The sequence below is a fragment of the Dermochelys coriacea genome, chromosome 1 (assembly GCF_009764565.3).
Source record: "Dermochelys coriacea isolate rDerCor1 chromosome 1, rDerCor1.pri.v4, whole genome shotgun sequence".
Taxonomy (NCBI): Eukaryota; Metazoa; Chordata; order Testudines; family Dermochelyidae; genus Dermochelys; species Dermochelys coriacea.
The window spans coordinates 276743384-276815472 of record NC_050068.2 but is presented as its reverse complement, the minus strand read 5'-3'; the positions used below and the strand labels follow the sequence as shown (position 1 = coordinate 276815472).

Genomic DNA, 72089 nt, shown 5'->3' with positions numbered 1-72089 from the left:
CTGTCCGGTTTGGCTAATATACATGGCAGGGGGCATTGCTGGCACATGATGGCATATATCACATTGGTAGATGTGCAGGTGAACAAGCCTCTGATAGTGTGGCTGATGTGATTAGGCCCTATGATGGTGTCCCCTGAATAGATATGTGGACACAGTTGGCAACGGGCTTTGTTGCAAGGATAGGTTCCTGGGTTAGTGTTTTTTGTTGTGTGGTGTGTGGTTGCTGGTGAGTATTTCCTTCAGGTTGGGGGGCTGTCTGTAAGCAAGGACTGGCCTGTCTCCCAAAATATGTGAGAGTGAGGTATCATCCTTCAGGATAGGTTGTAGATCCTTGATGATGTGCTGGAGAGGTTTTAGTTTGGGGCTGAAGTGATGGCTAGTGGCATTCTGTTACGTTCTTTGTTGGGCCTGTCCTTTAGTAGGTGACTTCTGGGTACTCTTCTGGCTCAGTCAATCTGTTTCTTCACTTCAGCAGGTGGGTATTGTAGTTGTGAGAACGCGTGATAGAGATCTTGTAGGTGTTTGTCTCTGTCTGAGGGGTTGGAGCAAATGTGGTTGTATCGTAGAGCTTGGCTGTAGACAATGGATCGTGTGGTGTGTCTGCATGAAAGCTGGTGGCATGTAGGTAAGTATAGCGATCAGTAGGTTTCCAGTATAGGGTGGCGTTTATGTGACCATCACTTATTAACTCTGTAGTGTTCAGGAAGTGGATCTCGTTACTAACTCAAGCCAAGTTACAAAATAAACCAAAAAAATAAAAGAACCCTAATTACAAACAATTTACATCCACACAGATCTTGGTATCAGCTCAGAAAAGGCTTTGGATAAACTGTAGTTCTCATATTTTACTTTTAATTCATTTTCCCTTGTAGTACTTAATATATTTCTCCTTCATCACAGCTAATTTAAACCCTGTAAAGGATGATATACAAAACTGTGAATTCTACTGGATACAGCATACAAACTTCAAAAAGAATGAGCTGGAAATAAAATCTGGTTAAGAGTGGTATTTGCATTTAAACTTATACTTTATTTTTGTCATTTGCCTGTACAGATCTCGTTTGTGATTCTAATTCTATTAAAATATACTACAGTTTAAAGTTAAAAAGAAACTGTAAAGTTGTACTTCTTCACTTGTCCAAGGAATAAGTAAAGAGAAGTCTGAAAGGATGTTTTAAATGCTTTACATTTTTTTCCAAGGCAAGGGAATGTGGAATTTTATTTAATATTAAATTATTTTATAAAACCTTAATGGACTCTTTATTGCTTCTAGTAATCATAATCCTTTTTAAATGATATGGCACCATTACATACAATAAATAATGTCCCCTTCAATGCAATGTATATTAAAGCCAATAATAACAGTACCTTGTTGTGCAGTTAATAGCTGTAATTGGCAGCAGTGCTGTAGCTCCTTGCCAAATTCTAGTTGATAAAATATTCATTCTTACATCTATCACAGGAGATTGCAATTACTGACTCTCCACTCTTACCAGACTACCAACTGCTAAATGTTTAATCAAAAATGATGTAGCACATTAGCACTATTAAGTAGAATATTATTTTCTTCTGGACAACATATAACCACATGTCAGTACTGCTCTCAGCTGTAGCACATTTGGCTTCTGGTCTAGAAAGCTGGTGGGAAGGTCCCACACTATATGGCACAAGCTGTACACAGCCTCATTGTAGGACAAGCCTAAGCCTCACCCTTTCCAGGGCAGGGATGCGTTTTTGGGTCAGGAGTTGGGTCAGAAGGGTCAGCAGGAGGAGAGATTGGAATATCCCTACATGTTGGCTATTCTTCAGGCTCTGCAAGGCACATAGGAGCCCTAGCATCCAGGGCACCAGATGGGGCATCCCATAGGGCTCCGTAGATTGTGTTAGGGACTGAACCTATTCCCAGCAGCCCCAGGATCACAGAGGTGCAAGCTTTATTTCCTAGCACTAGTGCAGGGATGAATCTGGCCACAGTGGTGACTTTACAATATAGGCACCTGATCCTGCAAATGCCAGCTGTTGGCCATCAAAGCCACCTTTAAAGAATAGCATCATTACTTGGAAGATACTTGTCTTCTAGTTCAAGTATTCACGGATCAGAAGAATTTGAAGCACCTGAGAACTGTAGAGGTTCTCAATCAATGCGAGATCTGTTGTTCCCTCTTTTTTCTCCCAATTTGATTTCACCCTGGCATCCCTAAAGGTAAAGCCAACACATTATCTCACATGGGCAAGTACCCAAACAAGGGAATAGACCCATAGAGCACTCCATAGTTTTGAAGCCCTGCCGTTTTGTTAACACCATCATCATCATGTTCCCATTACACCTCTGATGTTTAGAGCGGTGACAAAGCTCCTCCACTCCTGTTTGTTTCTGGCAAGTCTTTCAATGATTTGTTAACATACTTGTGCACAATGATTTATTGTTTCTTGTAAAGTCTCTCTTGCCTCAAAATCCATTTGTGGTAAAATTGATGTCGACCAGTACAAATCCAACCCCTGATTTGAACTTCTCAGTAAAGAATGCGGTTCTCTTATTCAAATATCAGATCTATGCTCCTGATGGTCAACAGATCTGGCCATATTTGGGCGATGTAATCACTTGCCTCTGACTGGCCATGTCAGTCACTGGAGAATGATGAAGCTTGTGTCTCACAATTTCCAAGTTGTCCAACTGATTAACCTGGTGGTCTTCAATTCCAGCTACCCAATACAAGGAAAGTGCACCCAGTGTTACTTGTTTCCCTGCCAAAAAAGTACATTTACAACTCCTTTCCCAGATGGATACGACCACCTCCTCTCTGCATCATAGTCCTGGGACAGGAAGAATTCCTGATGAGGCAGATCTTGGACTCCAAGATTCTCCATGGGAAGCGCATGCAGAGTGTCTATTGGGTGGGCTGTGGTCCTGCTGATCATTTGTGGGAACCGGCCAACAACATACATGTCCCCAGCCTACTTCAGGCTCAAAGCTGCCTGGTAGGCATCTTCTGATGGTGATACTTCTAAACCTACATAAACCTAAATTACATCTTTTTGAGCCTGTTTAAATGTGATGAGTCATCCCGAGCCAGAGAGTTTGATGAGTGACCAGAGGCAAATTCCTGCCGGTCTTGTGATAGGCCCCATACCATTCAAGCAGCGTTCAGCCAATCCACAGGTGAGGACCCACACACGTGATCCAAAGGGAGGTATATAGGCTCTGGAGAGAAGCAATATCTCCAGTCTTCTCAAATTCACCACTTGGCGTGGAGCATTCCTGTTGCTAGTAATTTCAATAGACTGCTCTAGATGGTCCTTACTCCTGCACTAGCAGTGTCTATTTCCACACTAGCCAGCTCATTCCAGCCTGCATCTTCTCCTGCCTCAGCCTGCCACTGGGGAACTCTGACACTGAGATATTGAAGAGATTAGCAGCTCTGTAACCTGAAGACTTGATGTTTTAACTACAATCCTGATATTCACAGTGCAAATGTAATCACTTACATGGGTGGGTCCCATTAACTTCTCTTTCTTTTGCCCTTCCTTCCAAGTATTGAGTTCACTCTCTGTTAACTAAGTTGTCTTGGCTCTTCAACTGCTGCCATTTCTTCCAAACAGATTTATTTTGAAATACTGCTTATTGATTAGCTGCACTAGTTCCTGAATTGAGACCAGAACCTCATTTTACTGTAGAATCCCTCTGAGCTCAAACCAGGAACCCACAGGTGAAAGAAATACTGCTCTTAAAATACAGAGGTATGCAAATACAGGGGCTTGCCATTGTAAATGGGGGTGAACCTGTGTGCCAGCATTTAAATGGGGAAGTGAATCTGATCAAGATGATCCCAGAGCTGTAGAAGGCACACAGTTAGACAGGTTGGTTCTGGTATGAAACAATGCAGTGTGGGATAACAGCTGGTGGACTGCCAAGTCACTGTGAAATACAGATGTGTTCTGATGAACCTTAAACTTTCTACAATGGACTTAATCAAGTTTTAAACTGGATTAGCCCGTTCACAATATCTGGTGAGTTAATTCTCATGAAGGGATTGCCAGGGGTGAAAGTAAAATTGAGCCCTTACCAGTACAGGGCTGCTCTGGCCTCACCCCAGAAGGGCTGGGGCCTGGGGCAGAAGGGGCGGGGCTGGGGTCAGTGCCCCCCAGCCAGCCCATCTGCACTGCCTGGCCCATGCCCCCTGGGGCTCCAGCAGCAATTTAAAGGGCCAGGGACAGCTGCTTCTTTTGCCCCCCTGTCGGCTGCCGGGGGGCACAAATGGGGCAATAACGTTAAAAGCGCTGTCATGGCATCACTTTAATGTCGCTGTCCCTTTTGCGCCCCCCATCGGTGGCCCTGCCGGGTCGTTGCTGCCCCTTTTGCGCCCCCCCCCACATCAGTGGCCCTGCTGGTAGGGACCTGACAGGGCCGCCAATAGGGGGCGCAAAAGGGGCAGTGATGTTAAAGCACTGCTGCGGCAGCTCTTTAAGCAGGGTCCTTAAAGCACTTTAAAGTCATCAGTCCGGGCCAGTACTGGTGGCTATTTTTTTACAGGTATACTATACTGGCCGTACTGCCTTACTTTCACCCCTGGGGATTGCATTATGTGTACACAGGTCATTTTGATTTGAATAAACCCCAAAAATTATTGTAGGAAGAAAAAACTCTTCATGTAGACAGCTCCTAAGTTACTTGGGTCACATGCAGACAAACACAACATCGAGAGTCTAATTCTGCATGTCCATGCTGTACAGAATTCCCTAGTCATTTAGACTAACTGTTTTAGAGAAAGAACAGTTATTTCAACAATGGTCCTGTTACAAAAAAGAGAATAGAGATATAAACGGAGTGCCCAATAAATCATTTTATGGATGCATAAGGTTTCCTTGACTTTATTTATCAATGCTATTTATGCCTGTCCAATGTCTATTTGAATTAATTCAGTGTGACCACATAAAACAGCATGCTGGGTTTGATTACTTTATTGTTCTGCAGCAACACTGTGATTTCAGCAGTCAACCTGAACTCCAATGCACGTCAAATGTATTATCGATGTCATTGCTTGCCCCCAGTTTACTGTGGACAAGAGGACCGAACAGTGGCCTAAATTTTCAAAAGTGATCAGTGATTTTTGAAAGCCTGATTTTTGGGGGGGTCAAACTTAAATGGATCTGATTTTCAGGAAGTCCTGAGCACCGACCCTCTGAAAATCAGGCCTCAATTTTCAAAGGGGCTAATCTGTTTGGGTATTTTTGTTTTGTTTTTTATTAATATTTCAGCATCTAGATGGATCACAGGAACTGTGAAGCATTAACTGGTGTGCACTGTGTGAAATAACTATCCTTTTGGCAGATACTTAAGCATGCATAATTTGTCTACTTCATATCACTTTACAAGTGCCCTTGTCTACGTTTAGCATTGAGATCATTATAGAATCATAGAATCATAGAATATCAGGGTTGGAAGGGACCCCAGAAGGTCATCTAGTCCAACCCCCTGCTCAAAGCAGGACCAAGTCCCAGTTAAATCATCCCAGCCAGGGCTTTGTCAAGCCTGACCTTAAAAACCTCTAAGGAAGGAGATTCTACCACCTCCCTAGGTAACGCATTCCAGTGTTTCACCACCCTCTTAGTGAAAAAGTTTTTCCTAATATCCAATCTAAACCTCCCCCATTGCAACTTGAGACCATTACTCCTCGTTCTGTCATCTGCTACCATTGAGAACAGTCTAGAGCCATCCTCTTTGAAACCCCCTTTCAGGTAGTTGAAAGCAGCTATCAAATCCCCCCTCATTCTTCTCTTCTGCAGACTAAACAATCCCAGCTCCCTCAGCCTCTCCTCATAAGTCATGTGCTCTAGACCCCTAATCATTTTCGTTGCCCTTCGTTGTACTCTTTCCAATTTATCCACATCCTTCCTGTAGTGTGGGGCCCAAAACTGGACACAGTACTCCAGATGAGGCCTCACCAGTGTCGAATAGAGGGGAACGATCACGTCCCTCGATCTGCTCGCTATGCCCCTACTTATACATCCCAAAATGCCATTGGCCTTCTTGGCAACAAGGGCACACTGCTGACTCATATCCAGCTTCTCGTCCACTGTCACCCCTAGGTCCTTTTCCGCAGAACTGCTGCCGAGCCATTCGGTCCCTAGTCTGTAGCGGTGCATTGGATTCTTCCATCCTAAGTGCAGGACCCTGCACTTATCCTTATTGAACCTCATTAGATTTCTTTTGGCCCAATCCTCCAATTTGTCTAGGTCCTTCTGTATCCTATCCCTCCCCTCCAGCGTATCTACCACTCCTCCCAGTTTAGTATCATCCGCAAATTTGCTGAGAGTGCAATCCACACCATCCTCCAGATCATTTATGAAGATATTGAACAAAACGGGCCCCAGGACCGACCCCTGGGGCACTCCACTTGACACCGGCTGCCAACTAGACATGGAGCCATTGATCACTACCCGCTGAGCCCGACAATCTAGCCAGCTTTCTACCCACCTTATAGTGCATTCATCCAGCCCATACTTCCTTAACTTGCTGACAAGAATGCTGTGGGAGACCGTGTCAAAAGCTTTGCTAAAGTCAAGAAACAATACATCCACTGCTTTCCCTTCATCCACAGAACCAGTAATCTCATCATAAAAGGCGATTAGATTAGTCAGGCATGACCTTCCCTTGGTGAATCCATGCTGACTGTTCCTGATCACTTTCCTCTCCTCTAAGTGCTTCAGGATTGATTCTTTGAGGACCTGCTCCATGATTTTTCCAGGGACTGAGGTGAGGCTGACCGGCCTGTAGTTCCCAGGATCCTCCTTCTTCCCTTTTTTAAAGATGGGCACTACATTAGCCTTTTTCCAGTCATCCGGGACTTCCCCCGTTCGCCACGAGTTTTCAAAGATAATGGCCAAGGGCTCTGCAATCACAGCCGCCAATTCCTTCAGCACTCTCGGATGCAATTCATCCGGCCCCATGGACTTGTGCACGTCCAGCTTTTCTAAATAGTCCCTAACCACCTCTATCTCTACAGAGGGCTGGCCATCTCTTCCCCATTTTGTGTTGCCCAGCACAGCAGTCTGGGAGCTGACCTTGTTAGTGAAAACAGAGGCAAAAAAAGCATTGAGTACATTAGCTTTTTCCACATCCTCTGTCACTAGCTTGCCTCCCTCATTCAGTAAGGGGCCCACACTTTCCTTGGCTTTCTTCTTGTTGCCAACATACCTGAAGAAACCCTTCTTGTTACTCTTGACATCTCTTGCTAGCTGCAGCTCCAGGTGCGATTTGGCCCTCCTGATATCTTTCCTACATGCCCGAGCAATATTTTTATACTCTTCCCTGGTCATATGTCCAACCTTCCACTTCTTGTAAGCTTCTTTTTTATGTTTAAGATCCGCTAGGATTTCACCATTAAGCCAAGCTGGTCGCCTGCCATATTTACTATTCTTTCGACTCATCGGGATGGTTTGTCCCTGTAACCTCAACAGGGATTCCTTGAAATACAGCCAGCACTCCTGGACTCCCTTCCCTTTCATGTTAGTCCCCCAGGGGATCCTGGCCATCTGTTCCCTGAGGGAGTCAAAGTCTGCTTTCCTGAAGTCCAGGGTCCGTATCCTGCTGCTTACCTTTCTTCCCTGCGTCAGGATCCTGAACTCAACCAACTCATGGTCACTGCCTCCCAGATTCCCATCCACTTTTGCTTCCCCCACTAATTCTACCCGGTTTGTGAGCAGCAGGTCAAGAAAAGCGCTCCCCCTAGTTGGCTCCCCTAGCACTTGCACCAGGAAATTGTCCCCTACGCTTTCCAAAAACTTCCTGGATTGTCTATGCACCGCTGTATTGCTCTCCCAGCAGATATCAGGAAAATTAAAGTCACCCATGAGAATCAGGGCATGCGATCTAGTAGCTTCCGTGAGTTGCCGGAAGAAAGCCTCATCCACCTCATCCCCCTGGTCCGGTGGTCTATAGCAGACTCCCACCATGACATCACTCTTGTTGCACACACTTCTAGAGCCTCGCGAACCAGCTGAGCGGCAGCGAACCAGCGGAGCAGCGGGGACAGCAGAGCAGCTCACAGCAGGAGTTTGCCTGGGACTGGTAAGTATCCGAGTGTGTGTGTTTGCTTGCTGAGGAAGTATCCGAGCGTGTGTTTGCTGGGAGGGCAGGGAGAGAGCCTGAGTGAGTGTCTGATTGGCTGCTAGCCTGCAGGGGGCGGGCATTAGGGTGTCTGTGTGTTTGCGTCAGGGAAGCCTGGCTGTTTAAAAATAGCCAGAGCCTCGCGAACCAGCTGAGCAGCGGGGACAGCAGAGCAGCTCACAGCAGGAGTTTGCCTGGGAGTTCGCCTGGAGTGAGCCCAGTGAGGCTTACATCTTGCCAACGTCTCTGAGGAAGCTCATAGTAGGTAGGTGATATGGAAGGGGGGGGTTCAGCTATTGTGACCTGCACTGGATGTGCCATGTTTGTCTTTCTTCCACAGGACAGAAGCGACTTTGTCTGTACAAAGTGCAAGCTGGTCTCCATATTGGAAGAGAAGATTGAAGGTCTGGAGCAACAGGTAACGACCCTGCGTTGTATACGAGAGACTGAGGATTTTCTGGACCAAACTCAGGATAGCCTTCTAGGGGCACAAAGCTCTAAAGATTTAGAGCAGGTTGCACAGAGGAGCCAAGAGGCCAGTGAAGAAGCTTGGCAACATGTGACCTCCAGAAGAGGTAAGCGGAATGTCCGGGTTCCAGTAACACAGACACAGGTAACTAACCGCTTTCATGTTCTCTCCACAGGTACCATTGCGGAGAGTGGACCAGATGATATGTCTGGGGGGAGAAAGCAGAAGGAGACCCCGCTGGTTGGGAGGCATGAGATGCGATGTCCTGAGGTTGGGGGTTCCACGACCACCACTCCCAAGAGGAGAAGGCGGGTGGTGGTGGTCGGGGACTCTCTCCTCCGGGGGACTGAGTCATCTATCTGCCGCCCTGACCGGGAAAACCGAGAAGTCTGCTGCTTGCCAGGGGCTAAGATTCGTGATGTGACGGAGAGACTGCCGAGACTCATCAAGCCCTCGGATCGCTACCCCTTCCTGCTTCTCCACGTGGGCACCAATGATACTGCCAAGAATGACCTTGAGCGGATCACTGCGGACTACGTGGCTCTGGGAAGAAGGATAAAGGAGTTGGAGGCGCAAGTGGTGTTCTCGTCCATCCTCCCCGTGGAAGGAAAAGGCCTGGGTAGGGACCGTCGAATCGTGGAGGTCAACGAATGGCTACGCAGGTGGTGTCGGAGAGAAGGCTTTGGATTCTTTGACCATGGGATGGTGTTCCATGAAGGAGGAGTGCTGGGCAGAGACGGGCTCCATCTTACGAAGAGAGGGAAGAACATCTTTGCCAGCAGGCTGGCTAACCTAGTGAGGAGGGCTTTAAACTAGGTTCACCGGGGGAAGGAGACCAAAGCCCTGAGGTAAGTGGGAAAGCGGGATACCGGGAGGAAGCACAGGCAGGAATGTCTGAGAGGGGAGGGCTCCTGCCTCATACTGGGAATGAGGGGCAATCAACAGGTTATCTCAAGTGCTTATATACAAATGCACAAAGCCTTGGAAACAAGCAGGGAGAACTGGAGGTCCTGGTGATGTCAAGGAATTATGACGTGATTGGAATAACAGAGACTTGGTGGGATAACTCACATGACTGGAGTACAGTCATGGATGGTTATAAACTGTTCAGGAAGGACAGGCAGGGCAGAAAAGGTGGGGGAGTAGCACAGATCATTATAGAGGTTACTATCACTGGTCTTGGGAGACAGGCCAGTCCTTGCTTACAGATAGCCCTCCAGCCTGAAGCAAATACTCACCAGCAACCATACACCACACAACAAAACCACTAACCCAGGAACCTATCCTTGCAACAAAGCCCGTTGCCAACTGTGTCCACATATCTATTCAGAGGACACCATCATAGGGCCTAATCACATCAGCCACAACATCAGAGGCTCGTTCACCTGCACATCTACCAATGTGCTATATGCCATCATGTGCCAGCAATGCCCCTCTGCCATGTACATTGGCCAAACTGGACAGTCTCTATGTAAAAGAATAAATGGACACAAATCAGACGTCAAGAATTATAACATTGAAAAACCAGTCGGAGAACACTTCAATCTCTTTGGTCACTCGATTACAGACCTAAAAGTGGCAATTCTTCAACAAAAATACTTCAAAAACAGACTCCAATGAGAGACTGCTTAATTGGAATTAATTTGCAAACTGGATACAATTAACTTAGGCTTGAATAAAGACTGGGAGTGGATGTGTCATTACACAAAGTAAAATTATTTCCCCTCGTTTATTTCCCCTCCTACTGTTCTTGTAAAGTGCTGGAAATGGCCCACCTTGATTATCACTACAAAAGGTCCCTCCCCGACCCCCCACTCTCCTGCTAATAATAGCTCATCTTTCTTGATCACTCTTGTTACAGTCTGTATGGTAACACCCATTGTTTCATGTTCTCTGTGTATATAAAATCTCCCCACTATATTTTCCACTGTATGCATCCGATGAAGTGAGCTGTAGCTCACGAAAGCTTATGCTCAAATAAATTTGTTAGTCTCTAAGGTGCCACAAGTACTCCTTTTATTTTTACGGATACAGACTAACACGGCTGCTACTCTGAAACCAGAGGTTACTATGTTGCAGATAGCTAATACAATTTACAATAAATATTCTGGTTATAAAATAGTATTCTGCCCTCTGAGGAGGCACCTGTCACCTGACGATGTGTGGAAGCAATAACTCTGGCACAACCATCTTTCTTTTCCAGTTAATTTCTCTGATTCCTCATTAGGCATTCAGAAGATATCTCCCGTGACAATCCTCATGTGATGCCGAGAGCATGTGCTTTTGCTCTTATCCTGAAATAACTGGAGAGAAAATTGTCCATGTTAAGAGATTTACATCAATTGGTGGTCCAATTCCAGGAAGTCCTACATTTTAGGAGTCTTTCTGCAAGGGAATGGTTGGTGTATATCTGATTTATTTAGCATGCAATACTCACTTCCTGGCAAAAACAGAAAGCAAGCATTGTAGAACTGCACTTTATAAATGGTCCCCCCCATTTATTTATTTTTCCTTATTGACTGAAAGTATATTAAATCTGGAGATAACTGGCTTGAGATGTCTACAACTGGATTTAACACATCTATATTACAGGCTACAGTGCTCAGTGAAAATGTCCCAGGCATGTAATTCGTTTCTTCTCCAGGTTATGCTTGCTGAATCTTACAGATTGAATGCTTATAAAACCAATTCCCTCTGGCATTTGAAATCATCCCATGATGTTAAAAAATGCCATCCTTCAATATTGCCATTGTGTATGGGATTTTCTGCTTGTTATACTCCATGTTGTTAAAATATGAAAATATGCTTATGGGGTTTCTCTATTATGTACTACACAATTTTTATTTATTTGGCCATAAGCTTTCGGGGACTAAAACCCACTTCACGAAAGCTTGTGCCCAAATAAATGTGTTAGTCTCTAAGGTGCCACCAGTACTCCCTGTTGTTTTTGCTGATACAGACTAACATGGCTGCCACTCTAAAACCTGTCACAATTTTTTATTATACACAGAAAAAGGATTTGGGCTCAGATTCACCAGAATGTTCCAGCTGTTTAGCAGCGCACCCTAATGATGCAAAGTAGCTGGATTCTACTAGTGAATCTGTCCATTGATCTTTTTTAACTTTACTTTTGCATTGGCATTGCAGAAGGTTAATCATATGAGCCTTTCTTTTGGGCATGAACCACTTTGATATGATAGCAGATACTTACTTTCTTAAAGGGATTAAATAAGAGAGCTCCAAAAATATTAGGTATCAAAGAACTGTGATACCTTACAGACGAGTGCAACCAGGAAATCCACAAATCATTTTCTTAAACAGAATTGATGACTTATTTGTCAATTTTGTCTTCACTTTAACTTTCAAAACATTATTATTAATCATTTGTATTACAGTAGCACCTAAAGGTCTCATTTGAGATCAGGGATCCATTGTGCTAAGTACTGTCCAGGAACATAGTTGTTTGCAGTGTGGTTGTAACCGTGTTGGTCCCAAAATATGAGAGAGACATGGTGGGTGAGGTAATATCTTTTATTGGACCTACTTCTGTTGGTGAAAGAGAAAAGATTTCAAGCTCAGAAGTTTGTCTCTTTCACCAACAGAAGTTGGTCTAATAAAATATATCACCTCACCCACCTTGTCTCCCCATGAGCATTCCAGACAATCCCTGCTAAAACAAGTTTACAGTATAATTGGACAAGTCAGAAAAAGCGTAGACATAGTATTTTTATCTTAGTTTTATAGATGCAGAAAGGGGCACTGAAAGATTGGGAGACTTTCCTTAGGTAAGATATGAACTCATTCATTCTTGTCAACTCTTGTGATTTTTATCACATTACTTGCAACATTTGTTATTTTACCTAACACCCCAAAACTTGGAGTGCTGTGATTAGGATTTTCAGCTTTATTTTTTAAGGTAAGCTTCTAGCTGTCATGGCTGCAAAGAAAACCTTGAGAATGTGACCTCTGTGCACTCTAAAGGCTAAAAAACCAGAAGACAAATAATTGATCATTTTTTCAGCCAAATCACATTATCAGATTATTTTGGGGACCCTGACTCACGACCGTTGAATGCTTGGGGCTGGCAATGCTGAAAGTCTGTGGTGGAGCCAATCTAGGATTGAACCCAGATTTCCTGAGTCCCTGTTCCAGCTCTAACCACAAGACCATCCTTCTTTAGAGGAGGCAGCAGCTAGCAGAAGATGGCTTCAGTCCATCAGTCTCTGGTTTATAGGCCAAGGATGTTCCTGCTGTGTCACTCTAATGCTGACCATGTAAATATATTTATCAATTCATCCAGAGTGAAATCCATCCCTAGTGCAGGGGGATTGAACAAGGGCTATGCACCACTCAGAAAGCTCTCTGGTACATAAGGGATACCTAGGCCTGTGCAGGTCTCTTGAACACAGATAAAGTTCACCTTGACTTCTTAAAGTCTTAGGCTCCAATTTTAGGATACATCTGAGGGTGAAATTAACTTGACACCCTGAGATATTACAGGCAGGAGTAAAATTGCACCCACAATTCTATTGGAGATGGCTATTGAACATTTTAGGTTATTTAACATTTAGGTTTTGTTTAAAACCTAATTTCCAAATTTGCATAGAAAACTCTGGCCATTCTCCAAAACTCAGAAGTGTTCATGCAAACAGGGTGATTAGATGTTTAAACGCAGAGACCAAACTTGGAGTAGAAGTTTCAGAAGCCTGAACAGCCAAAATTCCACTTTAAGTTAATGGGAACTGCTTCATCTCAAAGTTAGCCCCACAGTCCAAAATTATCCTCTCTAGTTTCTGCTCTCCTGACTCTTGCAAGGTTCATTATTACTAACACAAGACTAAACATAGGTGTAGAAGCAAAGGAAAGTCCAGATCAGTAAATATTATTGCAGGTTCAAAGTTGGCAGAATAAAAGTTAAGAACAGAATGAAGTTTATTTTGACAGGAACACAGACATTAGATATAAAAAATGACCAATTAGCATCTAGTTCATGGGACGAGATGACTGGAAAAGGAAAAGATTAGTTCATGGGAAAGGACACTCATATACATTTTTAAAATCAAACAAATGTATTAATTTACTGTAGTTCTCACAGGGTAGGATAGGGTCAGATTAGAAGCGGGATATTTGGAAGGGGTTGAGCATATTCTCTTTCAAGAAGTGGTCCTAGCAGTTTGAGAATCCTGATCTTGTCAAAGTTAAGCACATGCTTTGTTGAATTGGAGCCATCATCTCTGTGAATTAGCTCCCTGTCTGGAAAATGGGTATTATACTTACCAGCCACACACAGATGTTCTGAGGATCAATTCATCAATATACCGTATATAAGATGCTCAGGTTCTGTGGTGATTATGGCCCTTTAAAAACCTAGATATTTCTATTGTTCCTACAGTATATTGTTCCTACAGTATATGCTTTGACTGATAGAGTTTTAAACTACTAACATGTTTTCTATAATGAATACATATATGTATGGCTAATGGCAATATAATAATTTAAGTCAAATGTCCTGTATTGTAATGGAAACACGTTTTTAGTTTCCTATCAACCAAATTACAAGGAATTACTCTTTTTCAATATCTTTTTTGATGCTACACCTTTTTGGAGGACCTGATCAACACAATGCCATTGGAAGTATAGCTTTCCAGCGTAAAACTGATGGACATTTTATGCAACCTTATGCTATAATATAAACTGAGCAAAGTTTTATGTGGCTATCTACTTGTTTCAAAAAACAAATTAATACCAGGTACTGATTATAGGCCCAAAGTAAAAACATCTTAAGTCTGTTTAGACTAACCACTGTTTTAGTAGAGCTGTAAAACTTGATCCTTGTTTTTTTCAGATCAGTGTTTATAGTTAAGAATATTCAGCATGGTAGATAAAGAATAATAGACTCTCAGATATCCATAAGCACACATCAGTAAAGTGTGTAAGCATTAATCCTGATTCTTAGCTCCACCAGAGCTCCATCACAGGGGGTGAGATAGAGGGACCAGGATGCCTATTAGCCACTTTTGCACTTCTCTGTCCCCAGGGCAGCTGGAGGTCAATTTGACCCCAGCATGATTTAGAATAGCATTACGGTTCCTCTAAATTACACTAGCCTTCAATGTTTTCCATGGGGCCATTATGCTACTTGAGGTTGTCAGATTAAAGTGTGCTCTGGCCACACTCCTGCCTGCCCCAAAAACATACACTGAAGGGGCTGCTAGAAGGAGGTGTAGAGTTGATCATACCAGTTCTATGCAGCCTAGGAATGCCATGTGCTGGAAGAATCTTCCACTGCTCCTATAGATCAACTTTAAGTTACTCCCAACAATAGAGTGGCACAAAGAGACTTTAGCATCTGGTCCACTGTATGTACAATCAATATGCACAAGTTATTCTGTGGAAAAGTTGTGACTGTCCAGTCAGGGGCGGATTGAGGGCTCTTCAAAACTCAATCCTTTTATAAACATAAAATATAAAAATACTAAATATAAGGAAAAGGCTGCAGATTTGAAATTGGAATCTTCAGAAAAACCTGCAATTTGGATTGCAGAGGTATTCTTGTCAGGTGGATGATTAAACTTAATTAACTGCTATAGCAAACAAATTGGAAGTGATCCAGTTTTTCAAGGTACTCAGGGTGAAAAGAAACATAATCAGGATATTTAGCTGAGCATTTAAGCAGTTACAACATGTCCACATTAAATGATCATTTGGCCTTTGTAGCTTTCACTTCTCTGTTAGAAACAAGTTATGTCTGGATTTTGTTCCTGTTTTATATCACTGTTGGTTTGCAAGAGCAACCAAATGTACATTTACAGATAGCATGGCAGAGCAGATGTTAGTCATGATCCTTTCCCTGAAATTGACATGCACATGAGTCAAGGTTGGCATCTGGTGTTAGCCTGACCAGGACTGATCAAGTCAGAATATTAAATAACTTTGCCTCTGGATCCTTAATTATTGTGTGCCTTTAAATATATGCAAAGTATTGACACAATTCATTATGCAGATGTCGTTTTAAATTTCATCTGACGTATAGAAAAAGCACATGTGAATATTCATTGTGAATTCGAACAACATAAAAACTGTCATCCTTCAGGTTTACTTAAGGCAGTTTTGTCCCAGATTCTGCCCCTTTAGTTTTGCTGAATAGCACCTTACTCTATGATTAGTCCCACTGAAATCAATGAGACTGCTCATGGAGCAAGCTGTTACTCAAAATTATATTAAAGTTTACAGTAGGATTTTTGTGGCTGTGGATTTCTTAAAGTTCATGGCAAAACATGTCTAGCTTACAAGCCAGGCATACAGATGGGCAGGCCATGAGACAGAATAAAGGTTACTTGGCTCTTTTAATTGTGCTTTTCAATGGTTTTGTTCTCTTTTTAAATGAAACCTTCACTTTTTTTTTGGTTTTCATCTACTTTTTTTATAACCTTCTGAGTTTTGCTTTGAGTTTGAATGAACCCAAACACACTTGGCCTGGTTTTGAGTTGAAGAAACCATATAAAAACTTAATATATTTTGCATGGGTTTGAACATAATCATAAATCCTCCTCAAAACACATGGAGAGGGAGGACATGCATATGAAATTTGTTCTAGGTTCCCCTCCAAAGGGCTGTGAGAACTCCCAAAGACTTTCAACAAAGTTGGGCCAAGTTTCACTGGTTTCAGGTTTGTAAATGAGCCTGACACAGCCCTAGTCAGCAGGCAGATTACAGTGGGAAACACTACTGAATAAATATAGCCACCTTATGTTGTTTTTATTTTCAGTTTGTGATGCAGCATTTTTGTGGATTATATCTTTAAATTCCCCCATTGTTGGTTTACCCTTTTCACTGTTACTGAGAGGCCATATCAACATCTTGAAAATAGTTTTAAAAGCAAGCCCTTTCAAATGAATGAAATGCAAGGCTTTGCCTTGGAAGTCTGGGTGCACTAGATAATCTCATTTCCTGGATCTATTTGGACTGTCCTGCATCACTGAAGAGGATAAATAAATCTATCTATCTCTCTTACTGTAGTTAAACTGTCACTTTGCTCCTTTCCTCCCATTGTCACTTGCAGAGCTGTTCTGGAATTGCCTTCACAAGCTGCTGAGAAGGACAATTTTCAAATGGAATTGTATGCAGCTATCTTTCAATGACTGCATTTTGCATTGGTCTTGTTTTTTCCCAGTTAGGAAACTAGACTAAATATACTATGATTCACAGTTTATTATTTCACTGGAAATAGAAAGTATCTGGCAAGTACCTTAGAATAATAGAATCATAGAAGATTAGGGTTGGAAGAGACCTCAGGAGGTCATCTAGTCCAAACCCCTGCTCAAAGCAGGACCAACACCAACTAAATCATCCCAGCCAGGGCTTTTTCAAGCCAGGCCTTAAAAACTTTTAAGGATGGAGATTCCACCAGCTCCCTAGGCAACTCATTCCAGTGCTTCACCACTCTCCTAGTGAAATAGTGTTTCTAATATCCAAACTAGATCTTCCCCACTTCAACTTGAGACCATTGCTCCTTGTTCTGTCATCTGCCACCACTGAGAACAGCTGAGCTCCATCCTCATTGGAACCCCCCTACAGGTAGTTGAAGGCTGCTATCAAATCCCCCTCACTCTTCTGCAGACTAAACAAGCCCAGTTCCCTCAGCCTTTCCTCCTAAGTCATGTGTCCCAGCCCCCTGATCATTTTCGTTGCCCTCCACTGGACTCTCTCCAATTTGTCCACATCCTTTCTGTAGTGGGGAGGGGGGCAAAACTGGATGCAGTACTCCAGATGTAGCCTCACCAGTTTCAGATAGAGGGGAATGATCACGTCTCTTGATCTGCTGGCAATGCTCCTACTAATGCAGTCCAATATGTCGTTAGCCTTCTTGGCAACAAGGGCACACTGCTGACTCATATCCAGCTTCTCATCTACTGTAATACCTAGGTCCTTTTCTGCAGAACAGCTACTTAGCCAGTCGGTCCCCAGCCTGTAGCGATGCATGGGATTCTTCCATCCTAAGTGCAGGACTCTGCACTTGCCCTTGCTGAACCTCATCAGATTTCTTTTGGCCCAATCCTCCAATTTGTCTAGGTCACTCTGGACCCTATCCCTACCCTCCAGCATATCTACCTCTATCCCCACCTTAGTGTCATCTGCAAACTTTCTGAGGGTGCAATCCATCTATCATCCAGATCATTAAGAAAGATGTTGAACAAAACCAGTTCCAGGACTGACCCCTGGGGCACTCCACTTGATACCGGCTGTCAACTAGACATCAAGCTGTTGATCACTACTCGTTGAGCCAGACCATCTAGCCAGCTTTCTAGTCCATTCATCCAATCCATACTTTTTTAACTTGCGGGCAAGAATACTGTGGGAGACCATATCAAAAGCTTTGCTAAAGTCAAGATATATCACATCCACTGTTTTTCCCATATCCACAGAGCCAGTTATTTCATCACAGAAGGCAATCAAGTTGGTCAGGCATGACTTGCCCTTGGTGAATCCATGTTGACTGTTCCTGATCACCTTCCTCTCCTCCAAGTGCTTCAAAATAGTTTCCTTGAGGACCTGCTCCATGATTTTTCCAGGGACTGAGGTGAGACTCACAACTCTGTAGTTCCCCGGATTCTCTTTCTTCCCTTTTTTAAAGATGGGCACTATATTTCCCTTTTTCCAATTGTCCAGGACTTCCCCAGATCGCCATGAGTTTTCAAAGATAATTGCCAACTCCCTCAGCACCCTCGGATGCATTAGATCTGGACCCATTGACTTGTGCATGTCCAGCTTTTCTAAATAGTCCTTAATCTGTTCTTTCTCCACTGAGGGCTGCTCACCTCCTCCCCATATTATATTGCCAGACAGCAGTGTGGGAGCTGACTTTGTCTGTGAAGACCAAGGTAAAAAAAGCATTCAATATTTTTTCTACCAGCTTTTTCTACATCATCTGTCACTAGGTTGCCTCCACCATTCATTAAGGGTCCCACACTTTCCCTGACCTTTTTCTTGTTGTTAACATACCTGTAGAAACACTTCTTGTTACCCTTCACATCCCTTGCTAGCTGCAACTCCATTTGTGTTTTGGCCTTCCTGATTACACTCCTGCATGCTCAAGCAATATTTTTATACTCCCTAATCATCTGTTCAAGTTTCCACTTCTTGTAAACTTCCTTTTCGTGTTTAAGCTCACCGAAGATTTCATTGTTAAGCCAAGCTGGTTGCCTTCCATATTTGCTATTCTTTCTGCACTTCAGGATGGTTTGTTCCTGCACCCTCAGTAAGGCTGCTCTAAAATACAGCCAACTTTCCTGGACTCCTTTCCCCTTTGTATTAGCCTCCCAAGGGATCCTGCCCACCAGTTCCCTAAAGGAGTCAAAGTCTGCTTTTCTGAAGTCCAGGGTCCGTATTTTGCTACTCTCCTTTCTTGCTTTTGTGAGGATCCTGAACTCAACCATCTCATGGTCACTGCTGCCCAGATGGCCACCCATATCTACTTCCCCTACCAATTCTTCCCTGTTTGAAAGCAGCAGGTCAAGAGGAGAACAGCTCCTGGTTGGTTCCTCCATTAGTTGCACCAGGAAGTTGTCCCCAAACCCTCTCCAAAAACTTCCTGGATTGTCTATACACTGCTGTATTACTCTCCCAGCAGATGTCAGGGTGATTAAAGTCCCACATTAGAACCAAGGCTGTGTTCTGGAAACTTCAGTTAATTGTTCAAAGAAAGACTCGTCTACCTCATCCTCCTGGTCTGGTGGTCTATAGCACACACCCACCACAACATCACACTTGATGCTCTCACTTCTAAACATAATCCAACTCTCTCAACAGGCTTTTGTCCAGTTTCAGACTGGAGTTCTGAGCAATCATGCCGCTCTTTTACATACAGTGCAACTCTTTCACCTTTCCTCCCCTGCCTGTCCTTTCTGAACAGTTCATACCCACCCATGACAGTCCTCCAGTCATGTGAGCTACCCCACCAAGTCTCTGTTATACCAATCACATCATAGTTCTTTGACTGTGCCAGGACTTCCAGTTCTTCCTGCTTGTTTCCCAGCTTTCCTCCTGATCACTTTCAGACCTGGGAACTAAGGTGTGGATCAGTGATGGAAATTTCACTGGGATTAACTACAGTAAATTGTGCATAAATCTACATGTTAGGGCAGACCTGCCCTCCCAAAGAATTAAATACTTCTAGCATTATGCATTTCTAACTGAATATAATTTTCAGCATCTGAACATGCTGACAGCTCAGGACAAGTAGCAGCTCTACTTGTATTGTGCATATGAGAGGAATATAACATTTGAAAATTGGCTCAATATTGCTGTAGCAATCTCACCCCAATCCACTGGTTCTTTGATGTCAAGCTAACAGGCCTTTGTATTTTTCTATCTCTAAGTTCCATGAGTTGCTGAAAAAGAGCCTCATCTCATGACACTTTGAAAGATGAAAAAGAAAAAAATTACATTCTCAAGTCTGTCTCCCTGCAAACTCAGGATTGTTCCTTGTTTTGTTCAGTCTAGATTTAAAAGATCCCAGCTCTGTAAAGGGGAGAAACTCCTTTAGCTCATTAACAATCCCTTAACCATCCAGTGACCCGTTAGGGTAGTTGTAAATTGCCTCTTTTGGTAAGAAGCAAATGGTTCATGCTGTCTTAGTCCTGGCCAACTCTAGAATCTTTTGTGGGTATAACAGTGTGAGGTAGGGGGTGATTTTTTGTAACACTTTTATACTGGCAAAACGTTAGTGTAGACACAGTTCTATCAGTTTTTACCACTATAGCTTTTATATTAACAAAAGCTCTTTTTTGTTGATATAATTTGTGTCTACACAAGAAGGGATTGGGATACCGGTATAACTATACCAACAAATCTTTCTAGTTTAGATAGGACCCTACACTATCTCCATATACTGTATTGCTCCAACTGTAAACTATGGTGAACCTATGCAGGTATCTGAACCATAGATTTATCTCCCAATGTCAAAGCTTTTTCATTCTTCATCAGTATAGTAGGGACAAATGGCAATATGTATCTGGAGACATATTTATTGGTATTTCTGTCTCTTGTGGACTTTAAGTCATCTGTGATGTTTTACTCAATTTCTAATTAATGTACTGTAATTGTAATGTAATGTTCTGTAATTGTAATGTACTGTAATTAATGTACTCAATTTCTAATTAATGTCAATTTCTAATTAATTTCTAATTAATGCACAATTTCTAATTAATGTTTCAGTCATGTCCAGTCATGGCCTGGCCTGGCCCTTATGCACAATGTGGGGAAAGATGTAAGGCCTTATCTCTCCTGGTGTGGCCCATGTAAGGGTTGGGTAGAATTGCAATGCCTGTGCTCCGGAGAGTGTAAGGATTGTTCACTTCATACTTCTGCAGAGCTGGCCAGCCAGGTGGGGGACATAAACTGTCCTCCTAGACCCCTTAGGGAGGGGAGAACCAGAAGGCATTCTGCTTCAGGCATTGTTTCTCTTCAGGCTGGGTTTTTCTGCACTTCTCATTATTATTGCCCTGATTCAGAAAGGTATGTTAGAATAGTCCTATTTTTAAGCACAGAGAGTCCCACTGGCTTCAGTATGACTATTAACATACTTACAGCTATGCATAAACTTAAATATCATCCTCAACTGGAGCCTGTGTGCAGTGCCACAGCATATGTCTACATTAGATTTACCTCAGTATAATTGTTCAGCCTACGATGAAGCACATATGTTTGTAGCCTGGAAAAAACCTTAAGGAACATTCACACTAGCCGTTACAAAAGCGTTAGATAACTTGAGTTAATTGATCACTTACTTCCAGGGTAAAAAATGTCTAGTGTAGAGATGCCCTAAATGGCACAATCAGACCCATAATATGTAGATAATCTTTTTAAGCCATTAAATACAGCTCTTTCTAGGAAATTTAAAACTGCCTTTTTAGTTTTAAATGGCAATGTTCAGTTAGCTAAAATGAAATCCAATAGACTTATTCTTAATACCCGGCTAATATAAATTATTTCTGGCAGGCCTCCTCATACAGCCTGAACAGCTCAGACGTAACTACAAAAAATCAATTTTAGGAGAATAATCTATAATCTGGTTTGGTGTGTGCACATACATCTATCAAAGGATATTTGACACTCAGTTACCAATTTTTAAACACAGGTTAAAAGAGCAATTTCTTCAGTTCAGTCTCAAAAGCCCCAGATATATTTACATGTTAACTCTTTCACCAGAAAATCTTTAAGATAGGAAGTTGGGAGGGAGGCCTAGATCCATAGCATGTAAAGTGAAATTCTCAAGTAATCATAAATTAAAAGATGGTTACATGGTAATTGCAACAGCAGTAGTAGATAATTAAAAGCCACTAACTAAACTATGAAATATCAAACCACAAAGATACCATATTATACAAGACTGCAAAGTCATTCACACTACTATGTTATTAATGATCCACCAGCAAGGCATTTTCTCCAAAAAACCTCTATTTTCTGGGTTACAATGAAACTTCCCTTGAAGGAAAGTTCAGGAGGGACTGTATTTTTTTCTTTGTCTAGCATAATGGAATTCCAAATCTGACTGGTTTCAGAGTAGCAGCCGTGTTAGTCTGTATTCGCAAAAAGAAAAGGAGTACTTGTGGCACCTTAGAGACTAACAAATTTATTTGAGCATAAGCTTTCGTCACAAAAGCTTATGCTCAAATAAATTTGTTAGTCTCTAAAGTGCCACAAGTACTCCTTTTCTTTTTGCAAATCTGACTGGTGTCCTTAGCTGCTACCAAAATATGAATAGTTATCAATACTACTACTACTAACAACCATGATAGAAGGAGAACAACACAGAAAACTTGGACTATGTACTGTGTAGAGGGTCAGACTCTCAATGTAATCATTTTTTTGAAGTCCATGAAGCTATCTATGACTATTTACCCCAGCTGAAGCTCTGACCCAGGTTTGAATATTGTAGTCAGAGCAGTGTGGAAACTTCACATTCTTACAGCCTGATATTCAACCAGTGAAATGGACTCCTACAAAAATTCAGTCAAGCTACTAACAAAATTGATCTCCAGTGTTCAGCTTCCCTTGAATGTTGGGAGATCCAGTCCATACAGGAGGAACAGAATACCAAAGCAAAGTCTATGTAAATCTCAGTGGCAATTTTTTTCTCTAAAACTGGAGTCTGCACAGGTAGATAAGCAGAATAAAGACAACTAATAGCCATGATTAAACATTAGCGCTTCTCTATTACTGGATATATAATTTAATATATGTTTCACAAATCTTAGGTTTCAAAAAAACTATTTTGAGTTTTGTGCAGCCCAAAGATTTTTTTTTATATAGTTCAAGGGGATTAAAAATCTATTCTTTTTTCCCTGATGTGCAGGGGTGAAGATCCTTTGATTCCAGGATGAAAGGAATGAAAACAGATTGCTTGGGAGCCCTGCTTCCCATGTATGCTCCTCTTCTTACCACTGATGTCTTCTTTGCAACAGGGCCCAAGTGAGTGGGATAGTGATGGTGGTGGATGTGTGTATTTTTCCCTTCCTTCTCATCCCCAGGATCTATGGGGAGAAACAGGCAGGAGAAAATCCTCCTTCCCTCTACACTAAAAGCAGGGGGTTCTTCTCTCCTCCCTGCGCTGGGGAGAAGGTATGTGTTGTTCCTAGTGGAAATTCCAGTAGAACCAGTCAACTGAACTCTGTTTGGATTCTGCTGATCTTTGATGATACATATGGGTCTTTGTTGGATTATGCTGGAGGGATTGTTCTGATGTAAAACTTAACTATCAAGTGAATCTATTAGGAACCAATTAGAAATTTGTCACGCTTTTTCACTGAGGCTTCTTGAACTAAGAGGACATATGCAAAGTACCAGTTTGTAACAGAATGTGACCCTCAGGCCTGTGAGTCTACGTCAGCTGGAGTGGACCAGCCACGGGTGTCTAATTGTGGTGCAGACATACCCAATGGGAACATAGTGAAAATAGGATTTTAACTGTTGATAAGTTACAAATGAGGACAAGGCTGATAATACTACCCCACAACCCAACACACACTTTATGGCTGTCCTATTTAGAAAGCCAGGCATGTGCTCTACTGCACTGATTTATCAAGTTGTTACAATAACAAGGAGTAAATTATTTTATTTCTAATTGGCACTCAAATGCTACTCAAGCAATCATGTAATCCTAACACCAGTTTAAACAATTCAGGGACAAGCCATCCAAATCCATTATACATTGCAGTGTATCATGTGATGTGCATCAACCAGTTCTCACCCTCTGCATTGTTGCCCTTAGCAACAGAAAAAGCATGTGATGGTTCTTATGTGGTATAGCTGCCCTGCAACAGCGAAGGAAAGGATTTAAGCAAAATGAAGTGGATAGAAATATTGATTCTGACAAGTAGCAGCTCTACTGGCTGGAGTTTCCCAGTGCATTGCAGTGATAATGCAGGTTCATAATTCTGGGTGGGAAAAGGGGCAGCTTTCAAAAGAAACACTATGGTGAAATATTCAGAAATATTCACTTTTATTTACTTTCTTTTCAGGTAACTAGACTGTTTTGTTCTTTTATCTCCGCCATAACATTGTGCATGAGAAAGGAAAAAGAACATAAGAGGAAGATAATCAGAGTGATAAGCTAGGGACTGAGGGCTACCATCTATCATTGTAAATGGATGCAACACTATCCAGGACAGTACAGACAAAACATATTCAGACAAAACAAAAGCAAGTACAATACATGTGTATATAATAAAATTAAAGAAGTGGGACTGTGCATTATCCAGTCCTCTCTATATTTGAGAATAGGGAAGGGACTGTAGAGAGATGAAATATCCTAAGAGATGCTTCTCCTGGGAGAATGTGGAGGGCTTCAGATCAATGTATTGACACTTGCAGTGCTATGAATGAGATATAGACCACACTGTCCAATACATACCATGTCAGTCTGACAATGTGACATGCTGCTTGCATATCCAACAGTCTCAAAGACATAAAACCATCAGTCTGGTCTTTGGAATTGGTTTAATTGACTCTAATGTCTATATTTCTGGAGATGGTTGGAAATTTTCTACTAGGCCATTTTTCTGTTTTTAAAAAGCCACTTTGTCAAAAGCGAAACATTTTGTGGAAATGTGTCAGTTCTGACAGAATTGTATTTAAAAAAAACCCAGTCCAGAGTATTCAAGTGAGGCTGAAATGTTTTCTTTTGACCTGTTGGAATGGAAGTTCTGATTTTGTAAACAATTTTTCATTTCAGTGTTTTTATTTTATATTGTTTCTCCTTTTGAGCTGAGCTGCTAGTCAGCTTTCAGGGTCTTGCAGGTTGTTCCAGTTAGGAGAAGAAATGATGATGGATTAAAGCAGGGGAGGACAACCTGAGCCTGAGAAGGAGCCAGAATTTACCAACGTACATTGCCAAATTGTCATTGTCAGCAGCCCCCCATCAGCTTCCGCCCCACCCCTGCTCCCAGCGCCTCCCACCCACTGGCAGCCCCACCAATCAGCATCTTCCCTTCCCTCCCCACACTCCTGATCAGCTGTTTCGTGGTGTGCAGGAGGCTCTGCGGGGGACAGGGAGGAGTGAGGACATGGCAGGCTCAGGGGATGGGGTGGGAAGGGTGGAGTGGAGTCTGGGCCTGTGGCGGAGCCAGGGGTTGAACAGTGAGCACCCCCGGCACATTGGAAAGTTGGCACCTGTAGCTTCAGCCCTGGAGTTGATGCCTATACGAGGAGCCGCATATTAACTTCTGAAGAGCCGCATGTGGCTCCGGAGCCACAGGTTGGCCACCCCTGGATTATAGTATCTTTGCTGCAGTTCTGTTTATTTGCAAAAACATACAAAGTCCCATTTGTTTGAGCACAAGAGGAATCAAACAAACTAGAGACAGTTTGCGTGATCTCAACACCAAACTTCTTTCAGTCAGCACACCCAAGAACTCTCTCTATGCTCTTCCTCAGTACCATGCCACTGCACTTGTTCCGGCTGAACTGGAGCTTCCTGCTCCGCTGGTTTCTCTGGTGCTTCTCCTGTGTCATCTCTCTCCCTCACCTCTCTCCCGCCTGTCTGTTTCTCCCACATACACCATAGTTGGGCTTAAGGATATTGAAAACTAAAAATTACAAATTATAACTTTAAATTCGTAAGGGATTTCCAGGGCCTGCTTGCAGGGACGGGGTCTCTGTAGGGAAGCATGTAATCTGGATCTTTGGCAGTCTTTCTTCAGCAAGGGATGATGAGTTATGCTTCTTTGCCATAAAGAGCAGCCTGCTTTCCTCCTTCTGCTCTTGTGTGTTAAGGTTCTAGATTTTAAGAAATAAAGTCATGTTATATTAGAACCTTGCAGAAAATTAAAAACATAAACGTCTCTGTATGCTGTGAATACAACTAACAGCAAAACAGTACTCACCAAAGCCATCTGCTCACATTTTCCTATTCCTGGGCCAGTTCCCATAAGCTTTTATTGTAGGAGGGGGCTTCTTAACTGTCTCTTAAAGCTATGTTAGGCTATGTTTACACTGCACTTTTGTCGGTAAAACTTTTCTTGATGAGGGGTGTGAATAAAACACACCACGGACTGACCAAAGTTTTACAGATGCTCTCCCACCGACTGAGGAACCACTGCTCATCACAGGTGGTTTTATTTTGCCGGCAGGAGAGCTTTCTCCTGCCAGCAAAGAGCAGCTACATGAGAGACCTTACAACAGCACAGCTGTAGCAGCACAGAGTAGACATAGCTTTAGATGATGGGTGGTGGTCACACCCAACAGTTTAAATGAGGCTTAACCCAAACTAAAGCAATTTAATATAAAAAAGGTAAAAAATAGAATTAAATCAATTGGAGTTGATTTTGTTGAAACAGAATATTTTGGTGTTAAACAAGTTTTTTAATTCCTTTTAGTGAGAAATTAATAATTTTTGTTGGATTTTTTTTACTAGTTTCAGAACAGAAAAAAAAGAATTGAAATCATGGAATTTCCAGCAATACGGAAAATCCTGTTTCTCACAGGTTGTACTTATTTTCTGACTTTGACATTTAAATAACTTGTAAGAAGAAAAGCTATACTAACATAGAAGTAAACTTATGATAAATATACCGTATATACTCGTTCAATAGCCCGTTTGTTTATAAGCCAACCCCCCAAGATGGATAGGTAAAAATAGTAAAAACTGTATGACCCTTTCATAAGCCGACCCTATATTTCAGGGAAAAAGAAAAGGAGTACTTGTGGCACCTTAGAGACTAACAAATTTATTAGAGCATAAGCTTTCGTGAGCTACAGCTCACTTCATCGGATGCATTTCAGGGGTTGGCAAACTTTGGCTCCTGGCCTGTCAGGGTAAGCCGCTGGCCAGTCGGAACGTTTGTTTACCTGGAGCATTCACAGTCATGGAGCCCCTCAGTTCCCAGTGGCCGCGGTTTGCCGTTCCCAGCCAATGGGAGCTGCGGGAAGTGGCACCGCTTCCCGCAGCTCCCATTGGCTGGGTATGGCAAACCGTGGCCACAGGGAACTGAGGGGCTACATGCCTGCAGACGCTTCAGGTAAACAAAACAACAATGTATTAGATATTCAATTCAATGATTTCATAGAGTTTAAAATCATCAAATTTTGGTGTAGACCCATTTATAAGCCGACCCCAGCTCTTTGATGCGTCACTTTTTTATCAAAAATATTCGGCTTATGAACGAGTATATATGATACTCAATATTTTTATGTTGTAGGTGATTTTATTATGACCATGTATGTTCACTTTTTGCATATTAGACACTGGACAGAGCCATGTATTTACATCAACCTTAAAAATTTGTGTATAATTGATGTTAAAGATACATTTGATAAAACCTTATTATACTCTGAGTGAAAATACTTCAATGAAAAGATGGTTTTATGGTGAAGGCACTAATAGTAAAATTTGCAAAAGTGCCTAAGTGACTTAGGTGATTTTAAAAATATTACCCAAAATCTGGGTTCTATTCCTGATTCTACTACTTTGGTCAAATCGTCAAATCAAATCTCTGTGTTTCAATTTTTCTGTCAGTAAATATGGGGGAAATCATATTTTTCTGTTAACTTTGCTTTGGAAAGTAAAATATAACTTTGCAGCGTCAAAACAGATATTGCACAACATTCTAAAGTGTATTTCCCCTACTGCAAGACCAGATCTGCATATTAAGTGGAGGTACAGCTGTGCTCACACAAACCAAGGTGGAGTGAGGGTTTATACAGGTGTCACTGATGGCACGTTCTGATAGTGAGGTTGCACAAGTGTCACCAATGGCCTAGTTTGGTCTGCAAGGTCTTTGTTACTGGTGAAGGTGCACAAGATGAGAAGAAGTGACCATTTCTTTGTTCTGTGTTTGTACAGCACCTAGCACAATGAGGACTTGGGACTATGGTGGTAATAATAATAATAACCTGACCTAACATTCAGAGTTTGCTAATTTGGTGGCTGGAAAAAATATATTTCAAGCCAAGCATTTTTAATGTGAAAAGCCTTGCAACATGGAAAACTTTTATTCAGAGTTGCCTTTTAGGCCAGAATGGCATTTTAATGAGGAAATTGTCTGATTTAGAAGTGTTACTCTGAGAAGTGTTATGCTTACAGCTGGTTCCTCAGTGCCATCATTGCTGGAAGTTTCTTTTATGGGGACTTACTTACGCTTTGCTTGGCTGAACAAAAGACTGGTTATAGTAAAAGTAGGGGGAGAGATGCAAATTTAAAATTAAACCATTATAGCCTTTTGCTCCACCTCTATTTTACAATAAGAAAGATGTGCAGATGGGGTCTAAAAATTTCTGGAGCTATTGTCTCAAGTAAATATAGATTTTGTTTGTTTGTTTTCAGATTCTTTGGAAGGCAGTCAATTCGGGTTGGGGATGTGTGTTGTCTGGACAACTGATTTGATGTTTCAATACTGTGGTCTCCATTTCTGTAACATTCCCCTGGTTTCATGACATCAAAAAGCTATGAAAGGCATTGAGAGGAAAAAAAAATCACATGATTGTTATACATCTAATTGTAGTGAAAGTAATGGTACTCTAGCACCGGAAGACGGACGCATTTCAAGAGTATGAGACTGGACCAAATACTAAGCAAAGACAACCTCATATGAGAGAATATATATATTTTGTAGGCTCTCGCTACATATATATATAATATGTAGAAAGAGACTACAAAATGAGGAAGACAAATATAAGAGTACTTCTTAGGCACAATACATCAATAACTGATTCTATTCGTATGCTGTGTTTCCCTTTTCTTTGTATACTCTTTTTTCTACTCTTATGCCTTCACACCTTTTCATAAAGCCTGAACGGTTATTCATTCTTGCAAATCTGATATTTTACCATAATAGGTATCAGTTATTGTTAGCTTTATATACATTTGTTTTAACATTGCTTTGTACTAATTCAACTGCCTATCTCAGTACATTCCTTTTTACTGAAAAAACTCTAAAATAAAATGTGAAGCAAAGAAATAACACTCGAGATATCTGGAAATTGTATTACTAGGAACAAAAGATATTGTTAAACTTGCTATTGCTGAGCTTGGTTTTTTGGGGGGAAACCTCTGTAGGAAATAATCTTTAGTGAAAGAACCACTATTACCTGAACATACCCTGACATGCTTTCTCAATGTATTTCTCATAACTTAGAAATGTTAAGTTGTAGGGAACCCAAGCCAAAATAATATAACATAATTGTAATTTGTATTTGTATGGGCATAGTACAGGCTGGGGTAATTAAAGATTATAATTATAATAGTTATTTATGAAGTCCCCAGGCCAAAAGTTTCTGGACTCCTAAAGTCTATAGCTACAGTAAAATAAGTTAGTAAAACAGGCCATAGCCCAATAAATTCTAGCTTTAAATTCAGTATTTCTAAGCCTTTCTAGCAACTATTTACTTGTTCCCATTATATAAGAACTAGGGACTACAAAATGACATTAATGGTTAGCAGTTTTAAAACAAATAAAAGGAAGTTCTTCTTCACTCAGCACACAGTCAAGCTGTGGAACTCCTTGCCTGAGGAGGTTGTGAAGGCTAGGACTATAACAGGGTTTAATAATTAATAGCTATTAGTCAGAATGGGTAAGGAACGGCATCCCTAGCATCTGTTTGTCAGAGGATGGAGATGGATGGCAAGAGAGAGATCACTAGATCTTCACTTGTGGGAGAGGGATAGATAGAGAGCATTGGCCTGCTAAGCCCAGGGTTGTGAGCTCAATCTTTGAGGGGGCCATTTAGGGATCTGGGGCAAAAATTGGGGATTGGCCCTGCTTTGAGCAGGGGGTTGGACTAGATGACCTCCTGAGGTCCCTTCCGACCCTGATATTCTATGATCACCTGTTAGGTTCATTTCCTTGGGAGCACCTGGCATTTGCCACTGTCGGTAGACAGGATACTGGGCTGGATGGACCTTTGGTCTGACCCAGTACAGCCATTCTTAACTTTAAAGTTTCCAAATCTAAAACTTTAGCTGTACCAGGTATCAGACATTCTGGCTAGAGCTTATCTATAAAGTTACACCTTCATTAACCATGGAGGTCTTAAAGAGTGAAAAGGAATCTGAGGAAAATAAGATATTTGAATATGGGGGGGGGAGTTTTACCCCCAAAGGTAAACTTGTCAGACAATGAAGTTTAAAAGCAGAATTAAACTGAGAATATTTTTGCTGATTTAAGTTAGTGATAGCTATTGGGGTACGATAGTGTACTTGTTAAAGCACAGGACTAGCACAGGAATTGAATTAAAGCACAGGAATTGAGAGCTGGGTTCTGAGCCTGGCTCTACAAATGACTCTCTGTGTGACCTATGGCCATTCACTACAACTTTGTGTGCTGCAATTCCCTCATCTGCTACAGGTGGATAATATTTACAAGAACCAATCAAAACTTTTCCGTTTTGAAACTTCAAAAAATTGTCATTAAAAATATTCACTAATTGTCAATCACCTCTGAGGGTGAGATTCTGTGCTGCCTCTTGTAGAGGGACAGCCCTGTACTCACAGCCTGGCAAAAGGAGACTTTAAACCAGCTTTGTGTCCTCCCAATACTGGGCTGCTCCAGAAACACATTATGCCAGTCTCCTGGGGCTGCTACACTGCCTGGCATCTTCACAGTGCTGTTTCCTGGGCTCTGTGATGGAGCCCTTCACTGCTCGTGCCACAAATCAGTTGGAGACTGCTTAGAGTGCCAGCACCAGTGCCCTTTTATTCACAGTGTCAGTTCCCACCACCATTTATATACAGTCCATTCCACGCAGCTCCCTGGGGGTCAGCTAACTTCTTCATTCAGCAGGGAGCCGGAGCCGGAGCCGGAGCCGGAGCCACAGGCTCCTCCCTTTCCAGTTCCCCCTTTGCTTCCTTTCTGCCAGCTTTATATAGCCCCCTGCCTGATAAGGCCAGCAGGTGTTTCTGCTGAAGCCCTTAGGTGAGCCATACCCAGCCAGCAGAAATTAATACCCCTTAATTGGGGCTGGTCTAACAGAACCTCCTGGCCAGCACCCTGTTACAAGCCCTGACACCCACCCCTTACATCAAGGATTTTACTCAGAGGGTAGCCTTATGGCTATCTCCCACAATAGCTGCATCAGTGGAATTTTAGAGCACCTTTTCATCACTTCTACCCAATGTATACAGATGCGAGAGATTGAAGGCTTTGAACCTGGTTCTGCAGCCAGGGCTCAGACTGTGGCCACCACACCACACCATGATCTTCTAGCTTGCAAAGGTTCACACCCATGAAGCACCTGAAGAGGGAGATGTCCAGCCTCACTGATTGGTTGGGACGCACTACTTAAACCACAAAGAGGCACAGGAATTTGTCTGAGCAACTAGGTGTTACTGTGGTTCCTGGCTACTTGCCTGACTTCTGAGTCCTACTTTCCTGCCTGTTCCTGTTCTCCTTATCCCCATCTCTTTACAGTTCATGCTTTCTTGCCTCACTTCAAGTCTTTGCTCCTATACCACTCTGACTCTGGCATTGACCACTAGCATAGTATCTGACTCTGACCTTGGCAGCTGGCTCTGATCCTGGCTTTGGTACCAGGCTCCTGACTCTAACCATCAGGCATCATTGCCCATGCCCTGACCCCTATAATAAGCTGGAGCAGGGATAAGGCTATCACCCTAATTATTCACCTACCTCACAGGGGAGTTGTTAGCCGTAGTTCATTAAAGCTAATGAAGTATCTTTAAAATTTCCCAATAAGATGCTGTACAAAAGGGATTTTGTGAGAGTATTTTATGTCTTCTCTGTATGCCCCCACCTGCTGTGGTGTTGCTAGTCCACCATTCAGCAAGGAGCTGTGAAGACACTCCATTCTGTCCATTATACTACTTTATTGATGTCACAAACTCACCACTTATCGGAACAGGAGAAGGAGAGTGGCACCAAGTATAAGATAATGGTCCTATGATGCTGCAAAATATTTACAAAAAGAAAAGAAGTACTTGTGGCACCTTAGAGACTAACAAATTTATTTGAGCATAAGCTTTCATGAGCTACAGCTCACTTTTCCACCAAATGCATCTGATGAAGTGAGCTGTAGCTCACAAAAGCTTATGCTCAAATAAATTTGTTAGTCTCTAAGGTGTCACAAGTACTCCTTTTCTTTTTGCGAATACAGACTAACACGGCTGCTACTCTGAAACCTGGCAAAATATTTAGGATCACTTCAGGAAAAATAGCAGCTTCCTAATTGTTTTGGAAGGCAGTAGGTAAGGGAATCAGCCCATTGATTTTTAGTATCCTTTGTGAAAACATTTTATAACATTTTTTTAAAAGAACAGATTTCCTAACATTCAAAATGCCAATCTTCAGAAAGGTGTGGTGTATAGTTAGGTATATATGTTTTGTAGGATGCTTATTTTTTTAACTTGATGCAGCACCCTGAGAGTTCACATGGCAAAGAAGCACTCCTCACCCTGCAAAAGCTGTGAATGTTTTTTTGAAGTGAATATTTCTGATTGAAATTGGTATTTCTGAGCCTCCTGCTGATGGGCTCCAGTTTGCATACAGAGGGACCTCATTTCTGTGTTTTTTTTCCATAAACATTAGCATTGGGAGAGGCATCTTCAGTTCTGTACTTCATTTCCCTGTGCTATTGCACATAGGCTCTTAAAACAATCCCCAAGCCTTGTCTGGACTAGCACTAACTATGGAAATACCCTGGGTTTGTTCCCTGCTCCTTTACAGTCGTTACGCTGAAGACTGAAGCAATGCGGTAGCTCAATATTTCAGCTTTCCTCTCATTCTCTATTAGTTGGCAGCCACCCTTGATGAAAATAGCATCAGCAATAAATCCCATACCCTCACACCCACCAACAACCTTTGCCCTGATGTGATCAATGAACCTTTCTGATCAGCCCTACCCTGTCTGTCAGCAAGGACTCTCTCTTGCAACATCATTCTGAATGACACATTTCCACAAAATACCAAAATTTGAGACACAAATCTTTATTACATTCAGGTTCCAAACAAAAGTTTACACACCATCACATTCAAAATAGTTTCATCACTAGTATGTGACCATCACCAGTAAATACCAGTTCCAAGCAGGTTCAGCACAGCAGTCTTAAAGCATCTGAACTACAATGAAGCTATCTGGTGAATCATTAGTAGATTGCAACAGAAATGAAGGGAAAATACACCTATTGCATTTCCTGTTAAATTGGATAATATACATCAGCTATGATAAATGGGATGATACTAAGGTAGTCGGGGTAGTAAGGGTGTGCAAACTTCTTGTAAAGAAACAGGAAAATGAGACTCTCAGTGTGAAACCCAGACCTTCCTCTATTCATGTAGAAAAGGGATCAGGTACTTTCCTGACACCACCCCTTCCCAACACTTTGCAGAGAGTTCTCCATGGAGTCCAGGACCTATGCATGGGCCAGGGGGTCAAGAACAGGGCTGAGGGACCCACCAACTCTACTGGAGGTATACTCAGGAAAGTAAACTTTCTTAATGAGCCCTTCCACACTGTAGAGCTCATTTTAAAAGGTCAGCTGAAGGCTAGGGAGCTCCATTGAGGGCAGGGGAAAGGAACCCTGGCCCTGATACAGTGGTACAAGACCTCTGTGCAGATGGCCTTATGCCTCCAGAAGATTAGAATCTGCTGGATTTGGGGGTCAAACCTTCTTCCACAGAGAAGCAAGCACCCTCCACTCCTCTAAAGAATACAGAGAAAAATTCTGCAACGGTAATCTCATGGAGTTTTCCCTGTTTGACTCCTGGCCCTCTTCTTGCAGAAGGTGTGATCTGTGCCATATTTCTATTAAATTAACCTGGGTAGCTGCCATGGTTACCATATTGTATCTGCTATTTTCTGACATGATATTGAGCTAGAACTTTCATTGTGATACTAAGGCAATTCAGCTATTTGTGATAGTCTGGTGGAAAAAGAGAAAAAGGATCAAGCTAAAAGCATTCTGAGCTATTCAGTAATGGATAAAATTATTCTTTGTTTTCTAGTTGAGCAGACTTTGGCCACAAGTTGACACCTCTAAGAGGAGAAAAGATATTAGCTGCTCAGAGGCTGGTTTTACTATTTAAACATGGAGATAAAAATGAGTTGGTGTCCTTAGATTTCTCACTGCACTGCCATTTTTTAAACATCTACTAACTAACTACTAACTCTAGTAACTCAAATGCTGATTAACTTGTTTAAAATAGTAAAGACATGCCAACTCCCGTGATCCAATGGACTTCCGTAACGAAGTCTAGTCTGAGTGACCTCAGAGCTTTTGGACTGTCTGAGGTTGAGAGCATCAGATATCCTTAAATGGATCAATGATCCTCATAATGTCTGCTTTGGGATGCTGCTGCCAATGGAAATATGCAGAGCAGCTGGAACAGAGTCCTGTATCAGTTCATCAACCTTTGTGTCTAGACTTTAGATTAAGATCTAGCATGATTTGTGCGCCCCTCCCATTCACCTCTATCTTAAACTAAAATAGCTTTTCTTATATGTTAACTGTAGTTGATCCTCTTTTATTGTCAATAAATTAACTGCTTTTTATTATCCTATGCTGTCAAAAGTCCCCAAAGCTGTGAATAGAATTTGTGAAAGATGCTCCTTTTATGAGTTTCCTTCGCTTACTATAATTGCAGTTCTATTTTAAACTTTCAATGACTACATTAATTTACAGAAAAGACCAGGGAGTTTCAGTCTGTGTCTGTGTATCTGTTGTCTGGGGCACTGTAGCATACTTCCCTTTTCTAGTGTACTGATAGTGCATAGCATACTACTAACTAATGTAACCATCTAACAACATCAGACCTTCTTACATGGCAGACAAGAATATCAACCAGAATCTCTGTCTTGGTCTATTCCCTTTGTGTCACATGGGCAGTGCAAAGGGACCAGCAACTGCACAGTTATCCTCAGAATCACCCAGTGTGGGGAATCCCCAATGGGTATAAAGCTGGCATAGGAAGAGGCACCACCCCCAGGAGCTCTGGCATGGACCACACCCCCAGTAGGCCCATAGCTACTTTTTATCCCCAGTTGGCAGACTGTGCCCTGCCTGTTCTAAGTTCTTGAGGAACATGGCCAGTTTAGTCACCCACGCTAGAAAACCTTAGCCTTAAGTCACTTCTAGGAGCATACTGATTTACCATGCTTTGGGTGTTTTCATCATTCCGTAAACAGTCTGTTAAATGTTATGTTTTCCACACTGTGAAGAGCAAGAGATGTATTTTCACTGTGGATGATTTGTATCTGAAATTGAGGAAAACAACAAAGAAAGAGAATACACATTAAATATGCCTCAGAGAGAGTGAAAGTACAGAGTTGTGTTCATTCTGAACTAGACTTAGCTAGCTTTATCTTTGTTGGATAGTACCTTAGTCTGCAAGTAGAGCTATTGATTTCAGTACTGCAAGCAATGTTACCCCACGGGCAGGTAATATACTTACAGTATCTAGAACACTGAGTGATTCTAATTGCTATTGGAAACATCTGTCTAAGCTGGATAGGGAGTGTCTGTGGCCCTTCAGACATACAATTTCAACCTTTGTTCACTGAAAAAAAAACCCACTATACAAAATGTCCCATTTATCCTTACACTTCTCTTTTGAGAGAGAAGTGAGAGGACAACAAAGAGCCTTGTGGTTACTATTGAATGATATAGACCTTTATTCTTAACCCTGCAATATATATTTTTAATCAATATATTGTAAAATAATCCTTATTTTTTTTGTTAGGAAGACAAAGCTATTTTTAATAATTCCACTAGTGCCTGGATTGTGTTAGTAACTGAAATGATAGTGAGCAGTTCACAGTATTTCTCAAAAATTTCTAGAAATTCCCTTGTGTTAGTTCAGGTTAACACCATAGATTTGGCATTTTCCTAAGCAATTACAAGTGTGTTCAAGACTGACCAATATTTATTTTAATATCAGTTTTTCTAAGTTAATGACCATGCAGTCACCCTGGAATTACATGTTGTTAGGGTTCCCTCCCCATTCTGAACTCTAGGGTACAGACATGGGGACCCGCATGAAAGACCCCTTAAGCTTATTTCTACCATCTTAGGTTAAAAGCTCCCCAAGGCACAAATTCTCCTTGTACCTTGGATTAGGTAATGCTGCCACCACCAAGAGATTCAGACAAACTCAGGGAAAGGACCACTTGGAGTTCCTATTCCCCCCTAATATCCCCCAAAGCCCCCCCCCCCCTTTCCTGGGGAGGCTTGAGAATAAACAAGATGAGCACACACCAACCTTAGGTTTTTTTAGGACACTAAAAAAAAACCCCAATCAGATTCTAAAAGAAACAGAACTTTATTAGAAAGAAAAAAGGTAAAAGAAGCACCTCTGTAAAATTAGAACGGAAGGTAATCTTACAGGGCAATCAGATTCAAAAACACAGAGGATTTCCCTCTGGGCCAAACTTTAAAATTACAAAAAGAAAACCAGGACTATACCTTCCTCTCAGCACAGAGAAAATCACAAGCCAAAACAGAAATAAGCTAACACATTCCCTTGCTAGTACTTACTAATTCTAATGGAGTTGGATTGCTTGCTTCCTTGATCTGTGTCCAGCAAGCACACAGAACAGACAGACCAAAACCTTCCCCACCCCACAGATTTGAAAGTATCTTGTCCCCTTATTGGTCCTTTTGGTCAGGTGCCAGCCAGGTTACCTGAGTTTCTTAACCCTTTACAGGTAAAAGGATTTTGTGCCAGGAGGGATTTTATAGTACTGTATACAGGAAGGTTGTTATCCTTCCCTTTATATTTATGACATGCCCCCCCAAATCACAGATAGTGTTGGACAGCAAGTTCCACACTGGCTGTGATTTCTTCCTGGAGCTCGAGGAGAAAACAGAATTAATAAAACACGTGCATCTCTAAATATACTACTAACTGTATAAAGACTAACAATATTTCCCTTAATCTTAAGGACAATTTGGACCAGTTGATTCTGGAAACTTTCATAGGAGAGTGCATCAGCCACTTTGTTAGAAGCTCCTGAAATGTGTTGTATGTCGAAATCAAAATCTTGGAGAGCTAAACTCCACCGAAGAAATTTTTGTTATTGTCCTTGAGGGTATGAAGCCACTGTAGCGCAGCATGGTCAGTTTGCAGGTGGAACGCCATCCCCAAACGTATGGGCGTAGCTTTTCCAGAGCGTACATGATGGCGTAACATTCCTTTTCACTGATTGACCAGTGACTTTCCCTCTCAGACAGTTTCTTGCTGAGAAACACGACAGGATGGAATTCTTGATCCGGTCCTTCTTGCATTAAAACTGCTCCCACACCATGCTCGGACGCATCTGTGGTTACTAGGAATGGTTTGTCAAAGTCTGGGGCCCTTAGCACAGGGTCAGACATGAGTGTTGCTTTAAGCTGGTTAAAGGCCTTCTGACACTCTTCAGTCCACTGAACTGCATTTGGCTGTTTCTTTTTGGTTAGGTCTGTCAGTGGGGCAGCGATTTGGCTGAACTGCGGTACAAATCGCCTGTAATATCCGGCCAAGCCTAAGAAGGATTGGACCTGTTTTTTTTTACTTTGGGACAGGCCACTTTTGGATAGCATCCACTTTGGCCTGTAGGGGGTTGATAGTTCCTTGACCCACCTGGTGTCCAAGGTAAGTTACTCTGTTTAGGCCTATTTGACACTTTTTAGCCTTAACAGTTAGTCGTGCCTCCCTTATGCACTCCAAAACTTTTATAGATGCTCCAGATGTTCTGCCCATGAATCAGAAAAGATGGCCACATCGTCAAGTAGGTGACAGCAGATTCTCCCAATCCTGCTAGGAGACCATCTACAAGTTTTTGGAAGGTGGCAGGTGCATTTTGAAGCTTGAAAGGGAGCATATTAAATTCATAAAGCCCTACATGGGTGATGAAGGCTGACCTTTCCTTGGCGGATTCATCCAGCAGTACTTGCCAGAACCCCTTGGTTAAGTCTAAGGTAGAGATGAATTGGACACGTCTCAGTTTCTCCAATAGCTCATCTGTGCGTGGCATTGGATAATTGTCTGGGCGAGTCACAGCATTTTGCTTACGGTAGTCCACGCAAAAGCGTATTTCCCCATCTGGCCAGGAAGGATTTTATAGAACTGTATACAGGAAGGTTATTACCCTTTCCTTTATATTTATGGCACATGTCAAAGGCCAACATTCTGGAAGAGAGACACTGTTTTCCACACTACCTGGTATTTCTATAAACCAGTATATTTATATGTCAGGATGTTCAGAGGTTAATTACCACGATTCACAGATATCTGGACATCTTAGTTCAGAAGACCGAAACATCTGAAAATAATCACTCAGGGCTTGATTATGCCTTATCATTACAGCTTCGCATTGAGATGATATGGATCTGCACTACCCCACAGGGAGCACCAGAAGCATTCTGCTGCAGAGAGTCAACACAAAAGGAGCAGAACCGGCTGAATCCCTCTAACTAGGAATTCCCTTAGGATGGTTGTGTCCCCAAAATATATAGAGTTGGAATAGCCAGTTCCAGTGCCAGCCTCCCTGCAGTCCATGGTGCAGGGAAGGGAGAACTGGAGAATGATGTAGGAGTAGATAGAAAGCAGTGCTCAGCTGGTGGATAGTCCTTTGACTGTTGCCAGCTGGCACAAGTTAGAGCAAGTTAACTTGTACTCAAACCTGCCTTGGGGCTATGACAGAGAATCTGGGAGCTTAAATTGGCTGCTTGATGCTCCCTCCCCCGATTTCACTAATCCTCTATCAAGCTAGAGAATCTGGACTTTAGATTTCACATTTGTACAAAAATGATTTTCAAATGAATGCTAGTCCTCATGCCCTCTTTGGGATTGAACTCTATTTTTTATCCACAGGGAAAACACAGCATGGTAAGCCTAAGTGCTACTCCACTAACATACCTTTCCTCTGAACTTGAGAACCCCTGTAGGGATAAGAAGATACTTCACTCTTATGCTCATTCAATGCTTTGGCTCTCTGAGACTGTCAGAAAAAAGGTACTAGTTCAAATACTGGTGTTTGTTATTAGATCACTAGGCTTGCACTGAATGCTGTGATAACTTGTCTTTGGGTATTAAATAATCCCATTCTTCATTCGCTTAGTCCTCCAAAGGGAACAAAACCATAAAAGAGTAGCAATGTGGCAGGGAAATATGATGACAGAGAATGCCCCATCAGCCCACATAGCCACCACTGCCCAGAAGTGCTTTGAAGATAAAGTGACGAATGGAAGAAGGGGTCAGCACAAAAGAAAGTGGGAGAAGTCTGTTTGAGGCAACATTGACTATCAGTGGTGGTCTAATTTAGGGCTATGTATTTTAGTGCTTTATGCTGTCATCCATCACCACAGTAACTGAGTGTCTTCCACATAAAATCAATAGCAATGTCCCTAGTGGACTTCGTGGAATCTCTGGCTTTTCTTTCTTTGGAGTGAACATTCTCTTGGAGTTGTTGTTTCTTTTTTCGTCTCTTTTCTTTTTGGTTTCCGAGTAGCAGCCGTGTTAGTCTGTATCTGCAAAAAGAAAAGGAGTACTTGTGGCACCTTAGAGACTAACAAATTTATTTGAGCATAAGCTTTTGTGAGCTACAGCTCACTTCATCAGATGCATTCATTGGAAAATACAGTGGGGAGATTTATATACATTGAGAACATGAAACAATGAGTGTTACCATACACGCTGTAAGGAGAGTGATCACTTAAGCTGAGCTATTACCAGCAGGAGAGCGGGGTGGCGGGGGGGACTTTTGTAGTGATAATCAAGGTGGGCCATTTCCAGCAGTTGACAAGAATGTCTGAGGAACAGTGTGGGGAGGGGGAATAAACATGGGGAAATAGTTTTACTTTGTGTAATGACCCATCCACCCCCAGTGAGTTTCTTTTTTGGTTAGTTGGTTGATTTGTTTGGTTAGATTTTTTGTGGGGGGTGGGTGATATTTGGGTGTGCCAGTATTGTGACAGTCATTCTTACTATGCTGGAAAGCCTTTTTCTAAGAAGAAGCTTTTGCAGCGTTTCCCAAAGATAGACTCTGGATACACCTAATCTCTTTTTAAAGTTTATTCCATAGCTGGAGCTTTGTCCTTTGAAAGAGGATGCTTTGTCCCCAGCTCTCACATTCTTCGTCCTGTGCTTTGTGGTCTGCATTCTCCCACAGAAGCACTTCTGGCTCAGTGATTCATAGACTGAAATTTGATCTTTAGTATAGTTGAAGCTTGGTCTGTTCGTTGCTTGAAAGATTAGGACCCAAGCCTTAAAACAGTATTTGAAATTGGGATCTAGTGGAGGGACTTGAGCAAGAACTTAATGTGCTCATAGCAACATAGACTATGGAAAAAGTGAGGAGCTGTATTCTGTGCCAGTTGGAGCCTGTCCATTGTAGTCATGTTCACGTATAGTCAATTACAGTAATCCAGCCTCGAGGTAACAAATGCATGGGTCACTGTGCCAAGTCCTCACCTGGGAGGAAGGGATGAAGTTTCCTACTAAGTTGAAAGTGAAATAAGGCATTTTTAGAGACTGATGTTACCTGATCATCCAAGCTTAGCAAGGAGTCAAACAGGATCCCAAGGCTTCACAACACTTTGAATAGGGCTGTACACCTTCAACAGAACATGGAGACAGTGTGTCACTAGTTCTTTAAAACATTTAACCCTTTCTGACCAACATTGCTTTGGTCATGTCTGGGTCCAGATTGTGCCAGCAGCCTTTCATCCTGATAATTTAGTAGTGATAATTTCAGCAGTGGTGAATGAGACATATAGTCGTCTCATGCAGTGATGGATTAGTCACTGGGCCTATGGGGCCCATGCCCAAGGGCCTCAGTCAACCAAGCTATCCCGGGCAGGTGGGTGGGGAAAGCCGCAGTGCCCCCCAAACCCCACTCCCCGGTGACCACACTGAGTGGGCAGGGTGGGCATGGTGGCGGGAGATTCCCCCAGCATCCCCCATCCCCAGCAACAGCAGGGGGCTACAGGGGAAGCTCACAGCACTCCCTGACCCTGAGAGAATCCGGTTGACCACAGCCAGAAGCCCCTAGTGCACCCCCAACCCCATCTCTGGTGGAAGCAAGGGGGCAGCAGGGGAAGCCCCAGCATCATGACCCTCGCTGTGGCTCCAGCGCTGGAGGAGCTCTTGCTACCTGCTGCGGCCCCAGGACTGGAGGAGCGCTTGCTATGTGCTTCAGCCTCAGGGCTAGGGGAACTCTCACTCCCCGCTGCAGCCTGGGGCTGTGGCAGGGAGACAGAGCTTCTCCAGTCTTGGGGCCGCAGTGGAGGAGCGGAATGGGAAGGACCCTGGGTGGAATGGGGTAGGGCCCTGGGGAAGGAGCAGAAAGGGGTGGGGCCCTGGGCAGGGTCACATGTGCAGGAGGTAGAATGGGGGTGAGACAACAGGTGGAAGAAGTGGGGAGGGGCCCCCCATTTGCTCTGGACCAGGGCCCCAGGAAACCTTAATTCGCCTCTGGTGTCATGTGCACATAGTGAGATGTCATGGACTCAGCAGCCAACAATCTTCCCTAGTTGTCTCATGTAGATAGTGAAGGGGGAGTTGAGGTGGGACTAGTATAGATCCCTGTGGGATCCTGCAAATGATGGCCTTTGCGGGTGAAGGGAGGGTGAGGAATGATTGGTGCAAATATAGTTCTAGATCATCTACTGCTGCTATGGCATGTAGAAGATTAGTGATATCTTGCAGTCTACTGTGTTAAAGGCTGCAGAGAGTAGTCCAGCAGTGTCAACATGGTGATCTTGCCAGTGTCCACAGCCATGAGGAGTTTTTCTTTGAGTGACATAGGAATGCCTTTGTGCTGTGCCTGGTTTAAAACTCCAATTGTGATGCTTCCAGAATGTTGGCTGGTGTCACATGAATTTGGTGGTACTGTAACTACTTTTTCAATTATTTTGCCCAGGAACGGAAGCTTGGAGAGGTCTCTGGCATTGAAGGATGGCTTCTACCCATGCCATACTTCCACAGCTTTGTTCAGCAGAGGCACTCAAAATAGATCCCCTGTCTTTGTTAAAGAAACATAGTGGCTGGTTCCAGAACTTACTCCTCACCTTGGACTGAAGTAGCCCAAATTGGGTGACCTTCCAAGCATGCTGTAAAAAGGCACCTGTTAGATGGATTCCTGTTTTGCAGAGGGCTGAGGATATACTTCCCACAGTAAAAACTAGATTTGTAGATGGATGGATGGCTGAGTTCCTCTTGAATGATCATTTAATCTCTTATATTGTTGACTTGTCTTTTCTCACACTATGTGTATGTTGGATTTCAGACCATCCCCTAGAGATATGCTTTTGGACTGTCTTCCACATTAGGGAGATCAATTCTCTGTAGTGCTGCATGTTGGAGTAATATTAAAGATGGGTTCATCCAATTCAAAGGTAAAGCCTTCCCAGTTAGTCTTTCTGATATTGAATCTCAGAATGTACTTTGTTTTTTCTGGATTGTACTGCAGCCTCTATTATCATTTGCTCTGGTTTATTCTGCAGTCTTGGCATCGCTGCCATAACCTCCCTTCTGAAGTTGCCTGTGTTTTCAGAGGTGACAAAGGTGAGGTCAGAAATGTACCTCTTGTTCCATTGTGAGCTTGGGAAATTACATTTATACTTGAAGTCAGAGCAAGGTCAAGTTGCTAGTAGCTGCCCACTTCTCAACTTCTTTCCCAGGTGGTGATATGACTGTTGCAATCACCATTGACAAGGAGAAAGTCATTTGGCCATAAAAACTGTTCATGCTGGTTTGTAAGCAAAAACTACTGCTTTTTGATAAAGTTCAATCATGATAAGTTCCATTATACCAGGATGTTTCACCAGACTTTTTTCACATAGAAGTATTGTGCTGCATAGATGTTGCTTTTAATGTTTGCAGCAATAAACATGCCAGGGACAGTTGGTGCTGTTGCCTCTTGCAAGCACATAATGTCTGCTTTCATGCCAGATTGAATGTCAGCCTTCTGTACAGAGAATCCCTCCACTCTGAAATTGACAATTTTGTTTTCCTCAATTTCAGAGTACTGTGCTCACGCCATGCACATAAAATTGATACTGAACTCAGTAAATCCTGTAGGATCATCACAGGGACTTTGAAAAAAAAATCTCCCATACTATCGCTATACTGCCTTGCAGGGATTGCACAACCTTCAGTGAGGCACGATGCCTTCATTAAAAAGGAGAGACAAAAACAGATGCATGTTCCAAGACATGCTTTTCATGGACATATTCCACCATACAAGTGGCTGAAGTCCAAAAAGAGCTCTGCCTCTGAAAATTATTTATCCCAATACCATTGTGGAAAGCTATAGAGTTACAAAATGGCAGGAAAAGCCAATGATCTTGGAGAACCTGGTTCCTTCAGAACAACCCCCTTCCCCCCCCCCCGGCACTGACCTCAAGGAACTGTTTTTTTCTAAATCAAGTGAGAGATGGGGTGGCAAAGGCTGGTGAGAATATGTCTAAGTGGAAGCTGAAGAATGACCCTAGATGTGAACATGGGGAGCCTAGGCAAACACTTGAACACTGCCTGAGGCAGTGCCCCCTGTCAATATCCTGTGCTATCTGAGATAAGTGACAACACCAGGTCTTGGCTACAGTTTTGAAGTGACAAATTATGATGATCATTTAATGATGCTAGGATTTCTCTTGTATTATCACTTATGTGTGAGGACCTCTAAAACCATACAGAGATTTTGTTTATTATTTAAATCTAAATAAATAAATGAAATAAAACAGTAAGTTGTGTGTATGCTGCCATTGATGGGATGGAGAACAGAGAAGACTGTATATCTGGCCTGAAAACTGCATCTGCAGTATCAAGAATAGACAAATATTTCTTTCCTTACAAAAAATAAGGACATGGTTTTAAATGCCACTCTTTAGGCATATAGCTAACAAATCCATAAAGAGTTATCAGAATAAGGGGTTGGACTATCGGTAGATAGTTTTATTTTATGGGCCAAATTCTGTCCATTTTCATCCATGCAGCCATGGTGAAGTCATTAGGATTGCAGTGGAATAACACAGCACAGAAGTTGGTCATGTACGAGCCATCTTCAAGAAGGGCAAAGCAAAAATATTTTTAAACAGGTCAAACATATTTAGAGTATTTCCTTTTCAAACATATATTGATCATATTCAAGGTTATTTTGTTTGTATAGTTCCTCAGTACACTGATGTGCTGATGACATCCACATGAGAAGAGTGTGACTAAGAACTGAGAGGGTGCACAACTGAAAATCTCCCCCTGGCTCTACAAAGATCTGAGATTTCCTGAAAAATAGGACACACAGGAAATGTCCGGTTGTTTGTGTAATTGGTCATGCAAATTTATGCAACCGAATACACAGATCTTCAGGCATCTTTTCATGACTGTTACATCTTTTAATGAAATTGCAAATTATTTCATACATTCATGCACAACAGTGCTTCTAATCCATTGATGAACTGACAAAAATGTCTTGCTTGGGATTTTTTTTTTAAATCTAGCTTTAGATTTTCTACATAAGCTTCTTTTTCAGACATCTCACTTAAAATATCCATCTGCGAAAGGTAACATTATTCAGTCCCTGATTCAGTCAGGTATTGCTGCACTGCTTAACTTTAAGCACATAAGTAGTCCCATTGCTGTCAGCATGTTTAACAACCTTCATGAATCAGGGCCTAAATCCCTTGCTAGTCCATACGACTTAAGAACCAAGCTTGAGATAGAGGTTATGTGGAAAATTAGAAGGAAAGGAAAGATCTGTATGGAGAGTGCAGGTTAAACTACCTCTTCACTCCCACCACCTATCATCCATTATTCCAGTTGCCCTTCCAAGCACTTTTCTATTAACAAAAATATGTAATTTTGGACTATTACTCTTCCCAATTTAATTCTAATAAAAAGTGGGAGCAGAAAGCAATCATTTAGCAACAAACTGAAACTGAAAGGTCAGCAATGCTCATAGGAGAAGGATAAAGGGAGTTTATATTAGTCCAAGAAACCTGAAAAAATAAAATTAGTGAATATTCTTTACAATAAATATAGGTCAAGATTCTTTATAACCGTGGGGGTTATAAATTTGCGCTTATTTTTTTATTTTTATTTTTGGGTAGAAGCAACTTTTCATTGCAAGATACATTGTAAAATTCCCACAACATTTGTTTTAAACCTTTTTTTTTTCATTTTTCATTACTAAGCTTTATTCCAGATGAACAGAATTTGTTGTCAGTGTGAATTATTTTCTTATTTAAAACATTTTTGTAAAACCAGTGAAATTTTTACTCTGGTAACAAAAACAGTCCTGGGCATGCTGCAGATGACTACTGGGATGGATGAGGACATAACATTAAACACTGCATTCAAGGTGTGCATATATTGTTGACTAATGCACACACTGTTATTGCTTATTACTCCAATACTATGGTGTTTAAGATCATACAGTTTTTGCTTACTCATGTGAGTAATCTCACTGAAGTCAAGGGTCTACTCACATGAGTAAGGAGGCCAAGATCCAGCACACTTTTGTGAAGAACTGTGGGTTCCCTTAGGATAAAAAGCACTATGTAAATGTAAAATATTATTAGATTTTTAAAAAATCTAAGAAATGGGTCAAGAGTGAATATAATACCCTGAGATATGCTGAAGAAGCTGCTATAATAAGGCTGATGTGTGCTCTTAACTCCCATTGGACTAGTACCAATCAGGATCAGGCCCCAAATAAGAACTAATACTTCCTTAACCACACACACCCAATCTTTAAACCATGTTTCAATTAAATGTAGCCTATATTACTGACCATACAATTAACCAGTCAAACCACTTCACCCAATCAGTAATTAGTACAAAGTGGATCTACCAATTTTGATAAACAGACATTTTCATAAGGTCATATTAATTAAAATTCAGATCTTATCTATGTAACCCCCCTTTGGCGTTTGCTAGCTCCTGGAAGGCTAAACTGAGCCTCTATGGATCCTGTTCTCTTGACCACAGCAACAATGGCTCCAGAACCAATGGACACCATTTCCCAGACTGCTTTAGGGTCTGGGTCAGGGACAGAGCAGACTGAGAATGCCTACCAACGCCAATGCATTGGATGGAGTTATTTATATAGACAGTTTGCTGGGCCAATAAGGAACCAGGACAGTTCAGTTCTGGGGGATGACTGTGCGGGGGAGGCGTTTCCTGACCCAGAGACAAAGGGACTAGTTTTGGTTTCACTTTGGGGACAGGCAGCATAGCCTAGGAAGTCTCTAATCAACTCCCACATCCCACACAAAAGTGGTCTTTGAACTACTGTGGGATTTAGTATGTGACTGGGGAGTACCAGCTCTGTGGATACCAGTGATCAAAGGGGCAGAGAACCAATCCAGCACTAGTTACCAAGAGCCAGCTGAGACCTCTACTGGACTCCAAATCGGGGCCAGGTGAGGACCCTGCTTCATGCATGGGTGACGACACCCTAAGGGGGAGCCCCTTTGTTTTATATAAACTAGCCAGCATTCACAGCACTGCAGCACTTGTTGCAGAATTCACCCTCAGTACCTCATCTGCTTCGAAAGGGAGGGAGCTGGGAACCTGTATTGAATGGTAAATGCAGAGAGGTAGGGAATTTGACTAAAACATCAGCAAAATAACAATCTTAATCCTTTCCTTCCCTAGAGTATTTGTTTCCTGTCCCAAATAAAGTCCTCTGTGCAGTATTATTCTTTCTGAGTGTGGCATTTCATTGTCTGGGGCTTCTATTAATGTATTATATTATTCATGTACTGGGTTACATTCCTTGTGAACAGAGTAACAGAATTAATTATTTTCCCAAGGGACAGCACCCCTTGTATCCCAGACACTGAGAGGAGTCACCTTGGGTGGAGGACCAGATGCCGAAATAAAGAACCAAGGACCTGCCCACTTAAGGTGGGAGGAGAAGCCACTCAGTTAGCAAGCATGAAGAAGGCTTCAGCCATGCCTTGGGTGTAGCCTACAAAGATGATGCTTGCTATGTTATTATAGAAATGTTGAAATTTACGGAGGCCCAAACATCTATTTCTTAAAAATAGGCTTGATAATAGTCAAGTGAGGCCTGGTAAAATGAGTAAAGTGAAGTGAGTGAATTCAGATGCAAGCTGAAGATAAGTTAGGATATAACCCCAGGGCAAGTTGTAAACATGTTTCGATCCTGACTGGTTTTTACAAGTGTTTTAAATAGCATTTTCCAAAACATTAACATTTTATCTATATTGATAATTACAGGTATGGCATTTACACAGATGTTAAGATGGCAATGTTAAATAGCCAATAAGAAAGTAGAAAATATTGAATTATAGTTAATGCTAATTAAAGCGTATTATTATAATTCATTAAAAAAGCTCAATAATTTTACATTAGGCACACCCTTCTACTATTAAGGTATTGTTAGAGGATGAGTATAATATTTTTTCTCCATTTAGGGACTGATCACCCCCAGCTGCATCATATCATCTTATAATGTGAGTATAAATGCAGTGTATGATTGTACTGTAATGCCTGTTTGCTTAACTATTTCATATTAAATAAAGTATTTAATTTTATCATTTGTGTTATTTACGGTCCTTCATTAAATTAAATTATCTGTATCTTCCTTGGAGACCCAAATCTTAAAGAATTCAGTTTGCCATTATTCCTTATTTTTAAATTAGTAATTGGGAATACATAATCAAAGGTTACATGGGGGAAGGGCTAAATATAATCCTGTTAGAAGAGTAAGAACAACTCTTGTGGGTGAGGGGAAACCAGAGGGTTGGCAAATAGACAGCTTCATAGAAGTGGCTATTACATCTCATGTACGTTTGAAGCTTTAGAAGTCTTAATTGGATCATAATCTGTGCTACAGTATTGTGTGTTGTGACTCCAAACTATGTAAAATCTTAAATGACATCCACAGCAAATGTATTAAGAACTGAAATCCTAACACAATGTCCAGGATTAACAAAATCATACTTCTCACTGAGGGTCAGTTGCTAGAAGAAAATGATTTTTTTTTCCTTTCTTAAAAAAGCATGGCTGCACATGCAGAGAAACAATAAGATCACAGCATATGGGAAAAATCAGTGTGACACTACTCAGTTCATTTCATGGATATTGGTTTGAAACAAAGTACAATAATGATCTGGTTATAGACGGTCTAAGAAAACCTTAGTTTTTCTTCACATTTCCTCACATTCCCCTACTCCTTAACACTAGTAGCCATCCCTCCCCAGTAAGTAGCAGTGGCGAGCAGCCAATGGGGCTGTCCCCGGTGCATCAGGAAGGATAGGTTGAAGGGCAGACTACTAAGAGCAGAAGTCTGAAAGAAGGATGATCTTTGAGAAGGTGCATGTGTAAAAGGTGCCCAGAACAAATGTAGCTGAGGAAGCCCGGGCAGCCCAAAAGTGTCACTCCAAGAGACTGATAGAAACTAAAGATAGGGCAGGAGGCAAAGTGGCCCACTATCACTATCACTGCTGTATCAGAGAGCCACGGCCTGGTACCAAACTGGTGACCTCCTCTGCTGACTTCATTAGAAATTATAGAGTCTCTGCAACTCTTAGGATCTGACCGTTTCTTCCTTTGGATATTCTGCATTCAGTTGGAGGGATGTACCATTTCATATTCAAAGTTCAATTTGGGCAAAACTTAAAAGTAAATTCTAGTGAAGTGCTCAGGTCTTCCAAGGATCTGGGGGTTCCAATCTAAAATGGAGAGATATCTGAAAGAGAAGACACTACTTAATTCAGAAAATGTCTCTGTTATTTTGACTTTGCACTGAAGGATGATGGGCTGGAAGTATTTTTAATGTAATTAAGAAGTTAGGAATGTAATTTTAGGGTACCTTTAATAAAGAGATGAGATACAAGATACAAGATACAAAATATGTTTCAGATCTATTAGACTGATTGGGTTTTCAAAAAAAGTAAATTGTAAGTGGCTGCTGCTGTTAAAAGTTGGCAAAAAGTCTTTTTTTAAAAGATAATTAGGGTGCACTGAATCCAAATATGGTTGTTACCAAGCTGTATGTTGTGTATACCGGCCTCTACAAAGAGAGCAAAGTAACTTTTGGAAATTGCTGAAGAGTAAAATTTTTTATTTCTTTTTCATTAGGAATAACATAGGTCAAATGATTGTAATGAGCTGTAGGATGTAATACAAGTGATCAAATAATATGCACAACCTGTTTATAAAACTATTGAATTTCCATTTCTTATTTGCAAAAGATATTAGAAGTATTTCACTTTGTTATACAACCACAAAAGAGCTCTTATTCCTTCAGTGTTAGAACTTCGAAACAAAGGTATAGCAGCTGATTTAACTATCAGAAATATAACACAATCTGAAAACATCTGTTTTAAAAACGTGATGATATATTCTTGACTAAGCATGAATGTATGCATTAAAACTCTTATTTAATGTTGTACTATTTAAAGATAGTATACAGATTGAATTAACATATTATTACGGCACTAATGACACATCTACTTATTTGATAATACTGTCCTTAAGCAGTAAATATCAGGTACATTGACACAACCTTGTTCCAGATCTCGACATTTGCATGCTCCTGTACAAACAATTCATGCTGTCCTGCACCTGCGTCACTGACTATTGCACCCTGTTGTACAGCTACAGAATATTTCCTCCATTCAGTCTGCTGCTATTGGTGGCAATGACATGAGCTGTGGCACCAGACTGCCGTTCTCCTATTTCCAACCCATTGTATTTGGAGGAGGAAGTACTGGATCTGGGCAGTGAACCTGTCTCCCCAACTAATGCCTGGAAATGAGCTCTCTCTATGTGGCAGTAACACCATCACTTACTGGGAGTAGTGCTTCTGATGACCTCAAGCGTGTGAATAAAATGGCAAATGCTTTATCAGTGCTATGGACCTCTGACAAGCCTTATATCTTACAAATAAACTCTTCTGCACTTTTCACCTTCTTCAAGTCCAACTCACTGTGTCCAAGGTGTATTAACAGCTAATGAAGTCGCTGAAAAATTTTCCATGTGGTCTTTGTGCTGTGTCCAGAAATAAATGAGGTAGCATCACAACCAGTCAAGGTGTGAAATGGGAGCAGAGTTTCCAGAACGTGTGGTTCATATTGTAGTTTCCTATTCATGCCATTTGTGAGAAAGTACTTTAGTTCCTTTGATGTGCCAGCTTTCATCCAAAGCTGTCTACATGCTATTTTGCTGTGGTGAGCCAGCAAAAGAATAAGCACATCAGTGTCCCTAGCTGCAACAATCATACTGTTGGTATCACTGTGGACACAGTGCAAAATCATTCTTTTGTCTGTTCCTTGCTGTTGAGTGCATTGCTGATTGGTATCAACTGTTGCTGTCAAGCATCATAGCTGAGCTTCAGCCTGAAAGCCATCAGCCAGAATGATGATTTTATCATGTGGTGCTTGGGTTGCTCAGATAAAAATATTACAATGTCCTTCTTATTTTCTGGAAGCAAAATGAAATTATCCAGTTTCACGTATCTGCCTTCCACCACTCGTCAGATGGGTCTTGTACCTTTTGACTGTTTTTTGTTGTGTACTATCCTTAATAGATTCCTTGTAGTACCTGTCAAACATCTATTTTGTGGAAGTCTGCACCAGTCCTCAGTATGATTTTTACAAATGTACCCACAAGATCTCCATACGTTTTGGGTCTGTACAACTTTCCTATGGTTGCACATGTACCATAAGACATCTTTTCCCAACAAGGGAAACTGTTGATGGGCAGTGTAAGTCACCTGTCAGTACACCACTCAGTATTGCTTTTGTGCCTGTTCTTAGGCTGCCATTCGTCTGCACTCATGCCAAAGGGACAGTCATTTCTTGTTTAAAAATTTGTTTAAATTCACAGTCCTGCCATCTTTACAGGCTGTGATTAGGCTCTGAAGAATATTTCTGTCTGCCTTCATGGTTGAGGCCTTTTCTCTGATTTCTTCCCCTAATTCATATAGCATGGAAAAGTCAGAGCATTATTTTTTGGCAGTGGATTATGAAAGTGTACATACCTAGGCTCCCCCTCCTGTGTCATAAGTTGTTTCTCCACAAAACTGTCCAGCACCACTTGTCCAAGGTCTTTGCATTCCACAATGCATCTTGTATGGCTTCAGTAGCCAGAACTTTTGTTGCAATATTTTACACTGAAATGGTTCCTCCCCAAAGAAAACGGTGAACCTTTGAAGTATTTGTAAGAGTGCATCCTCATCTTCATTGTCATGTCACTTCTTTGCCTTTTTTGGACTTATTGTGAATAAGCTGGTCATCTAACCCAACATGGAACATGGCTCTAGTGTTTGCTGTGATATGGGCTCTCACCCATCTGAGGCCTGAGCAAATCTCGGTGATGCCTACAATTCCATCTTCTTTCTTTCCTGTTCCATTAAGCCACTCTTGGCTCTGATCAGGGTCCATTTGGTAGAACTTCTGACATGATCTCTTGATAACAAAGTTCCCCTGTTGGAATTCCTTGAGCACTCCAGCTGGTAGTTGATGCATTTTGGCGATGTAGATGGCACCCTCACTGTGACATGTTGGGGATCATCCAAACCAGAAAGAATTCTGTCTCCACCTACTCTGTAACCTTGGATGCCTTTACACTATGCATCTTTGGTTCATACCCCTGACAACAGTAGCCTGCCCACAAGCACAAGGTCTCACCCTCGCTTCCACCAACCTAGTTACTCCTTGCAGGGTGACACCAACAGCCCTTTCCAGTCCTGAGTCTCCTCAAATCCATCCTCCCTGAGTTCTTACCTATCAGGCACTCAGACTTTTTCCCTCTGCCTCATCACCCCAAAAGGTGTGAAACCAGCCTCCCAGATACCAGCTTACTTTGGCACATACACACCACACAGTTTGCACACCAGAGGCCTCAGTGGGGTAAATAATAAATAAAAGAATTATTTAATAGAAAAGCCACAGCTTCAAAGATGAAATAATAGTAAGGGAGAGGAAACTTATACAAATTACACAGAAAATATACATAAAGATGCAACCTCAGGCTTTAAACTTCCATAATAGATACAATCCCTTTTCTAATTTAAGTTACCAATTGCCTTTAAACAGTTTACCAGAATTCCCCTTGGCCATAGGGAGGATTCAGATTTCATGGACAGCACCTGCCAAGTAACTGTCCCCCAGCTCCTAGATGAAAACCACAGATTCAAGCCTCCTTTTTTTTTCCTCTGTCTCTGTCTCTCTCAGGCTATACTGTTTCATAGTTACCCAGATTGGGCAAATTCCCTGTTGTTTCAATGTTTTTCCATTAACTTTAATGAGCCATCATTTTCTTTAAGCCAATGTTGTGTAAACAACTGTTTTGGCACTTGACCCTCCTTGTATGATTGCTTCACCACCCTGTTGCACCAGAGTTACAATTTACACTGTATACACATACATAAATGCATAATCATGGTCTGTATACAGATCTCATAGTGACCATAAATTCAGAACATTGCAAGCATTCATAAAACACCTTACTCTATATTTTTACAGTACATGATTGAATATGAGCAGTAGAGACACTATTTCCATGTACTGCCACCAAAACCTAAAATACACACTACCTTCATCTTTGCTGGCCACAGATGTGGAGGTGAGATTTTAAAATCTTTGTGAAATATGAACTGATGTGCTCACCTAAGAATGTGACTGAATGGCTTTGACAATATTATCTTTGAGTCCTTGATCATACGCTGCTATAAAGTCCAAGAGCTGTGAAAGAAGCAGGCACTGGAAGTGTCATTTTGTGGGTCTGCATTGCACTGGAATATGACTTGCCAGTCACAGCTTTTTCTCTTGACTTTGGTCCAGTCCTGACATCTGTCTGTGTGTGCTGGCCTATAAGTTTCTGAAAGTTCAGTGAGACACAGAGGCCTATTAATTGTGGAATAAGTCACTCTGTGGCCCATTTTAGTTCCATCAGTTTACAGTACAGAGCTTCATGAACAGTTGGAACCACATATTGCTGCCCAAGCACTGACGACACGTTTGTATCTACATACAATATTGAGGCTATCTAACTCATGGGCAGGGGCTTGAAATGATTAGCAAGTATCCAGTGGTGGTTATTTCTGGTTCTGTGGTCATGTGTAATTGGTTGAATCCATCCATATCTTGGGTTCTCATTTGACATTAAATGATACAGGCCATATCAGAAGCAATTGCCTGCACTGCAGTTCATAGACTAATAGATTAATACACTTTAAGCTTAGAAGGGACCATCGTGGTCATCTAGTCTGCCTTCCTGCACATTGTCAGCTGAATGAACTTCCTGGGAACCAGATTGGGAGGAATAACATCCCCATTCTCAGCATCCAAAGTCTGTACTTTCTAATTAATGCAATGGGCGGTCTTGTAGAAAACGGAACAAATAGTTTTGTCTTTGTTGCATGATGAATGGGGGGCCCCAAACCCATATGCTTTGGTATCCATTTCTTTCCTCTGCTCACACCACATATAATGTCTTGAGCTACATTAAGCACCTTAAATTTCATTGATTCTTGTTTCTCAAGGTTCTCTTAATCAGAAGAGATTGCCCTTCATATAGCAGGTAGAGGAACAAGTACAGACTATCTAGAAAGCAGACAGCTGCATCATCCTCAGACATTGCCTTTGTGGCTGGGGTGTCACAAAGTATCTCCATGAATTTTCAATGCAACATATACCAGTGACAGAAATATGACTCCTTGGCAATGGTAAATGGGGACAGTATCTCATCATCTTGGCAGGAATCTGTCACTTGTGAGATAGGTACATATTTATACTTGGCTGGAACTAAGAGTGTTTGTCTTTCAGCAGGGGATTGATCAGGCAATGAAATGAAATGAACTAAATCCCCAGGATAAGCCTGGAGTTTTCCCTTGAATGATGGTCTATGACTGATGCAGGAGTGTGGAATTTCAGTGCCAGTTTCCTTTGCAAGATTGCGGTAACAATGCCAAACCTCAGATAGCTCTAAAACATAGCCTTGATTGGCTGCATGCTAAAGCTCATTTTCAAACCATGGCTGTGTTGGTAATTTTGGTGCCTTCACGCTTTCATCACAGACCTCCTAAACAGAATGTGACAAGTCAGGTGGTACTTTCCTTTAGCAGCTATGGGGTCATTTACTCTAGCTAAATGAACACTCATTTTGTGAACAAATACAACTGCATTCACTAACTGTTCAGTTATCTTGAATGTAGATAGAGACATGAGTCTTTGTTTAGGCAGCACTTGTTGACAAAACATGCAGCATTTACAGTCAATGGGTTTCACAGAATTGGACTGTTCTATTATAGATACTGGTGTCTTTATTGGGATCACTACAGCTTTCCACGATACAGCAGCTGCAGATGGCTGTAACCTCTGGATTTGCCTTTGCAAGTGTATTGGGCATAGCAATTTCTGTGCTGCACAACTGATACTATCTATTCTGAATGCAAGATGGACTGAATCTTGCCACTGGCCTCACTGTATTTGACATCTTGTTGTTCCTTTCTAATGGCTGTTGACTCCCTTATTCAATGCAATCTTTGTTCATGTGCTTTATGTGATTCTTCACAAATAATGCAGAGACTGTAGGAAACTGGTGTGGATCTCTTCAGATTTACTACCAATTCCATAGTATTGCTACAATGATAAAGAATTTCAGTGTCATAAACCATCACCTCATTTAACTACTGTTGTTTTCTCTTTGTAAAAACAAAACAAAAACAAAAAACACCCAAAACATCACCATCAATTCTTGGTTAATTCTACTCTCACTACAAAGCATTATGTACTATAAAACAAACACTAAGCATGCACGAAAATGATTTTATCTATTACATGAAAAAATAACGTGTTGTGTTTAACTTATTTTGGCTATTACAATAAATGGATGACTTAACACTATAAAAATTGAAAGTTAGGGTTCAGTAGATGTTTTCTCATTGCTGTTCTTAATAGTCTGAAAAGCAATTATGCCCAACAGTTGGATTTTGCTGACAAGTTCATGCATGTGCTGGTGGTATATCAAATATTTCTGGTGAATTTTGCTGACCATCTTTATTTACAAGTTTGAGGGTCTAAATGTCAAAATTCTGTTTAGTAGCAAACATTTTTGAAATCAACAGGTTCAAATTATGTTATAAAAAGTTGTTACCCATTTTTAACAAAAAATGCCTCAATCCCTTATAGAGATCTGATTCTGAGATATCTATCAACTTTATATACATTGAACTTCCCCAAAATTGAAGTGGTAACAGAAGCAGCAAGCCGTTAAGAAAAGCATATGAAGGAGGAATAGGCCTTGCATGAGGCCTATTAAGAAAAGGCAAACCTAAATAAGCAAAAAGGTGGTTAGATTTCCAGATGGAGCTCCTGGAGAATGAGACTGGTTCATTTGACAGCAGGCTGGGAGACTTCCGGAGGAAAGGAATTATCTATTGACATTATGATATAACAAGGTGGACACCTTCTTCATCCCCCAGGTTGGCAAGACCCTAGCACTGGCCAGGATGCAGTCTTGAGGGGGAGGGTATCTGATGGGGGTGCCACACAGGTGACAAAGAGTTTAAGTGGCCTGAAAGGCCAATTAACCTAGCAAGCTGGACCTGGAGGGGTGTTAGGCCTCATTGGTGATCAAACCCAGCTAGGGAGGAGCTGGGTCTTCATAAAGCAAAGAGGAAAAAACTACAGGAGGAGTGGTCAGGGAGGACACCCAGCTTTATCTCTTTGGTTGAGGGCTAAAAGAAGCCTGGGTGGCTGAACCCTGAACTAGAAGCCTGGAGGGAGACAGGAGCCAATCAGGAACTGCAGCCTGGTTAAAACCCTCAGCAAAAGGATAATGTGACTGCCCCTGGGTAGTTGGAATGAAACCTGGCAACTGGGGCCAGTTTGAAGCTGGGGCTAGTCTGCAAAGAAGGCTTCTAGCTCAATCTGGCTGAGCTGGAGATTGTTGTCTAGCTATTTTCTGTTGGATTTTATGTGAAAGACTTTGAGACCCTGCAAAGGGTTGGACTCTGTTATCTGGCTTGGTCAGAGGGCCAGGTCATGCTCACAGCTGAAATAGGCCAAAGAAGTCATGGGGGAAACTGATACACAGCTGTCTCAATGCCATATACAGTCACCAAAGGTGTGTTGGCACAGCCATTTTACCACATATGACTAAATCACTGCATGCTTCTTTATAAAATACAGGGGTTAGACTTTTTCAGAAGCTTTGCTGGATTTTAACTACATTTGCTGGCCACTTATTTGTTCAAACATTCAGCTTGTATACCTATAAATTATAGTTGACCAATGCCTAATTTAGGGATGTAAATTAATCTGTACTGATGCAAAGATGCAAATTACATCACCTTTGCCACAGAGAGCTGCTGAGCCCCAGGGATGATTAATTCCCCACCATTTTGTCCTGGGGATAGTTCTGTGAAAGGGAAGGTTTTTTTAAAAGGGATTTTAATGTCTGGTGGCATTGTAAATTGGTTTCAGAATATCCTTGCTGGCAATTTTTAGTATGGAAGTAGCATCAGCTCCCTCATAACATTATTCCCCTTATTGGCTGGAGAGCAAAGATACACCAGCAGACTACTCTTAATAGTCTGGTTTAATTATTTTGACATGCTTAAGAATATAGAAAACTTGAAATATGTCTCGTACTGGTGTTTGACCTGTACATATTATACTGTCCTTTATGTGCAATAATTGACATGTATGAAGAATATTTAGTTATTAATGAAGTAGTCTCTTGCTTAGTTCATTGTGAAAGGCCATAAAACACCTGAAGTCTGGAGTATTGTATTATTTATCAATCCAAAGCCAGTCACCTGATCTTTGGCACTGCATGATCTGTTCATTAACAAGCATTTTCCTGTAGTCCTACCAGTGTCATTGTTGTAAAATATAAAATCCTATTGCTGTACTATGTTTTCTCTCATATGCATTTGTAAGAAGTATAGTACAGTTTTTTTAAAAAGTGCTTAAATTTTTAACAAATTTTATTTCTTATCCCTTTTTAGATACTTCCAAATTAAAGTTAAATTAAATTTAAATATCTATAGCTATAGAAATGGAAGATTTCTACAAGCTTAGGCATTCATATGTTATCACTCCACCTTTCTTCAAAATATGCTGAGACAGACAGGCTGCCTGCTGTCACTCATTCGTTAAGGAACATGAAGGAGATTGGCCTTCTGAAGCTGTCTTCAATCTATTTTTTTTTCAGATTGCCCAGCTGTCAGTCTTACTTTTATGAGCACTCAACTCTATTGGAAAAACAAACCATCTGGCAACTGCTGTTGAAGAATTTAACTAAATTGGTGTCATTTAGAAAGGTGATTTCAGTTTTGCTTTTGGTAGTTTCATTTCCCAAATCAAATGGTTTTACAAAGTGAGAAAGCCTTGTTTCTGGCTTTGCTTAACTATCTCAACTCTGCTTTAAATCTTCTGGGTGAAATCCTGGCCCTATTGATAGTGAAACTCCCAGTGAGTTCAGTAGAACTGGGATTTCATCCCATGTCTTTGTAACGGTCACTCTCCATTTTAGTTCTTATGTAAGAAAATAACTTGTACTGTCAATAAGCCTGTTCATCTTCTTAATTAAAAAATGCAGTACCCAATGGTCAGATCGTGCTATTTTTACATGGTCTGGATAAGACATATTTGCATGGTAAGGTTCTACTGAATGTGAATTAGGGTGACACAATCTGGCCCAAAATAATGCAAGTAGAAAGACATATTAAAATCACAATAATGCCAAAGTAACCTATAAATAATCATTACTATGTATTAGGGTTAATAGTGAAGGAATCAGACAGCACTGTGGCTGAGCAGAGATAGTGATGATGCTTGACAGTGTGGAAGAGAATGGTGTGGGAAGCCTATAAAGCAACATTCATCGGTGTAGATGAGAGGCTCTTTCCCACTCTGTTGACCAAATTTATCCTTAGCAGTAACACCATTAAGCCCATAGAGCTTTAGCTAAACTCGGCCCATCAGTTTCAGTGGAGTTGACATGCTTACCCCAGTGTTTGCATTTGGTTCCATAACTACAGACTTAGGGAAGCCTTTTGGGGCATCCATCAGTCAGCTGCCCTGCAGGTTAGTTTTGACTAAAGCAAACTTGGTTCGCGGCTTGTTCAGGGTAAGCTCCTGGCGGGCCATGAGACGCTTTGTTTACCTGAGCATCCGTAGGTATGGCCGCTCGCAGCTAAACAACAGAATAAAAGTAGCAGTTAGAGGTAGAAAGGCATCCTTTAACAATTGGAAGTCAAATTATAGTGAGGAAAATAGAAAGGAGCATAAACTCTGGCAAGTCAAGTGTAAAAATATAATAAGGCAGATTAAGAAAGAATTTGAAGAGCAACTGGATAAAGACACAAAAACTAACAGCAGTTTTTTAGAAGTTCATAAGAAGTGACCTACAAAACAATCAGTGGGGCCACTGGACAATTGAGGTATTAAAGGAGCACTCAAGAAAGACAAGGCCATTGTGGCCTTTGTACTGATTGCCCCTGCAGAAGATGTAGGGGAGATCCCCAGATCCAAGTCATTCTTTTTTATGTTGTTGGTAGAGATGTGCTGGAATAAATTGATAAATCAAATAGTAATAAGTTGCCAGGATCAGATGGTATTCACCCAAAAGTTCTGAAGGAACATAAATATGAAAATGCAGAACTACTAACTGTGGTATGTAACCTACCACTTAAATCAGGGGTTCCTAAACTTGGTTCATGGCTTGTTGCACTGAGAATTAAGAATCAGATTTTAAAAGCATAGAAGAAAATTACTAGGTCACCTCCATAAATCAACAAAGCAAAAACTATTAAAAATTGATGTCTCAGAAGTGTTGTAAGCAAGAAGAAAAATCACACTGGAAACCTCAGTACAGAAGTGGGAGCTGATCCACAGCTGGTGTCAATTGCCATAGCTCCATTGACTTCAGTGGAGCTTGAAGTCAGTGATAGTGTATGCCAACTGAGGATCTGGCACAGTGTATTTTGGAAACATTTTCTTATAACCAGCGTTTTCTTATAAGTGATGCAAATTTTGTATTAGATAGTGACTTGGACTGCATGTTTATGCAAGTCAATAAGAGAGCAAGAACTTCCCTTATAGGCCTGAATGAGTTCCCTAGAGTAAGCTGGTACTGTTGGTAAAATTTCAGTGGGAGATAGGATTCTGAGGCACTTTTGAAAAATTACCTGTGTGCCTCCTACCTTCTGCAGGGGTTGGGCAGGGAGGGCTCCACCCTCTATTAGTTGACAAGCACAGCTGAACTGCAAGAGGGTTGTTGCAAATTATAGCTTGCTCCAGAACAAGAAGAAAATGGGAGGATGTGTCAGTGTGGCTCTCTGAAGTCACAGTGCCTCTGTCTATATTGGGGTGGGAAAACTATGGCTCAGAGGCCACATCCGGCCCTCCAGATGTTTTAATCCAGCCCTCAAGCTCCCTCCGAGGAGTGGGGTCCAGGGCTTGCCCCACTCCAGCTGGGGAGCTGGGTTGGGGGCTTGCCCCACTCTGCATGGCTCCCAGAAGCAGCAGCACGTCCCCCCTCCTGGTCCTATACATAGGGGCAGCCAGGGGGCTCTGCATACTGCCCCCACCTCAAGCACCACTCCCGCAGCTGCCATTGGCCAGGAACCATGGACAATGGGAGCTGCCGGGGTGGCGCCTGCAGATGGGGCAGTGCGCAGAGCCGCCTGGCTGTGCCTCCACATAGGAGCCAGAGGGGGGACATGCTGCTGCTTCTGGGAGCTGCTTGAGGTAAGCACCCCCCAGAGCCTGCTCCAATCCCCAGGACCACCTCAATCCCACTTCTACCTCCCAGCCCGGAGCACCCTCCTGCACCCCCAACCCCTCATCCTCAGCCCCACGCCAGAACCCACACCCCCAGCCAGAGCCTTCCCCCCCCTCACCCTAACCCACTGCCCCAGCCCAGAGCCTCCTGCATCCTGAACTCCTCATTTATGGCCCCACCGCAGAGCTCATGCCCCCAGCCAGAGCCCTCGCCCCCTCCTGCACTCCAACCCCAATTTCGTGAGCATTCATGGCCCATCATACAAGTTCCATACCCTCCGGCCAAAATGTTTGCCCATCCCTGGTCTATATGCTATTTCTAATGCAGGTAATGTATTCCTGCCCTCTTCACCTTACTGAACTTTGTGCCTAAATAAACAATCTAGCACTGTATGGTCACATTTTATGTAAGGGTTCAAAAAATAGTTGAATAAAATAGGAACCAAAACTATGCAACCAGTCTCTGAACTGAGTCTTTTTTATAAAAACTTTTTTAGGTTATAAAAAAGTTGGTTAATGTTTGAAAGCAAACACTTCCCAGTTTGGGAGCCTGCATGCTTCCTGGGTGGGGCAAGAAGCCAAAGAAAAAATGTGACTGGAAGTGTCTGGCTCAATTTTGAAAACCTATGAAGTTCTGAAGAGCTTAAATAGCCACATGTTGGAGTGCTTATCTGATCCAAATCTCCATCTTTTCAGGTACACCCATCAGAATATATCTATAATTTTGTGTGAGGCAAAATGGCAAAGGTCCAACTGTGAAAAGCCAAGAACTCAGATTTAACATTGAAACTGTCTGCCCCTGCACACTGGATGGCAAAAGATTAAGGGATTATATCATTTATCACTTGCTATGTGATGTGAAACTGTTTTTCAAGTTATGGAGCGGAAAAATTTGTCTTGAAATGGTCAGTTTTGATATTGGTTAACAAGCCTAGGGCCAGATTCAGTAAGAAATTAACCTGGGTTCTATGCTGTACAATTACTGCAGCATGAATATTCAGATAATTCAGGGACGTTTGCAATCTGTGTTCTTTAAACACATTTTTCATGATTCAGGAAATAATTGATCTTACCCTGTTTTAGAGGTTCAGATCTGGGAATGTAATTTAATTTTAAACCTGGACCTCCCTGCATTAATAAATGACAATAGAAGTGTAATGAGTATCTTTTTTCCCCTTTGCTTTTTCTTCCATGCACTTGCTTTTTTTCCTCAGATCAGTAGTAGTGGATATGTCTGCAGCCATTTTCCCTAACAATTCAATACTGAAAAGGCAATGGCGGGGAAATACCTTGGTAATATCAACAGAGATGCTATCGAAACTTGTGCCTCTTTAGACTAGATTTACTATTGATGTATAATCTTTGTGCAAATCTGCTGCCTGAAGCAGTCTGGCCTTTGCCTGGATTTAGCCAGCTTCAACAAAAGATATGAACACCTTTCTTACTGATGGAGGGCAGAAGCACTGATTTTACTAATAGGAGTGGACACAGTCTGCTGATGGTTGGATTTTAAGCAGCTTCACTTAAATTACAGTAAGTGAGGGTTATTTGTAATCCTAGCATGTGAATTTTGACTATTACTCATTAGAAATAATTTTCTAATAGGCTCAAATAACCTCACAATGTAAATAATGTCATTATTATAATTTATTGTAGTAATCCAGACCCCAACCACAAAAGAGCCCCCATTGTGTTAGGCATTGCACAAATACATATAGTCAGAAACCACCAATGCCTCGCAGAGCTTACAGTTGGAATGGACAAGTGAGAGTAAATATTCGCATCCCTGTTTTACAGATGGGGAACTGAAACACACCAACATTAAGTGACTTGCTCCAGGTCACAAAGGAAGTATGTGACAGAGACAAGAATGGAACCCAGAACTCCTGAGTCCCTGTCTATCTCCCTGACAGCAAGACCAACCTTCCTCCCTGAACAAAACTTCCTGGGATAAGTCTCATGACTGGAATATTGGTATAGAGGGGTATAGACTGTTCAGGAAGAAAAAAAAAACAAGGAGGTTTTGCATAATACATCAAGAATATATACACTTGTTCTGCGGTCCAGAAGGAGGTAGAAGAGGCAGACTAGTTGAAAGCCTCTGGATAAAGGTAAAATGTGGGGGGAAGAGGGAGGGAACAGGGATGATGTCAGGGTAAGTGTCTATTATAGACTACAGGATCAGGAAGAGGAGGTGGATGAGGCATTTCTGGAATAAATAACAAAAATATCCAAAACAGAAGACGTGATAATAATGGGGCACTTCAACAACCCAGACATCTACTGGAAAAGTAATACAGCAAAACACAAAATTGCTGTTAAGTTTTTGGACTGTATTGAGGACAACTTTTCGTTTCAGAAAGTGGAGCAAGTAACAAGGGGAAAAGCCATTTTTTACTTGATGCTGACCAACAGGGAGGAGTTAGTTGAGAATCTGGAGGTAGAAGGCAATTTGCATGAAAGTGATCATGAAATGATAGATTACATGATTCTAAGGAAAGAAAGGAGTGAGAACAGTGGAATAAGGACAATGAACTTCAAAAAAGCAGACTTTAACAAATTCATAGGACTAGTAGGTAAGGTATCACAGGAAGAAAATCTAAGGGAAAAAGGAGTTCAGGAGAACTAACAGTTTTTCAAGGAGATAGTATTAAAGGAACAGTTAAAAGCTCTCCTGATATGAAGGAAAGGTAGGAAGAAAAGTAAGAAGACAGTATAACTCCATCAAGAGCTCTTTATTGACCTGAAAATCAAAAATGAATCCTACACCAAGTGGAAACATGGACATATTGCTAAGGATGAATACAAAAGAATAGCACAAACAAGTAGGGACAAAATCAGAAAGGCTAAGGCACAAAGTGAGTTACACCAAACAAGACACACAAAAGGCAATAAGAAAAGGTTATTTAAATATGTTAAGAGCATGAGAAACATGCATGAAAGTGTAGGTCCTGTGACAAAGCTCTGTCCTTGCCTCCGTGGGTCCTGCGTTTCCTGGCGGATTTCGCTAGCCTCAGAGGCTTATTGTGACCTCCACATAACCTTTCTTTCTCTAGAGACAAGGGTCACAGTCTACTGAGCCATTTTCATCATAAACCAGTGAGGGAGATGAGGAGAAGTTTTCCTTCCTTGCACAGTCTCTGTTGTCTCCCAGTCTCAGTGATTAAACAGGGGGCAAAGGTGGGGGGGGAACCCGGGCCCAACCTCTACTCTGGGCTCCAGCCCAGGGACCCTAATAGTATCAGCTATGGTAGCTGACCTTTTAGAAACATGACATGTGCAATTCCCTGAGCTACTTCCTCCACAGCAGCCCTCACTTCCTCAAGCTCCACTTCACCCTTACCTCAGGGCCTCCTTCCTTGTGCCTGATATGGTGTGTACTACTCAGCCTCTCCAACCGCACAACTTCTTCCCACAGCTCCTGACATGCACACCCACCTGACTGACTGGGAGGCTTTTAACTAATTTCAGCCAGTCCCTCATTGGTTTCAGGTGTCCCAATCAACCTAGCCTTCTCCCTGCCTTCTGGAAAGTTCTTAATTGACCCCAGGTGTCTTAATTGACCTGGAGCAGCTTCCATTTCACTTGTCCTGGTACCAGTAATTTGTTTAGCCTGGAGCGAATCTCTCTCTCTCTCTCTCTCTCTCCCTCTCCCCTACTGCTCTCCCATAGCCTTCTAGCTTGGAGGGAGGGGGGAAGCTGCTACTCCTGCTGCTGCTAGGCCCTAAGCTCTCCCTGCTGCTCCAGCTGCTCCCCTGGCTGGGCCAGACACCCCCCGTTCTCTGCTACCTGGTTGCTGGACACCCCACACTTGGGTGCTGCTACTGCTGCAACTGCAGCCCCGGGGGGGGGGGGGGGCTGCTAACCCACTCCCCAGAGAGGAGAAGTGAGGGACCCCAGCCACTGCGGTTGTGGACACCACCACCAGCACCACCACCTGAGAGGGGTCCTTTCTGCCTGCCTGGATCACCACCTGGAGTTCCTGGAGCTGCTGCTGCTGCAGAGGCCACTGCCTGGAGCTGCTGAAGCCCGAGGAGGAGAAGAAGAGGATCATCTGCCAGTGGGGCAGCACCTAGAGACTTTGCAGACCACCGTGGAGGGGGCCCTAAGACTAAGTAATTTTCAAATTGTGCTCTTGTGGTGGGGGATTTGACTGTGTTTGTAGGGACACAGGGGGTGTGGGGTGGAGCTGCCCCCCGATCCATCTGTGTGTCCCCCCAACCCCCACCACTATTACCACCACCGCTGCCCCCTCCACCCCCCCACTGGCTGTATACCATCTGCCTCAGCTCCTGCCTCTGGACTCAGCTGCTTGCTTGGCTTGCCATGCCCTATTTCCACCCTTTGGGCCAGAAGAAGCAGCCAGGCTATAAAGACTTGAGCAAGCGCACGTGAGTGCATGTGCCCCCCCTGGACTGCCTACCCCCCAGCTTTGCCCTTTACTACCTGCCCCATTTGCTATTGTAGCTTTGCCCCCCTTTTTATCCCAGCCTCCTGTAGTAGCTTCAGTTTGTTTGCCTGCCCTGCCCATTTCCTTCTGCAGCCTTTGTTTGTTTGCCCCGCCCCAGCCTCTGAAGCTAGCCCCTTGGTTTCCCTGTTCTACCCCAGACCGCTTAGCCCCTTGCTCCGTGTGCCCATGCCCCCTCCCATGCGCTTGTGCAATTCCCCATTTTAGTTGCAACTCTCTTCACTGCACCCGCAATGTTGTTATATCCCCCCCTCCCCTAGTGCACCAAGAGGAGCCGGAATTCCACCTTGTGTCGGTGACTGACCCCTAACCCCTGATTGCCCCCCGTCCAGCCCACCCCTTTTGGCGCCCTCCTCCCCTGCCTGCAGCCTAGCGGGGAGGAGTGGTAGACCTGCTTCCCCTCTCCCCTCCTCCTTTTGGTGTCCCTCCTTTTCCTCCTTGCTCATGATGGCGGGGGATGAGACGGGTGAGACCTCTCCAGTAGCCCGAGCTCCCCCTCCCCCGCCTACCCCTCCATCACCCCCCCAAGCTTCTACCTCCGCTGCCGAACCATCTGCCACTGCCCCCGCTGGGGCACCAGCAGCGACGGGCACCGGGGTGACCTCCACTGCTGCTATGTCTCTCCCCTCCTCAGATTCGGGGGGAGACCCCCAGCCGGTGGGAAGGGCCAGGGGGAAGAAGAAGGGGAAGGGCCCCGCTAAAAAGACCAGGCCCTCCATGGCAGGGGCTGCCCCCGATGCCCCGGCCCCATCTCCAGCTGGGGCGCCCCTCCCCGCTGTTCCCTCCACCAGCTCTGCAGGTGTCCCTCCCCCGGCCCCCAGAGCATACGCCCAGGTGGCGGCAGCCCCCCCACCTGCCGCTACGTCATTTCTCCAGCCCACCGCCTCCGCTACCATCTATAGCGGCTGGGGCCCCTTTCCCACCATGACCAGGAAGCACGGCGTCCGTTGCCTCCTGGTGCCCGCCTCACCCCACGTGGAGACCTATGTGCGGGCGTTGGCGAGGGTGGTGGGGCCCACGGCCATTGTGGCGGCCTCCAAAATGTATGGCAAGGTCGTCTTCTTCTTGGCATCGGAGGCCGCCGCCCAGGAGGCAGTGGAGAAGGGCCTGGCAGTAGGGGGCGTGTTCGTCCCTTTAGAGCCGCTAGAGGACCTGGGTGTCTGCCTGGTCCTGACCTCCGTCCCTCCCTTTCTCCCCAATGCCGCCCTGTTACCTGCCCTTTCTACCTTGGGGAAGCCCATCTCTGTCATCAGCCCTCTCCCGTTGGGCTGCAAAGACCCCGCCCTCCGTCACGTCCTCTCGTTCCGCCAGCAAGTGCAGCTTCAACTGCCGCCGGCGGCGCGTGACGGAGAGGCACTCGAGGGGTCCTTCCTAGTCCCCTACCAGGGGACCCATTACAGGGTGCATTATTCCACGGGGGAGGCCCGGTGCTACCTCTGCCAGGCGATGGGGCACGTCCGGAGGGACTGCCCCCTGGCCCGGGAAGGAGGGGCATCCAGGACCCCCGAGCCCCGGCAGGGCACCGGCCCCGTCATCGCCGACGCCCCTGGCTGCCCGGCGCCTGAAACCACCCCTCCTCCTTCCCAGTCCACCATTGCTCCCGCTCAGGCCTAAGGGGCACCTCCCCCACTATGCCCAGACGAGCGGGAGAACCCCGCCCCCGCTGTTTGCAATCTGGCGGGGCCTGTGGAGGAGGGTGCGGCAGGGACACCGCCAAGCATGGGAGAGGGCCCGCCCCAAGGGGAATCTTCCCTCCCTTGTGCTGCCCCACGTTGCCCCCTCGAGTCCCTGAGCCATCGCCTCTGCCCCCTGACACAACCCCTGCTAGCCAGCCCCCGGATGATGCCATGGAGGGCTGGGCCCTAGTCCAGGGGAAGCGGGGCTAGCGGAAGGCTCGAGCTCCGCTCCTCCCATGTGACGCGGAGGCCCCCCGGAAGACCAGGAAGGGGGGCACCAATGCCGAGCCTTCTGCTCTACCCACGGGTGTGTTCCATCCACCAGAACCGGCTGGGGAAGACGTGGCAGCACTGGAAGGCAGCATCTCCCCTCCCCGGGAGTCCCTCCCCTCCAAGACCCCCGAGGCACCATCTGAAACCCCAGTGTGCCCCGAAGTAACCGTCGCGTCAGGTGCTGGCGGGGAGAATCCCGGGGTAGCGGAAAATAATTTCCCCTCTATATATGAGGAGATCGAGGCCCTGGGTCTGACCCCGGTCACCCAGGGCGAGGACGATCCTATGCCAGCGGGCCTCAATCTGGGCGACTTCATTCCAGCCCCCCTTTCCCCATACTCCCTCCCCCTAACCGTTGCTTCTGCTCCCACCTCCGAGGAGCCCCTGGACTCCTCCATCAACCCGGCTGCAGAGGGCACCCCGCTGAGAGCCACCGAGCCAGTTGAGGCGATGGCCAGTGCCACGCGGCTGGAACCTGAGCCACCAGGGGCATCCCTCGCTGGTGAGGAGCTTTCGACCTCCTTTCCGGGAGAGGACCCTACAGAAGAAAGTCCACCTCCTGATGCCGTGGCTGCCAAATCCACCAGAGAGCTTGTGCCCGGCATCAGTGAGAGCCCTCTCCCGACCCAGACTCTCACCTCTACCCCTGCCCCTCCCCTTATCCCGCCCACCTCCCAAGATATCATTGCCACCCCTGGGACTGTCTCCCTACCCTTTCCAACAGATGACTCCCAGGGAATGGTCTTTGTGTTTGCCCGTCCCGACCCACCAGGGGCTGCTATCCTCCCTCCGCCGCCCCCTATCGCCCCAGCATTCAGGTCAACCCATCAGGAGCCCCGTCGGGGGTCCGCACCCTGTCTGCCCGTCTCGCTGGGCCAGGGGGCTGTACCAAGGGCCCATCGGGGAGCAACCAGACCATAACCCCAGCCCCCCATGCGCTGCGAGAGGAGTTGCGGGAGTTCCTAGAAGATGTCCGTGGCTCCCGCAACAAAGTCCAGCTTGCCCTCCAGCGATGGGGGGACTTTAATCAAATCCTCCGGGCCGCAAGGGCCCTCATGGGGGAGGGGAAAAGGACCGGGAGACAGGGCGCCGCGGCCTACCAGCGGGTCCGCCACTTCCGTGACTCCTTACTCACCTACGGGGTGGGTCACGGACTGCTGCGCGGCCCGCCGGGAGCCATGAGCATCCCTGCTGGCGAGGATCCCCCCCAGCCTTCCTCATGGCACCCTTTACCATTGCAACATTGAACACCCGTGGCTGTAGGATGGGTCTCCGCAGGTCCCAGGTGCTTTCCTTCCTTCGAAAGGGGAGGTATTCTGTGGTTTTCCTGCAGGAGACCCATACGGATCCAACCGCCGAAGACAGCTGGCGGCTGGATTGGGGGGTCAGGGTCTACTTTAGCCACCTCACAGTTCGTACGGCTGGAGAGGCGACCCTGTTCTCCCCTGACCTGCGGCCCGAGGTGCTGGGGGTCACCGAGGTTGTGCCGGGTCGCCTGCTGCACCTCCGGGTCCGCATGGAGGGGCTCGTAGTCAACCTCGTCAACATCTATGCCCCAGCAGCGAGCCCGGAGCGGCTGCAATTCTATCAGCACGTACCCGCCTTCCTCGGCACCTTGGATCCTCAGGAATGCCTGGTCCTGGGAGGGGATTTTAACATCACCCTTGAGGAGTGGGACCGCTCGGGGACTGAGCAGAGCCCGGCCGCCATCGCCATCCTCCAGGAGATAGTCGAACACCACTCCCTGGTGGACGTCTGGCGCGACCACCACCCGGATGACACTTCCACGTTCACCTTTGTCCGGGTGGAGGCCCATCGGTCGCGCCACTCCCGGTTGGACCGCATTTATTTATCACGCTTTCATCTTTCACGAGCCCACTCCTCCAGCATCCGTCCGGCCCCATTTTCTAACCATCATATAGCCACCATGACAGCCTCCCTCTGCACGGAGAGGCCGGGGCCGGCCTATTGGCATTTTAACAACAGCTTGCTGGAGGATGCGGGCTTCGTGGCGTCCTTCCGGGAGTTCTGGCTGGCCTGGCGAGGGCATTGGCGTGTCTTTCCTTCGGCGCGACGGTGGTGGGACCTAGAGAAGGTGCGCACCCAGCTCTTCTGCCGTGACTACACCCAGGGCGCCAGCCGACGGAGGGATGCGGCGATAGAGCAGTTGGAACGGGAGGTCTTAGAGATGGAGAGGCGTCTAGCCGCCAGCCCTGAGGATCCACCCCTCTGCGGAGCGTGCCGGGAGAAGCGGGAGGAGCTCTGGACCCTCGAGGACCATCGGGCCCGGTGTGCCTTTGTTCGATCCCGCATCCGTCTCCTACGGGAGATGGATCACGGCTCCCGCTTCTTCTACGCCCTGGAGAAAAAGAGGGGGGCTAAAAAACATGTTATCTGCCTACTGGCAGAAGATGGCACCCCCCTCACGGATCCGGTGGAGATGTGCGGGAGGGCGAGAGCCTTCTACGCAAGCCTTTTGTCCCCAGATCCGACCGATCCTAACGCTTGCAGAGTGCTGTGGGAGGAGCTCCCGACGGTCAGCGCGGGAGCTTCTGAGTCCGGCTAGAGCTGCCTCTCACTCTGGCTGAGATCTCGGAAGCCCTCTCTCGCATGCCCACCAATAAATCTCTGGGCATGGACGGGCTGACCGTGGAGTTCTACCGCGTGTTCTGGGATGTCCTGGGCCCAGACCTAGTCACCGTCTGGGCCGAGTCTTTGCAGAGCACAGTCCTGCCTCTTTCATGCAGGCGAGCCGTGCTGGCCTTATTGCCGAAGAAGGGGGACCTCCGCGATTTACGAAATTGGCGTCCCGTCTCGCTCCTCAGCACGGACTACAAAGTCGTGGCAAAAGCAATCTTGCTGCGGCTAGGGTCCGTGCTGGCGGACGTGGTCCACCCAGACGAGACTTACATAGTCCCGGGCTGCAGCATCTTCTACAACCTATATCTGGTCCGGGACCTTTTTGAACTCGGGTGTAGGTATGGTCTTTCGTTCACCCTCCTGTCCTTAGATCAGGAGAAGGCGTTCGACAGGGTGGATCATGGGTATCTCCTGAGCACTCTGCAAGCATTTGGCTTCAGACCCCAGTTTGTGGATTTTCTCCCGGCGCTGTATGCCTCCGCAGAGTGTTTGGTCAGCCTCAACTGGACCCTGACCGAACCGGTCAGCTTCGGGCGAGGAGTACGGCAGGGATGCCCCCTCTTGGGCCAGCTGTACGCTGTGGCGATCGAGCCCTTCCTCTGTCTCCTCCGAAGGAGGTTGACAGGGTTAGTGCTGCGGGAGGTGGAGCTGCGGCTGGTCCTGTCGGTGTACTCTGATGACGTGCTCCTCCTGGTTCAGGACCCGGGCGACTTGGCGCAGGTGGAGGCTTGCCAGGCCATCTATTCGGCAGCCTCCTCTGTGCGGGTCAACTGGGTCAAGACCTCTGGCTTGGTGGTAGGGGACTGGCGGCAGGCGAGCTCCCTCCCACCCGCACTTCAGGCCATCCGGTGGAGCACAGGTCCGCTGCTCTATCTTGGCCACGCATCCCTCTCCGCTGGAGAACTGGCAGAATTTAGAAGTCGGGGTGATAGAGCGGCTCCGGAAATGGACAGAACTATTCCGGTGCCTCTCCCTTCGATGGAGAGCGCTGGTGCTTAATCAACTAGTCCTATCCATGCTCTGGTACTGGCTCAACACCCTGGTCCCGGCCCCGGGTTTCCTGACCATCCTCCGGACATCAATTCTGGAGTTCTTTTGGTCAGGACTGCAGTGGGTCCCTGCAGGGGTTCTCCATCTACCTGTGGAGGAGGGAGGGCAGGGCCTGAAATGTCCACTTACTGAGGTCCATGTCTTCCGCCTCCAGGCCCTGCAGAGGCTCCTTTATGGTGTGGGTAGTCTGGTGTGGAGCATACTGGCGCACGCCTTCCTGCGTCTCTTCCGAGGGCTCCGATACGACCGGCAGCTCCTTTATCTCCATCCGAGAGGCCTTCTGCGAGACCTCTCTGGGCTGCCGGTGTTCTACCAAGACCTCCTCCAGACCTGGAAACTCTTTTCAATGACCAGGTCCGTGGTGACCACCAAGGGGGCAGATCTCCTCGCGGAGCCCCTGTTACACAACCCCCAGCTCCGTGTGCAGGTGGCGGAGTCCCGCTCGGTGCGCCAGAGGTTGGTCCTGGCAGAAGTCACAAGAGTCGCAGACCTACTGGAGTATGACCGGGGAGACTGGCTGGATCCCCTGACGCTCGCTCAGCGCATGGGGCTCTCCAGACCTTGTACTTCCCGGCGCATACTTCAGGAGGTGAAGGCCGCTTGCCGCCCACTGCTCGGGTTTATCTCAACCAGGTCCTGCACAAGGGCATGCCCCGCCCACCTCCTACCCCAGGTCCACTGGATCTTTTAATTGGACCCCTGCCCCATGCACCCAAGTGACCCCCTCAGCCCTTCACTGTAAGCCCGCTGCACGAGATTTAGCCGGTCTGCTTTCAAACCGCGCCAAGAAAACATCTCTACACGCTCGTGTTCCACTCCCTTCAAGCCCTCACCCTCGTGTCCCGCCCCGATACAAAATGGCGGGACCTCCTGCTACCTTTGGAGGGTGAGGAGCCTCGGTTGGCCAGCCTATACTCCACCTTAGTCCCAAGACCCGCTGGGAATGTCAGTTGGCGGCTCCTTCACAGAGCCGTGAGCACAGGCATGTACTTGGCGCGGTTCACCTCAGTTCCAGACACCTACCCCTTTTGCGGCGTGTGGGAAATCCTGGCACATATGTACCTGGAGTGTGCCAGGCTGCAGCCCCATTCCAGCTCCTCACCAATATTTTATTACGCTTTTGGTTGCACTTTTCCCCTCACCTTCCCTATCCGTGGCCCCACTAAGTCACGGGATCTCCTGGTCAACCTCCTCCTGGCCCTAGCTAAAATGGCCATCTATAAAACCAGAGTGAAGAGGTTGGCCGATGGAGTCCCCTGTGACTGTGGGGCATATTTCCGATCCTCTGTCCGTTCACGTATCTGGGCAGAGTTCCTCTGGGCGGCGTCCTCTGACTCCCTTGATGCCTTTGAGGAGCAGTGGGCACTGTCTGGGGTTCTCTGCTCGGTGTCCCCATCCGGTTCCCTTCGTTTGACCCTTTAACCATACCCCTTTCCCTGTTATTTCATTAGTTGTCCCCCGAAATTAATTGGAATCTAGGTCCTGTGGATTCCCCTTCTAGGCTGGGAGGGATCCTTTAGTAGTGGATGGGCTTCGCCCGCTCACTTCTCGGATCCCAAAAGGACTACTCTTCCATACCCATCTGGCCTTGACCCATCACAGTCCTCTGGTTATAGTGGAAGGAGAGCTAATACCTTATTACATCAAGAAGTCTGAGGTGTTTAATGCCTATTTTGCGTCAAAAGTTGAATGCTGAGGAATTCTCTTCCAATAGTTTCCCCCATTTATATCAAGGGAACTATAAATAAAGCACTTTCTGTGATCCTAACTGTAGCAATTTGGCATAGGAAACAAGGTGGTATCTCAGGTAACCATGTTGATTATTAATTTAAAATATTAATCTGGAAAATCAGAAATTGAGGGCCAGATTCTCCTGTTAGGCCATGTCGACCTCAGTTCCATCAGCATACGGCTGCCACTGTAATTAAATAGCTTTTGCATGTCCACACTATGCTCCTTATGTCAGCGGTTTGTGTCTTTACTAGCAGCACTTGCATGGATGCAGAGAGCAGTACACTGTGGGTAGCTATCCCACTGTGGAGCTCACCACCTTCTAGCACAGGGTGTTTTGGGAAGGGTTTGCAATGCCTCATAGGACCAAAAAAGTCATTCCGGGTTGACTGAGAACATGATTTAAACATCCCATAATTCAGTGTTCATCTCATAATTTAATCTGCATCCCATAATGTTTTGTACTTCTTTTCAAAGATCCC

The 72089-nt window shown here is 44.0% G+C and overlaps 1 long non-coding RNA gene across 1 annotated transcript; it reads left to right on the top strand.

Moving 5' to 3' along the window:
• Positions 1-46202: 46202 nt before the first annotated feature.
• Positions 46203-61874, top strand: LOC119844567. The gene is made up of 4 exons (XR_005289326.2): positions 46203-46422; positions 47443-47481; positions 57197-57305; positions 61567-61874. It is a non-coding gene; the product is annotated as an uncharacterized LOC119844567 (long non-coding RNA).
• The last annotated feature ends 10215 nt before the right edge of the window (positions 61875-72089 follow it).